At 37.7% G+C, this 72089-nt stretch overlaps 1 protein-coding gene across 1 annotated transcript; it reads left to right on the top strand.

The window, feature by feature from the left end:
- The first annotated feature begins 42687 nt into the window (after positions 1-42687).
- On the top strand, positions 42688-63564 carry LOC140237994 (DNA replication licensing factor MCM6-like). Its single transcript, XM_072317922.1, has 18 exons — positions 42688-42996; positions 44485-44628; positions 45315-45425; positions 45988-46150; positions 46855-46994; positions 47749-47861; positions 48519-48664; positions 49323-49473; positions 52774-52915; positions 53719-53860; positions 54567-54674; positions 55401-55556; positions 57584-57712; positions 58644-58805; positions 59610-59721; positions 61432-61617; positions 62144-62283; positions 63406-63564. Exons 1-18 carry the CDS (start codon positions 42905-42907, stop codon positions 63538-63540), a joined length of 2472 nt encoding a protein of 823 aa, XP_072174023.1. The 5' UTR covers positions 42688-42904; the 3' UTR covers positions 63541-63564.
- Positions 63565-72089: the final 8525 nt, after the last annotated feature.

Genomic DNA, 72089 nt, shown 5'->3' with positions numbered 1-72089 from the left:
ATGTTACTACGGGTCGTATCTATTTGTAAGGGAAAAATGGATATGATTATAAACTGTGATCCATTTCAATTGGTTTGTTCCCATGATTTTGACAATTATGTCGAACGGTAAAACTTCTCAAATTGCTTTTTTGAGAGGATAGAATTTATGAGTGGACTGTGAGCCTTCCTAATGAGCTTAATGTTATCATCAGCTACTTTTCAGAAGCTTATTTTGGCGGGTTTGAGGGTTTTTCCAAGGTTCGATGAATACACTTTCACACGCATGAATGATACATTGACGTATACCATTGATAACAATATGATACATGTACATACGTAGATACATCCTTACATATACTTACATAATCTTTGCCTGCATTCATGAAATAATGTCGAAATTATGAATAATTTGTTTATCGTCTGTGTGCATTACTTTTTATTTACCACATGCCTATCTATGCATTAGTGTTTGTAAATTTGATTCAGCTCACGTTACTTTAACTTAATTCCGTTATACGAAACAGATTGCTTGTGGGAACCATGCAAGAATGGCGTATGTGAGGAAACGGAAACTAATTTCTATTGCCACTGTGCTGAAGGGTTTAGCGGGAATTCATGTCTCTTCGGTAAGAACCAACTTATTTCATTTTCTTTCATCGATAAAATATCTTGAGACATAAATATCGCAATCGTCCTATTTGAGATATGAATATTTTAATCATCCTTTTACGTCCTTAAATTTCTTCTCTTTAGATTATTATGACAAGTCGTATGTCCACATGATGGCTCATATTAATGTCATTCTGTAATTATTCTGTAAAAATGAAGAAGACATCGACTTTCAAGACTTTCAGCGGGTCATTAAGAGGTGTTTTTTTTTCTCTTTCTCAACTGAATTCATTTCTGCGTAAGTATGTTGGATAAACAGTTCCCTCATTCTTACCACAAGTTTATTCTAAGTTTTTGCTAACAATATCATTTACCCTTATTGACTGTCCCGTTATAGACAGTTTAGAGTTTAGAAGACAGTATTTGTAAATTAGTGAAAAACAAACACACGCGCGCGCGCGCGCGATACACACACACACACACACACACACACACACATACGTGAAATTGGCAGCTACCGATAAGGCTAACTCTTACTGTATTTCCCACCGCGAGGAGCACTCACTCCGAATCGACGACGGATAGGATGTCGATGGATCAGACAATCGCTCAGAAGAAGGATACCTCTGGTATGGAAAGCGCTGACACAGATGCTTTCGATCTAACATCTCATGTCTCAACGCTTACCTGCTGCGTTGTTGCCCAACGCCCAATAAAGTTATTCTGTTTTCCTTCTGTACTTTTAGTAAGTGTATTATACAATTAATCATCAGAGTGAGTCATACCAAAAACAAGAACAAAGGACAAATAAAAAGCCTCTCATATCGTCTCCAAAAGCTTCGTTTGTACCCATAATTGAGTTGCTTCTTTAGATTAATTCTAAAGCATCGAATACGTACGAGTTTTTTTTTTTTTTGGTTTTTTTTTTTTTTTTTTGAGTGCACTGCATCATCTGGACATGGGATATTCAATGTATTTCTCATCCATGTTAGTAGACACCACATATTACGTTTGATGAGGTTATAGGATCTGAATATAACGTATGCAATTGATAAGAGAGCATGCGTGGTGTGTTTGCAGAACAAATGTGAGACATTGCGTCAGCATTGTTGTCGGGTGAAACTTTGTCTTGACAACAAAATAGAGGTCGAGGAATGTTTATATCACGCTAAGTCCATTTTTTCATATTTCAATTTCAATTTTAATATAGTTCTTCTTTCCTTTTTTTTTCTTCAAGAATACAAGGTACAAAGTAATATACTAAAATAACACAGGCAAGATAAGATAAAATTTTTTTCACCCAAAGAAATTTACAAATTATCCAAAAAAAAAAAAGCATTCAGATACAAAACACAATACAGTTTGCATATTCCACGTGGTAAAATACTGCCTGAAGAAGTCATTATTGTTGGTGACTGTGGTTCTCTTTTCATTCCTTTACACACCATTATTGAAACAGCAGTTGACGCTATCATGGTAATGGTGAATGGATGAGTACAATATTTTACTTACTATTTGAAGAGTCTGCTCACAAGCTTACATGACGGCACTTAACCTTCAAAAGACAAACCTATACTCGGTGATGGATGACTTTTTGATATACTTCCCACCTATCATAGGTAAACCAACAAACGCCTTGCAAGAGTCTACAATCGCTGGGTCACCTGGGGTCACTGATGACAGGAGCACCTCTTCTGCAACACAGACTTCTGCAAATCAGACAGACGCTCTCCACGTACCGACTGCTAGAACGGTGTCTGCAACAACTCCTGAAGGGATGAAGCCAAGTACTCCGTCGACGACGGAGAGGATGTCGACATTTCAGACAACCATTCCGGAGACCGGTACCTCTGGTAAAGGGTACACTAATACATCTACTGCCAAACCGACAATATATATGGAAGGTTGAATGATCAACACTGATTTTTGTTCTCTCTGTTCAATTCTTGTGTTCTCCTCACATTCATATTATTATTACTATTAATGGTATCTTTATTCAACAAATCATTGATCGCAGCCAGAAGCTGAATTACAAATGATTTTACAAAAATGAAAAATATACATACACAGTACATGAATATACAAATGTAAAATTACAAAATCAAAATAACACACAGGCTGATACAAAAGAAGAACAATTAAAAAAAGATCCTCAGGCACTGCATACAAAAAGAAATAATGAAGTTTGAATTGACGTGGGCCTCTGACCCTAAAGTTTCCAAATCACTGCCAATCAGTACATGAATATTTACTAAGTTCCATGAATGTACCTTAAACTATTTCCCATATATAAAAATATCAATATTTACATTTAACATTTAACCTTCGACCTTTGACCTCATACCATAAAATATTCTCTCTCTTAAGAGAAGACATGGGCGATACAATGGAATATCTAAATAGTATCCTGTCTATTCTATCTCAAAGTAGAAATAAATTCCATTATCATCTTACTATTCTTAATCAATACATTTCTAGATAGGATAAAAACAGAGGATAAAAAACGAAGACAAACTTTACCAAGAATGAATATACGAAGAGAACGTTCAAAACACACATGATCTCTGTTCAACAGACCCTGCATCACAAAACCAACAAAAAATCGTTTCTCAAAGAGCAGACCTTAAAGGCACTGTCACACCTTTGTTTACGGGCAAGCCTTGCGTCTGATTTGCGGTAGCCTTTTGCAAAGACGGCACGCAATGGGCCCGCATACAGCGGGCGGTCGACTCGCGCGCACACAGCGATCGGATGGGAGCGAGCAAAAGCCCTCTTTTCTAGCATATTTGAAAGAGCATTTGACTAACCGCTTTCAGAAAGCAGGGAGAATAATACCCTTAACATATTATGTCAGTATCAACCTGCGGAAAAGTGTAATTTTCATGAAAATTGAATTTTTGTGGAATTCCCTTTATGTGTTCTTTATATTGTTGTCCACACATGACGCCATAACCTCTATAGTTGTCTCCTCATGCAGCGGTTCCAACGCAAAGACTTTTAAAATTCATTATCATATTGTATTTATCATCATTACTATTATTGTAAAGTAGTTGGAGTGGTAAACATACACTCTGTAACTTTCCCTTTTCCCCCTACCCTTCCCTATTTTCTCTTTCTCTATTCCCTATTCTATCCATGAGAGTAGGTAAGCATATAGTCTCCATATACCGTCAAGCTTCGGCTTATTTTGGAGACCCTTCTGTTCCATAAGTTCCATAAGATGTTTGTATTTAAATGTCTTGTATAATTGTACTAAATACTATGTATCGATATACTATTTGTCATAAATGATATGTACATAATCATATCTGATGTAAAGGAATTAAGCAGAAATAAATCAAATCAAATCAAATCAATAACTTTTGGATCGATTGTCCGATTTTCCTCACACTCTCACTGAAATGTTCTACTAATGTTGCTGCTTTCATTTGATCCACATTTCTCTTTGTGTTTGGATTTCCTTTAAGAACGCCTGTATAGTCACGGGCAGTCATGTCGTTAGGTTTTCCCTCTAGTTGAATGTTGGGCATTCCTACAGCCATTATGATCGTCACTCAAGTTTTGACTGCATGCTCCCTCCATCGCCAATCGCATGTCACCTGAGAAGGCGCGTAACCGAATCGTTCGGCTAACGTTTCTCATTGTCCTTATATATATCGCTACCACATGTCCTGATTCATTCGGTTGCATAAATCTGAAAATAAAAGTAACTGTCAGCCAAATCCAATCTTTCGTACCACAGAAAAATAAACTCCATTATACCTGAACGTGGACTCGTTAAGTAATAGCTAACTTACAATTACATTTTTGAAACTCTGTTTGTTTTTTTTTTATTTATTTCAATAAAGAATTGCAATGAATACCGATTCCATGAAAATTTAAAGCTGGCATTCACGGTATTTTACCAAACCATCTAGAGTTTCGCCAAATGTTGATAATTAATGGCGTGAATAGAAGACAGTCCTAGTCCAGTCCTACTAATCAAATTGTACTGTCCTAGACTGTCCTTTATCAGTCGTTGTGTACTGATAACAAGAGATTTGAAAAAAACTGAGAGGATTTGTTCCGTAACAAATAACCAAAAAGTTCCACACGGGATTTCAACATTTCCTCTGATCTGCAGCTTGAAGTAAATTGTTAAAATCAAAAACCTCTTCGGTTTTCATATCAAAATTCTGCAGGAAAGCGGCTCGGCGCATAGAACATCAAAGCAATTAGAATACTATGTGGTAATTGTGCTATAGAACCTACGTTTATAAATTTGCAAAATTTTATATATATTCTACTCGTTCTCTATACACTCTTTGCTTACTTCAGGCGTTTTGATATCGAGCTTACTAGTACACTTTTGTATATGGTGATCTACTTTTCTCTCGGATGATGTTTACTTCAGCGAGTGTGCGAGAATATCAGTGCAAACGAGTACTCAAACGAAGTTGATTTTTTTTTTTTTTTTTTTGGTTTTGGTTTTGTAGAGAGTCTGTAGATCATTATATGCTGCCAGTATAGTGTTACGAAATTTATCCACTCTGGACTATTTAGGCTTGGTGGTTTATCAAATCATGACTGCAATTTGAAAAATGAATGATTCGTTAATTTTGCCAGTTCTTTTGTTTTCAATTACGAAACAGATAGTTTTATTGGGTCTGTATTGTATGATTAAGACTACCCATGTACACGTTCAGCAGGCACACATGACAATATTACTGTCATGATTATTATGATACATGCAAACCCTTAAATCATTGCTTATTTTCTTACATAGTACGTGTGCATTGTTTCATTATTATGTATTGTCAATCCATACAAATTTTGTTCTGTCATATACTATTTTTTCGAGCAGACTTTATGCAGTTCAGTTGTGAATTTAATCGTATTCGATGATGTCCTTTGATTAAACCTATTGCGCGATATCTATGTCTTTGTTGGAACAATATGGAATGTTATGCATTTCTATAAACATCGTTGTAATTACACAAACATGAATTGGGCGGCATTTGCTTTCGTACGATATACCTTAAGTGTGAATAAAATTAACAATGTAAAATTGGCCCATTTTCTCAGTAATGCAATAAACAGAGAAGGTAAGGCAATTTTAAAGTAGTTGGATTCGCAATGCAAATGTAAAATAATCATGTCTTTGTAAATGTTTACCACCTGGTGCGCGTAAATCAGAATTACGTACGTTTTGTGTTTGCTGCAATATCAATATCTGAGATGATTTTGTGTCGCAGGTAGTCATATTCCGTATTATGGAGTATGTATGTTTGTTATCGTAGAATCACATCAGACTTTTTAAGCCTCAATTTATCATTCGAATTAATATTTTAGATAACTATCAAAGGAGAAAAGCTGGCCAAATTGATGTATATACTTGTCTTTCGTTACGGACCGTGAAACAGAGTGATCCAAAGATTTGTATGAGTGCATGAGTGTGAGTTTAATTGTTTTATATCTCTGTTTAAAGGAAAGGGTTGCAAAGAAATATTTAGCGACCCTTGTTTGTAACTCTCCACTGTCAACATTCGAATCGCTCTTTTTGCTTCGGATGCCACCTTTAATAACTTTCACTACTGAGATCAAAATATCTTAAAGTTCGTATGCTGGAAACTCTCAGTGGTTTAAAAAAATGATATAAATATCAATGACAGATGCATCCCGGCCAAGCTCTAACAGTAAACAGTCTATGTAAAAGCAAAGATCATTGGTACGATCTTTGCTAAAAGCACCGGTGTCGACTGACAATGCTTTTCTTCGAAGAATCACTTTGACCTTACGCTCCTCCTTATAATGGTATGTCAGTCAATGTGGTTGACCTCAGGAAAGTGCTCGTAGCATGAATATGAAGGAAAAAATATAGGAAATAGAAAGCTCAAATTCCAAGGTCAATTACACTCTTCAAATGTCTTTGTTAAAGGAAAATCAATTTGTCTAACCCAAGAAGAGAGAGGAGAGGGAGAGAGAGAGAGAGAGAGAGAGAGAGATTGAATACCTGGTGAAGATTATCGATTTTTGAGAGAATTGTCACTGGTGCGAAGATAGAGGTATCTGAGGAATATCTTCGTGCCTATGACATTTGAATAGAATCATAAATCTGCAAGTCAGTGGTTTCCGTCTTCTAAAGCACTGCCTTTTATGTGGTGTTTGAAGAAAAGAAAGGAATAGCTTATCTGTCTCCTCTTGCACGTCTTTTTCTTCTTCTGCTTCTTCTTCTTTTGTGTGTCCATCAGCTCTTGTGTACTTCCGTTTTATCAGTGGGGATGCCATGGAGAGATGCAGACAGAGTTTTCAAGCAGATAACAGGTCGCGAGGTCGGAGAAAGGCAGGGGCAAACACGTTCTGTTCATTCGTTGTATTAACACGTGGAATATACTTCAAAAGAAATATTTTAATCTTGTTATTGGGTGTGTGTTTGTGTGTTCACGTCTGTTATTTGTGGTTTTTTTTTTTACTTCAGTATTTAACTTTTAGTTATTTTGTGTATTCTTGCAATGTTTAGAGATGCAATCATTTATACATACACACAACACACCTACACAAATATTAATTAGCAACATACACCCATCCATTATACACAAAGTGTACACACAATAAAGCAGATATAAACGATATTCCCCTTAAATATGTGATATAAACGTCAGTTGCTCGAGCAAGTGTATAACGGTGATTCAATATTTAGGACAATGATAAAAGAGACATCTAGACTATACAAAAAACTACAATAACTGTCACAGGGATATCAGAACACGTTGAAATCAATACTATTTATTGTCTTGGACAATGGACATTGGGCATATTCTTTAGTCCTTTGCCCCCCCCCCCCCCCTTTACATCATGCAAATCATGAACCATTTGTGAATGTGTCTTGTATGTATGCTTATACAATATAACACTGTCATCAGCCTAAGTGACCGTTGACACAATAAAAGACGACACATTGAGAGCGACACTACAAAACGATTTAGATTTGACCATCATACATCTGGCCAAATTTTTTCAAAAAATATCCGTCATGAAATTTCACCCACCAACATGTGACCGTTGACCCTGTAAGAGGTGGAATCAAAATTTCACATTTTGTTGTAGGTCCACAATGAGTTTGAAAAGAAAGTCCTCCAAGAAATGTGAATGGAGCAGCAGCAGCAGCAGCAGCGTAAGAAAATAAAGCTGGCTGCCTTTGACGCAATAAAAGGTGGAACATTTGGGGTATCATCACCAAAACTGGTATATGCCTTTACTGGTCAAGATTTGATGACAGTTCATCTCTGTAGAAGACTTTAACGAAATGTGACTAGCAGAGACCATAAGAAATAAAACATTAACGTTCATAAAGACGAAATAAGCGAGGGAGCTACCGCCAATTAGTACCACCAAAATGTACGGATGGCTACGTTTTTGTTCAATATCCCCTATCAACAAATCGAGTTTAACTAAATTACGTCAAGACGTCTACACAACTCATAGGCAACACAGTTACAGTTACCAATAATTAGGCTGCTCCTAAGGTTTGCTGTTCCGTACATTCGTAGTTCTGAAACTTCATTCTCTATAACCTATCCTCACGATGCTCATGATGAAAATGCGTATAATTTATGAAATGCCTATTCATAGAGTGCAATTATTTTCCATAATTGTTGTACTCTCATCATCAAAAATTACACAGGCATTCAGAGAAGGAGAGGTTTTTCAACAATTTATGAAGTTTGGGGGCCCCGGGAGCCGTATCAAAAAGAGCTGGGCGTGATGGTACCATAATAATCGTACACTGAACAAATTGAGATCGTTTTACCCTGTAGGGATGCTACCTGCTGCTGTAAGTTTTGTAAAAATTCATCGTAGGTTTCAAAGCTGAAGCAGAAAATGTTATTAACTCAATATTGTGTGTTTTGATATCTTTTCTGTTCTCAAGCGATATTTAACCAATTCGAAATTTAGTGGAAAATGAGCAAAGAAAATGGGATTCCATCAAGATTCGAAATTTGACACAATGACAGTCCTAAGCATTATTTTGTAATAATTATTTTGCAATATGTTTTAAATGTCACGCAGCTACAAATAGCAACAATAACTGAATGTGCAATTGTAATCAAGGATTGATAATGGAATCGAACAAGAATATTTCCGGACACCCCCCTCCCTTCCAAAAGAAAAAAAAAAGACAAACTCGCATGAAATCGGGTCTTTTAAATAATTTTCGAGATTGAGAGATGATTTTGGTTGTTTTGTCTGTTCCTATAAACTTTGAGAGGAAAACGTGTGTTCCCCGAATCATCGTGCGGAGAAACGGAAAGTAATCTCTGAACTCCTTGCTGCAATATGATTCGATTTGCCAAAGTGGTTGTGCCAAATTCTGAAATCGTTTTTTTTTTTTTTTTTCAGGGTGCGGCTTGGTCTTTAGGTGTTGCAAATTTAGATCTTGAATCCCAAACTCGTAGATTTTCAGTTAAGTCCACTAAAGGTAAAAGACTAAAAAGATAAACCTGAATGGCCATGCTATCACGAATGCCGAAGTAAGCTCGGCCTTTTGTATGAACCACTTTTAGTAACGTGAAAAATGTACATTTCTATTTATAATGAAAGAACGTATTGAGGGATGAATGAGCCTCGTTTCTCCATAATAGAGAAAAAGAAGTATTATATTTCTGTCTAGTAGAAGGTCATATCACGAACGTCATTTTCAAGACGAAATATATTCACTGAAAAGAAATGAATCAAATGTTATCTTCAGAGCAAATGGCATCATTATTTCTCTAGATGAATAAAAAAGAAGCTAGAATGGAATTATATCGCGTGAGGATTTTTCTTTTCAAAATTCACTGTGATATGAACCCTCAAATTAAGGTATCTATGTGCGTCTAGTAATTTCCCTTGCTTTGGAAGGGGACCATTTCTAAAGGCAATCGTCTGTATGGGTTTTTTGAGACATTCAGAATTCAGAAAATTTCAATGCCACAAACGGAATTGACTCGTACATCAATAGCAAGCTTTGGTGAAAAGTTGTGACGAGAGAGAGAGATTTTGACAATAGCAGTTTAAAGCAGAGCAATTTTGACCTGTCACAAACTGAATTGATGTCTAGAAAAACGGTTCTCAGTAAACGCGTTCATGAAGTCAGTCAGCAATGACGTTTGAACTATTTTTTTCCTTTCTTTACTCAAATTGTCGAATATAATCCGAAGAGAATTGATTTTAAGTGCTAAGTAAAGGCCGTGAATACAAACACTCAGAAAGTTGTGAGGATGTGATTCTGATCGTAAAGTCACTTTTTTATTCATAAGAACCGGTAATATAACAAATGCTTTGAAATAAATCGATCATTTCATATGATTGATTTGGTTTGAATTTTTTCCACTTCGTGTTCACAAAAATATGAAACAAACACAATTGAGTTACAATCATTATTATACAATAAAATTTTGTCCATTTTATGTAAAGCTGAAATAATCGAAACAACAATGCTGATAACATATCATTTAGAGGATTTGCTTTAATACTGCTAACTATTCGATATTGCATGGGGCAATATCTTTCGCGTATATGCGAATACTATAATTGCTCATAACACAAAATATTGACTGTCTGGCTTGATACGGAAAATGATGACCATGATGACGATGGTGATTGCTCGTTCGATTACCTCTCAATAAACAAATGACGTGCTGTCAATATCATCTACTAAAAGTTGTGAAGTCCAACACTGCAACAGATTGGTGTTAAATTTAACACTATGGGTGTTAAACTATAAAAACCAATCGAGTGTCAATACAGGACAACACCAACAGATGAAGAAAGTATGTTGTGATGGTGTTCACCTGGCACTTCGTGGTGTCAAATTGACACTGTAGTTGGTGATATTTTGACACTGAGTTATCACTTTACAATGGCGTTGATTTGATGCTGCTGGTAATGATATCAAGGGCATAACGTCCTTCCAGTGTCAGTAGGAGACCACTCCAACTGGTGTTTGTGTGATGTAAGAAAAGAAGTCAAGTAGACCTATACTTTAAAGGAAATTTTTTGTTTCTCTTGTTAAAGTTCAAAATCTTCAAGAACAACAGTAAGTGGTGATATGTATTATATATATATATATATGATATATATATACATATATATATAATAAGACGTTTTATTATTTGAAGTGACAACCAGAGGTGTTAATCTAACACCACAAATGAGCATCGGAAATTTAATACCAGCTCGGTGTTTCACATCAAACACCTGACTATTTTTGCAGTGAATCAGCTTTTCTTTTCGCTAGGTATTATAGGAGAGGGGTGATCTCTAACTTATTCCAACATTGTCTCTATGTTCCTGTCAGCAAGTTTAAGTTTGAGTACCCATCTACACATACTCTCTTCAGTGTACGTTACTTTCTTGTACGTTGGCATTCCCCGTCCTTCTTTATAAGCATATTCTTGATGATACGTCAAAAACATTACTATCATTTTCACGGTTTGACTCATTTTTTATGAAGCCCCGAATTATAAGTCTGCGGTATTGATACAACTGAAAAAATAAAAGCAAACAAAGTTAAAATCATGCAGTGGTAATGACTTAGCTCAGCAATGCTAACGGATTCGACTTTGAGAGGGCAGAAAAAGAAAAAAATCGAGCTACCTAATTGGAAACTTGACATACACATAAAAATGATTTAGTTTTCGGTTATTGTTTTCACTGTTTTAATTGATTCGAATTGAATGTTTTATTGTCCACAATACGAATATGGAAATGTGCCTTCCACCAGCATTATGTACAAGCGATATACACAGTTAACAATAATTGTTCAAAGAACAACATAATTATACTTGACATACTACAAGAAACAATCAACAAAAATGTTTTACAATGATTGTTGCATAAAATGAAAAATCATAATATTTATGATACATATCTTGAATAATCTAATTTGATTTTAAATTTGAATGAACTAATAAATGAATGTGTATTTACTTATTTATATCTAGGTTTATATTTATATTATATATATATATATATATATATATATATATATATATATAAGTGCGTGTATGTGTGTGTGTGTGTGTGTGTGTAATACATTCTAAGGGTAACAATATCAAGCAAACATGCCAAAAATGTAGCCACGAGCAAAAATTTGTATTGTGGTAAAAGAAATTTGAAAGGACAACAGTTCTCGCCCAAATGAAAACGAAATCCTTTTCAGCAAAGACAAAAAAGTGACGGCAACACGTATTTATAATCACAGCATATAATTTTCTTCAAGCTACCTGCACAGATCATGCCACAGCGGGTATGCATATGATAGCTGGCTCTTTTCCATTTTGTAACACAGAATATTTAGGTCATCAGTGTTCCTCGGTGTTTTTTTCTTCTGAGTGTGCGCATGCGCAGCATGAATTATATAATACTCTATACTACTTGAATGGTTTGCGAGGACTTTAAGAGCGTGAGAATGTCTGCCAATTTGTCACTTGCGATGATTTTTAAAACCTGATCTGGATAATCGGCTCAGAGCAAGGTAGGTTTGTTGATACCTTAAAAAACCTTAGGAACTACTACGCCTATATCAGGACTAAGAACATTGAAAATCTTGTTCGGAAAAGTGTCACTGACGTGACTGAGGACGTTATTTGAGTTTTAAGCGCGCTTGTTGTCACCAACTTCTGTTATGGTAATCAAATATTGTTTTTGCGTTTCAAATTGCCTATTCGATATTAAAAGATATAATACCTCGTCTTTGAGTTAGTGAAAACGAACTTTATTAAAGTAGAGAACATCAAAATGAAGAAGGACATTAAAACAAACAAACGACGAAGCTAGAAATGTGTTACCTTGGCTATCGGGCAAGAAGACGTGAACGCAACAGTCAAAACTTAAGTTTAGATTTACCATTTCAGCAAAGTCGCTCAAATCAAATAAATGCTGAAAATTAAGAAGTATTGCTTTTCACCCTGCTTTTAATCTCCCTATCTATTAAAGCACAAATTTTCACCTCTTCACAAAAAAAAAGGAATATCTCAAAATTGGATCATTTAGATTCGGATGTAACACTCTCCAAATAGGATTAAACCATCCATCAAAAATTCATTTGATGGACTGCAAACAAGGTTAGACCAAAATCTGAGAATGTAAGTACAAAAATAATAAATATTTCATAGGAATGAAGTTTTACGTGACTTTCATTTTTGCAAACATGGCGTTTTCGTTTGATGCGATGGTGCCTTAACTCTGGTATCTCATTTTCACTCTGTTCTTCTTTCAAAATTGAAATCACTGAGCAATATATGATAACGCAGCCAAAACCAACAAAAACTATGAGGTAAAGTTGGTCAACTCGTCATTTTCTTTGAATTTATCCTTTTTTCGCATATTGCTGCAATAACACTTTATAGTTCTAAAATGTGGGATCGTGAAACAACTGTGGAATAATTTCTTTTGCCGTTTTCTAGAACACTCTTTTTATCGTCTTGTGTCATCAGGCGTGTCTTGAAAGTCCCTTCTCATTATTTCCCAACCCTTTACATATTCTTAACTTTCAAATCGAAAAACGTTTGAAAAGATTATGCTTTTGCATGCTTTTGCGTAAAAAGTTGATATTTGTTATGAATGGAACGTATGTTTAATGAGCTTAATTGTGTAATTCCTCCATACGACCCTGCCATATATAGTGCTGGCAACTTTGAAAAGTTTTACAACCTGGTGTGTGTGTGTGTGTGTGTGTGTGTTTGTTTTCCTGGTCTTATTCATTGCACACAGGACCACTTGAGTGCAATCATACTTGATCAATCTTGAATAGACTATAATAAGAGCTTCAAAGCTTATTTTCACGGTAGAGACTTTTCCAAGGAGTGTCTTTCATTTATAGATGTTTCAGGAAATTAATTCGAGTTGTATGTCATTTTATAGCTTAAAGTCTATTGTCATAGAACCCGTCCTTACTACGAAAAGTTCATGTCTGACGACTGTATGATGGATTTTATATGCAGGCTCCAAATTCAATAAATTCTCTAGTGTCACTATACTGTTGTGTAAACATAGCTGAGTGTGTTTGGCAATAAAAACTCTATCTCTGAAGGAACGCTCGTGGTTTGATATACAAATTGTACTATACAGGCGTATATTCTGATGATCAAGAACCATTGCATGTTTATGTTTTTCTCAGTGTTCTTTTCTTTTAATAAGATATTCAATGAAAATCAAGTGCAATACAGAAGTGGGTGACGCAAATTATTTACCGATGTGTTATCCCCTCAGATATTTGTGCACAATGAGTGGCAGCATTGTCTTCGCAGTAACTTATTTAGCTGTAGCAGTTGGTGATTTACTGGCCACGGTGATGCCCGAAACCGAAAGAATGCCTTTCGAAGTTACGGCATTAGACAACGGCCTTCCGGTAACCAACGGCGTCGATATACACGAAACAGGTGGCAGAGATGCCACGGCGCTCTCTACCGAAGATGAACATCCGTCTGCACTTGTTACTGATTGGTCGGAGGTGATAGAGGCGTCGCAGTGGGTGTGGATCTTAAAATGGTCCTGGTCCATCATTCTTCAATTGGTCTGCGCCCTGTTTGGTATGATTGGTAATTCTCTGGTCGTCGTTGCCGTGATGAAGAGAAGAGGCGCTAAACACACGACGGACATTTTCATCACAGCCCTAGCCATCGCCGATTTCTTCACCTCCGTTTTACTGATACCTCATCCCGTTGCTGTGCGCGTACCAAATTCAGCGCTGGGAACGGTTTACTGCAAACTAGTGTACACCCGCTTACCAACTTGGCTGTGCATTCATGCGTCTGGATACACGTTGATGGGAATGTCATGTGCGCGTTTGGTGGCAGTGATAAGCCCGCTGCATTTCAAATCCATCGTTACCCCGCGGGCAGTCTTCAAGTACATCTGTGGGGCATGGGTGTTCTCAGTTGTCCCTTTTCTCTACATTATCAACATGAACGTTATTGAGAACGCATGTATAGTCACAGGCAGTCCTGTCGCCAGGGTTTCACTCTGGTGCTATTTCTTCACGCTTCGGGTGGGCATCCCTACAGCCATTATGATAATCACTCAAGCTTTGACTGCGTGCTCGCTTCATCGCCAATCGCGTCGTACCCGAGAAGCGCGCAGTTTAAAAGATGACTCAAAGGCATCGTTTCACGACAAGGCGCGTAACCGAATCGTTCGGCTTACGTTTCTCATCGTCCTGGTTTATATCATGGCCCTGTGTCCTCATCATATTGCAACGGTTATTGCTGTGGCAAGTGGATCTCTGTCATCTTACATCAACAGTCCACTTCACAATTCCCTTTCCTTGCTGACGTTTTTGAATTCATGTGCGAATCCATTCATTTATGCAGCACAGTACCCGAAATTCCGCTCCGCAATTAAGAATCTGTTCACTCCATCTGATGACGAAATGAATAACCCCATCTTTAACTGATTTATTCGGTTATGCCACTCTGAGGAAAATGTAGTAATTGTCAGACAATTCTAAATTGTCATACCACATCAATGTAGAATACATGAACGTGTTTGTCGACTATTTACACAGCAGTAGCTATAATAACGATGCTGTTTAACTTGCATTTACATTTTACGATTTTTTTTTTTTATATTTCAGACCGAGTCAATGAAGATTCCCTGCTGGTAAATGATGATAGTTAATGGCATGAAATGAAAATTAGTATTGTCCTAGAAAGCTTATTTTGGTATGAGAACGGATTCATTTTTTTTTCTGTCTAGTGCGCAAAAAGATTTGAAGAGATTACTATACATTGGACATCTACAACGTACATGTGGGTATGGACATTTACATTTTAATACTGGAATTCTATTCACACAATTGGATATATTTTCAAACTAAATGTTTCATTGTGTTTCTGGTGATCTGAACGTAAAAGGTCAACAATTTTTGAATGTTCAAACGATGGTCCAACAATGCTCTCCAACTCCATATTACACACATGCTCTTGCACTTATCCTTTTTGGCCCTATCAATACGTAGTACGATGTACTGACACGAATGTACCCAGAATTTCGATGCCTTCTATCTTCATGCATGGGTGCCACCTTTTGCCTACTCTTATGTAACGTTCTAGAAATAAATTCATCTAACTTCACGTGACGTGCTAGATGACTAGATTCTGGTTAGATGAAAACCAGAATTCCTTCTTAGTTCTATCAAAATAAATGCGAATGTTGTAGATAAGCAAATCATAATAGGCTTCGTGAGTTTCATGTGTATATCAGTCATTAGCCCGCTGGGATTTTTCTTTTCTTTTCAAATCCTCAAAAAGGTCCTTTTTTATTTTCATTATCATTCTGTAGCTTCTTGTATACCATTTTGCAAACGTAAATGAAAAATTGTTATTCAGTTTTTCCTGAATTGGTTGATTCCAGTACTTGATTTTCATTGGACTCTGATGACACCATGTACACTATGTTTGACCGATAGCTTATGTATTTGGCACAACGCCAAGGTACATTTTGATACCAAGAATTTGTTTTAGGGTAAAGTATGTGGAGAAAATGACCAAATATTGCATAACCTTTTATGCAAATGAGACGCGTGTTTTGGATGTTTGTTTGTTTGTTTGTTGTTTTTCATATATTGATTCTTGTATCTCTTTATCACACCAGGATCGTGAACCGGCCTTGATATAATGATACCAATTATGAGTTTTCTGAGTCATATTCATATAATGCGGTTGCTTTGTTGATAGAATCTAGAAACATGCCAGTTCTATATCCTACTGCACACCAATTTGCATTGATATTTGCATAAGTATTATCCAGTTCTTTTGATTGATTGATTGAATGCAGGTTTTGATTTTGATTGGATTCTGGCGACCCATGTACACTTTGTTTGCCCGATAACTAGTAAAAAGAATCAAAACAGAAGTTATAAACAAGTACTGCGTGTGTATGCTGTAATGCATTGCTGTATCAATGACACCGCGTAATATTTCTCTCTTTAATTTGCATATAAGTGAATGTTATGGATAATCAAGTACCTACCAACTGTCTAAGTGATTACTGAAATTATTAATATTTCTGCATTTCTGTTGAAATTTTATGAGAATCAAATCATCGAAACACCTTAAAAAGCAATGATTTTATGGCCATATGCCTCTAACATTCATATTTTCCCATACTGGATTTAGCCGACACCGAGTTTGTATTGGAAGAGTCTTCATCCAGTATTTTAGTGTGAAAACTCATCTTTGATGGTAAGTTTAATTTGCTTTGAATTAGTGATTATGAAGATGATGAATCATGTTCTGAAATTAAGAAGTTGTGATGGAATAATGTTCGTAATTAAATAAGAAAGTATATAATTATGTTAAATGATGGAAGGTTGATAATAAAACGCATTTTTGAACGATCATTCTAACATGTCAATCTAAAATGAAAGCAGTAATTCAGATGTGGTATGGGAATTGTAATTACAGTAAGTTATACGGACAGAATGACTGCTGTGCATGTTAGTATGTGTTGTGTGTGTAGTAGAGTTGAATTACTAAATGATTATTACATGGGACACAAATTATTCGAAAGACATTAGGTTACTGTTCTGACTTTTTTTTTTTCGGGACCGACATCATGTTTCGTGGGAAGTGTGTCCTTGCGGCAGGTTTATAGCCGTGTAACCAGTCCACGTCACCAACTTTACTGAGTCGTCAAGGTCGTCAGCGACATTGTGGACTCGTCGCACGGCCGCCGGCATCTTTACTGATTGCCAACTCTGACAGTACTTCACAGACACAGAAAACATTGTCGTGCACCTGCATTCTCTGGACAGATAGCGTTAAATGTTAGTTGTAACGGGGCCCCGACCGCGAATTGTCAGGTTTTTCATGTGTGTGTTTTTGTGTGATTCCGTATATTTGCGTGTGTGAGTTCATGTTTAGTTCGTGTAAAATCAAAGATTAATTTCCACAACTGCTGCCCTGTATAACTCAGAGACTGAGAATACAATTTATCATGAAGCTATTAGATTTTAGTTACCCTGTAATTCAGAAAAAATCAAGCTTTGATTGAAATAATTTAAAGTCATTGTCTTCCTCAGTTTGTTGTGTGCATTGTCCACATTAAGACTCTCCCCCTCATGATGTACTGTCGGTCCTCAACCGGGCCGTGACAATTATGTTACTCGACTATCAGGACAGGTAATTCATTATATATATATATATATATATATATATATATATATATATATATATATATATATACATGTATATATATATATATATATATATAGTGTGAAAAGAAGAGCCAGGTGGACGTATAGCTAGGTCAACGTGTCTGTTTATTGCCGCCGAGCTTTCGGTCCCAAACGGACCTTCATCAGGGCTGTAACGATACAAAAATGACTCACTCGTATGGCTACACTAATAAATATATATTCATATATATATACTAATATAAATCTAACTGGCGTGAGTCTATAATGACTGTGTAATCAATCATTCCGTAATTCCGTAATTATTCCGTAATATATATATATATATATATATATATATATATATATATATACATTGTGTGTATACATTAATCACATGCATTCTTTTATTCCAATGTACTATCAAACCGTACAAATCTTGTATTTTCATTTGTTCTCACGTTGAACAAGACATTATCCGGTTCAGTAACGCATTCAATTTTTTTTTAAATCTCATTTAATATCGGTATCTCTGTCATGGTTAGAAAAATATAGGAAATGCATTTCTATTGACATCATGCTTGGTAATTGCAGAAACTTGGATTTGGGTGCATTTGCTTTCTGATATCACACATTATAACAATGTAACGATATGGCCCGTTTTCATTGTAATGCCCATACACAGAGGAGCTAAAGAAAATTGAACAAAGCAATTAAACTTGCACTGCAGATGTATAATATGTCTTTGTAAAATACTAATGTTTACCACCTGGTACACCAAAAATTAAGGATAACTTGCGCGTTTTGTGTGTGATACAGGTTCCACAACAGAGATAAATTTGTGTCGCAGGTAGTCATATTCTGTCTTTGTAGGAGTACGTCTGTTTCTTAATCGCATCAGACGTTTACACCTCAGTTCGTCGTGAGAACAATGTTATAATTTACATTTTAAAGAAAAAAGTTGGCCAAATGGATGTGTATACAGTTGTCTTTTGATATACAGGCAGTGAAACAAAGTGAAAAGAGTTGTCTGAGTGTATCTGAGTTTAAAATAATGCAATAATCGTCAAGTTATTTTGTCGTTTTAATCGTGTCATTTTGTGATCTATATTGTCTAGCCATGTTTATGTTATACTATGCGTAGATGTCTATTATCATCATACTTTTATCAGCTGAAATCAAGTTCGGTCTGGAAATAAGACAATGAGGCATCGTTGATATTATTGCAACTACGAGGAATCTAAACTCCAGGCTTAAACCCGAGTAGCTTACTTCTGAGAGTCTATCTAGGCACTACAGGTCTATGAGCACTAAATGGCAGTTTGGTTAGTTTGAACCAAAGTGCCCATTTTTGAATGATGGTTCCTATTTTCATTTCAACCAAAAAGAGTATAGAATTCATCAAACGAGGTAGATAAACATGTAAATATTATGTATACATATATGTGTGTGTGTATGTCTGTGTGTGTATGCACATCTTGGCGAAAAAATGGATGATGGATTTGAACACAGATAAGTGCAAGGTTTTGACAATATCCAGGAAAAGAAGTAAGGTGCAACACGTGTATCATCTAAATAACGCCCCTCTTGAATCTGTTGAATCTGTGAAGTACTTGGGTGTAACCATCACTTCCGATTTGAAGTGGACCCAACACATCAATAATACTGTCAATAAAGCCAATAACGTGCTTGCATTTCCAAAACGCAATCTTCGCATAAAATCTTCTGATGTTAAAGCCACAGCTTACAAAACGTTGGTTCGACCAATTGTTGAGTATGCTTCCACAGTTTGGGACCCATCTACCAAGAACCTAACCCACCAAGTGGAAATGGTCCAGAGAAGAGCTGCGCGATTCACTTTAAATCGCTACCATAACACCTCGAGTGTCACCAAAATGCTACAAGAACTTGATTGGACCACTCTGGAACAGCGCAGAGAAAATAACAGGCTAATTATGATGTACAAAATACACAATAATCTTACTCCTTTTCAGCACAGGACTATATTATCAAACAGGCTACTCAGTTAACGAGAGCCTCGCAACCACACTCCTATCAGGTATCATATTCGAGAACTGAATCGCATCGCCATTCGTTCTTCCCAAGAACTGTAAGGAACTGGAATTCCCTGTCGTCAGACATTGTTTCAGCGCCATCTGTGGGATCATTTCGAAACCGTCTAACGGTTGATCACAGTGGCTAGTTGTTTTCGTCAAATTTTCTATGTGCTTGTAAATATCTGTAAATAAATTGTATTGTAATGTAAATAGCACCAGTCTGCAAGAATCTTCAGTATATTGAAGGAGGCAGACTTAATCAGAAGAAGAAGAAGAACAAGAGAAGAATTGTCCACGTGTTGGACTTATATAGAAAGAGAATACACTGGGAAAGGCCCCATTACAGGCAGGCAGAAAGTTGTGGTGATAAGAACCTTGTTGGAACTACAAATGGCGTATACTCGAGACTATAAATGTACATTGTAGCCCTACATCCCACAAGTAATGATTTAAGTAGTGTTGATGATGTCTGTTAACGCAGCCCTGATAAAGATCCACTTACGGACCGTCCATACGTCTGAAATCTATACACACATCATTATACAAAAATAATATCATATGCTAGGTTCTCCTTGTATTATATCAATTAAAGTGGTTGAACTCAGGAAAGTACTCGTCGAGTGAATATAAAGGTAAAAATACGAAGAAAGAAAACTCAAATTTCAAGGTCAATTACACTTTCTTCAAACTTAATTTTCAAAGGAAAATCAATTTGTCTTACTCAAGAAGAGAGAGGACGAGAGAAAGAGACTGGTGAAGATTATCGATTTTTGGTAGAATCATCACTGGTGAGGAGATGAATTTTGTTGGAAATATCGTAGATGCATAGGATTTAAATAGATTCATAAATCTGCCAGTTATAGATTTCTGTCTTCATAGGAACTGCTTTTTTATATTTTTTTTTAATCCATTAGCTTTTGTGAGCTTCCGTTAAATTGTGTCAGTGGTAATGTTAATGGGAGATGCGGAGAGAGTTTGCAATCAGATAATAGATCGCGAGGAGTGGAAGAAAGTCAAGGGTAAACACATTCTCTCCATTCATCGTGGTAAACACGTGAAATAATCTTTCCAATAACATATATTTAACTTGTACGTGTTTGTATGTGTGTTCATACTTCTGTTTTCTGTGTTTGTTATTTATCTGTTATTTTTATATTCTTTTAGTGCAATTTATTTTAGAGATGTGATCATTTTGATATATTTTACACACGCACACACCACACACCTACACAATCATTAGTTAACAACATACACCCATTCATTATATTATGTAGATAAGTGTACAGAGAAATATATATAAACGTAATACTTTTCTTGAACTTTATTATGCCATAACACCGTCAGTATATAGCGATGATTTAATAATCAGGACAATAATAAATGAAACATCTGCATTATGATATATATGTATGTATATATATATATATATATATATATATATATATATATATATGAAAACCGATATAACTATCAAAAGGAGATCCGAACGCCTTTGAAGTCAATAGTCTTTAATAACTGGTCTTCACAATGAGGCTCCATGCATGTGATGCCAGAGTCGATGAGTATATTATACATGGACATTTGGCATTTTCTTTGGAAAGCAGTGATCCTACTTTTCATCCATGTATTGTACTTTTATTTACGTCTTTAGTGTGAACATAACAAAAAAACACTTCGATTTAAATGCACCCTTTTATCTTTTTTTTTTTTGTTTTGCGAAACGAACGAATGAAAGTATAAACTGAGATTGCATGCTTGCTCAGTTTTACTTCTTGAAAGATACACTGTGTATACTCTGAAATCCAGACAGCCAGAAGAAGGAAAAATCAGTCGATTGCGTGCTGTATCGATTCTAAAACAGATTAAGTGACATAAAAGAAGAGTTGACGTGTGTACATTGGTGTATTACAATTTAAAGGGATGGTACAGTTTCGCCTGATATGAGGCTTCAGGTTTGCAATGTTTTTTGACAATGTTTTTTTTTTTTTTTTTTTAGATAATGAGAAACCTGATGAAATATGACAGAGCACAATAATTCTGAAAGGAATTCAAAGCTTATTTGATAAAAATTGGTTTTGAAATGACTGAGATACACCAAACAAAGCAATCCTAATAAAAATGGGGGACCCACCTTTTATTAGGATTGCTTTGATATAGCCCACCACTCATTAGAGTTGTTTTGATATACTCTGTTTTTGGATATCTCGGCCATTTCAAAACCAATTTTCATCATATAAAGTTTGAATCCCACTGAGAACAGTATGCTCTTTAACATTTCATAAAGCTGTTTCTAAGTATCTCGCAAAAAAAAAAAAAAATGAATCCTAATCGCAGCCAATACTATCCCTCCAATGTTTAATATACCACCATTGAAATTCATTTCAATTTTCTTTAATTCTTTCGTCATTTATTTCAGAATGTACAACGTATATTGAGAGTTTTTTCATCCAAAATTATACACAATTTGTGAAAATGTGACTTGTACAATTCTCAACAGCCTAAATGTGACCATTGACACTATGACACTTTGAGAGCAGGGCTACCCAAAGCAACAGCAGTCTAGATATGACCATCATACACCTGAGTAAAATTTTTCGAAAAATATCAGTCAGGAAATGACACCCACCAACATGTGACCTTTGACCCTGTAAGAGGTGGAGTCAAAATTTTATACTTTGTTGTAGGTCCATAATAAGTTTGAAAAGAATGGATGGAGCAGCACAAGCAAGAAATATCACATGGTGGCTGCCTTTGACAAAATAAAAGGCAGAACATTTGGGGCATCATCACCTAAACTGGTAGGCCTGCTGGTCAAGATTTGATGATCGTTCATCTCTGTAGAAAACTTGAGCGAAATCTGTCAAGAAATGTAACTAGTATAGAGAACAACAACGGAGTCGCTAAGAAATCAACCATTTTATGTTTATAAAGACGGATCAAGCGAGGGCGCTTCCACCATAAGATGTACATGTGGCTACATTTCATCTTCTATTAACATATCGATTTTGACTAAACTACGTCTAAAAATATAACCCATAGGCGACACGGTTACAGTTACTGATAAATGCTCCTAAGATTCGTTATTCCAAACATTCGTAGTTGTGAAAGTTAGTTGTTTATAACCTATATTCATAATGCTCATGATGAAAATGCGTATGTAATGCTTACAATGCATATAATTTCCACAATTTTGTACTCTCATCATCAAATTGTCATTATCGCCAGACATTAAGAGAAGATTTTTTTTTTTACAATTTCTGAAGTTCGGGCCTTCGGGGGCCCTGGGAGCTTTAGGAATGCCCATATTGAACAAACTGAGATCGTTTTACCATACAGGGATGCTACCTGCTAAGTTTTGTGAAAAACCATCATAGGCATGATAAGGTTTTAAAGGGAAATAGAAAACGTTAAATTTTGCCTGCCATTCGCCCTCGGCCATGTGCAGGCATCCCTCGATCCGCATAAGCATAGTTGAATTACTGTCAAGAATGTACGTTTTTCATATCACTAACTTAGCTCCATATCACTTTTGATTCTAAAGAAGAAGATGAATCGATCTACCCATTTATACATGTATTTGATACTGTAAACTGATTCCTGATGACAACAATAATCATTTGCACAATTCATGGCCAATCTGACGGCACATTGCTTTGCGGTTGATGCAATTTTACGGGGAAGACATTTTCATTCTGCGACATTTCAAATGTTACAAAACCAATTTGCACACAACCAAATGATTTGGTTGTGTGCGAATTCACGGGTTTTGCAAATTTCACGACTCCTTCATAAGAATCTTTTCCGCAAATGCATGGTGACAAGGCACAAATCTCACAGTCGCTTGTATGCATAGTCACGTGAAGGATGTGCCTGAAGCTGTGGTATTAAGAGTGTACAATTCGTGAAGTTCCCTATAAAGGGAAGTGGCGACAATTCAACAGGAGTTTTACCAGCATAGTATAGGTTTCCGGGAGTCCTCTTCGCTCTGGATGTCACTCGGAGGGATCAAGTCCTGTACTTACTTGCTATAGTAATAGGATGAACAGGTATTCAGTCAACGTGCATATTCGAAGTATTTTCCTAATTAAACTCATGCTATTATGATACGATTTAATCTAGAGCATATAAATTTCACTCAATATTCTTTTCCATAATAATCCAAAGAAATTTATTTCAAGTGCTAATAATAATAGTAATTGACAGTGCTTATATAGCGCATAACACAAAGTGATACTAAAAATGTCCCTATGCGCTCAAAAAAACCGAGCTTCATATTTGCTTACACTGTAAACAAATGCGTTTTCAAAGCAGACTTAAATCTATTTACATCAGTGATTTGTCTTTCTGAGTTAAATCATTCCATAAGGTAGGGGCATTAAAAGCAAATGTTCGTTCTCCAATAAATTTGGTTCTTCTTTTTGAAATAACAAATAAATCTTTACTTTTTGAATGAAAGTTCCTCTCTGGTGTGTATAGATTTGAAGTAGCTCCCTTAGATAATGTGGAGCAAACATATAGAAACATTCAAATTCTAATAACAGTATCTTAAACTGAATCCGATTTTTCACTGGAAGCCAGTGTAAGCTTCTTAAAACTGTTGAAATTTGTTCATGTTTCTTGATTTTGGATACTACTCGTGCAGCAGAGTTTTGTATTGATTGTAATCTCTGTATCTGTTTGACCGGCAATCCATAAAGCAGTCCATTACAAAAATCAAGGTGGCACATGACAAAAGCATGAACTAATTGTTCTGTGGTGTGTTTGTCAATGAACTCTTGAATTAAGTAAAAGTGTTAAGTAAAAGTATGGATACCCACACTTCTATAGGAAGTTGTGAGGGTGTAATTCTGACCTTGAATGCAATCTTTTTATATAAAAAATATCTACCTTGTGTTCACAAAATATAATGTTCACATAAGCATGAAACTAACGTAACTGAGTTACAATGATTAGGCCTATTAATTGTTACATACAATAACATTTTGTCCGTTTTTATGTACAAAATAATCGAAGTAATACCAATAAAATCATCATTTACATTGCTTTAATTGGTAGCGACTATAATGCGATATTCGCTATCGCCTGATTGCATAGAGCAATTAATATCTTTTGCCTCCATGCGTAATTATTGCGCATGACACAAAATTGCAGTATGCCGTGATAGTCACTGATCGTTCCATTACCGTTCAAGGGAACCGAATGGCGAGCTCTGAACACCATCTACTGAAAGTTGTATTGCCCTGTTGAGAGTTGTATTGTCCAATGAGGTTTTCTTTTCCCTAGAAATTATAGGAGAGGATTAATCTGTAACTTTTCCATCATTGTCACCAAGTTTCTGTCGTCAGGTTTAAGTTGAGTACCCGTCAACACAAACTTTCTTCCTTGTACGTAACCTTCTTGTGTGTTTGCATTCCCCATCTTTGTTTACTAGCATCTTCTGGATGCTACATCAAAAGCATTACTATCGTTATCACTGTTTGACCCAATTCTTGATAAAGAGCATTTTTAACAAGCTGCGAAGGAGTCTGCGTTATTGATAAAACTGAAATAACTTAATTATGTTGCTTTCAAAGTCGATGTGATATCAATATGATGCAGACGTAACAAATTGGCGAAAATGTTGCCTCAAGCAAAAATTTCCATGTTGAAAGAAATTGAAAAGACAATAGTTCCTACACAATTGAAATTGAAATACTTAAGGTTTCAGCAAAGAGAAAATAAAGGGACGACAATTATGTAATCATGGTATGATTTGCTTCAAGCACCCAGTCGGAGAACAAGTGATAGCTACCCCCCTTCGTATCTGGCATACGTTGCTAATATAATGTTCAGTAACCTCACTATAGACGGATTTTCTATCCGTGAAAGTTGAAAGGAATATCTTTTACATCTCTCTACTAACACGTATCTGTGAGCCGTTATGCACATGGCTGACTCTTTTCCATTTTGTGACACACGGTCATGACAGGATATTAAGGTCATAAGTGCTCGCTCGGGGTTTTTTTACCTGAGCATGCGCATGCGTAGCATATACTATGCATAATCTATACTACTTGAACAGTTTGCGAGGACTTTAAGAGCGTGAGAGAGTCTGTCGAATTGTCACTTGCTTCGATTTCTGAAACCTGATCTGATTACTTATCCGCTCAGAACAAGGTAGGTTTGTTCATACTTTGGATATATACTGCACGTTTGTCGGTTTGTATAGGACTAAAAACATTGCAAATGCTGTTCAGAAAAAAAAAAATGCCACTGTGGACGTTTCTTGAGATTTAAGCGTTGTTAAGCGCACGTTTAATGTGGTCACTGACTTCTGTTATTGTCATCAAATCATTTTTCGCGTTTCGAATTTGGTATGAAAAGATGATACCTCGTCTTTGGGTAAGTGAAAAAAAGAAACTGATTAAAGGGAAAGTTAATCAAAGAGGAGAAGGACTTTAAAACCAACAAGCGACGAAGCTAGAAGTCTGTTACATTGGCAATCGGGCAGGAAGACATGACAGCAACAGTCAAAACTTAAGTTTGGATTGACCATTTCAGCAAAGTTGCTCGAATTAAATAAATGTTAAAGATATGAAGTATATTGCTTTTCGCCACAATTTCAATCTCCCGAATTACTAGAACACAATTTTTACCACTTACAAAAAAAAAAAAAAATGAATCATTTAGGAATTAAGGGTCGTCAATCCGGAAATGAACAGATAAGTTTTCATTTTAAAGGCTATGATCTACGGGTTGATTCCCTCCTTTCCAAATGCTCTCTTTAAGCCCTTTTGCTTTGGAGGGGTCAAGAGTAGGTCTTTCCAGATTTTCTTCAAAGATTTTACACCAAGATCTTAGACCTAGTTAGGTCTAATTGAGTAAAACCAATAAGAAATAATCATGAGAGATGTAGTTTTAAGTGACTGACATTTTGAAACATGGGGTTTTCGTTTGATGCGATTGTGTCTTCACTTTTGTATCTTAATTTCACTCTATTCTTTATTCAAAATGAAAGCACAGAACAAAAACTATCAAGTGAAATACTTATTGGTCAACTCGTCACTTCTATTAAATCTATTTCTTCGCATAGGTTATTCTGAAAGAGCACTTCTTTACAATAATTCTAAAATCTGGGGTCATAAAATGAATGTGGAATTATCATTACTGCAGTTTTTCTACAACACCCTTATTTTGTGTGTTTGTCTTGTGTGATCAGATATGTCTGCAAGGCACCTTCTCTTTTTTTTCAACCCTTTACACATTCTTCAACACCAATAGATTTTGAAAAGATAATGTTAACTGCATTGAAAGTTGATATTAGTCATGAATGGAATGTGTTGAATATTGAGAATGTGATAAGTTTTCATCTTAATTGTGTAATTCCTGCATAATAGTTGCAGTTTTGAAAAGTTTAGTGGGGGGGGGGAACTTTTTCCGGTATTATTCATTGCACTTAGCACCATTGGGTTATAATGATTGCATTATAGGAGACCCTAGTCTTCAAAGCCTCTTTTCTCAGTAAAATCCTTTGCAAGAAGATGTAAAGATCATTCCATTATTTAGATGTGTCAGGAAAGTCACTTTAATTATTTTAGTGTATGTCACTGTATAGCTTAAAATTTGTTCTCTCAGAATCCAACAGTCAGAATCTGACCTTAACTTAAAGTTGATAATTGATATTTGACATTTATTCATTTCTGCAATTTCATGACAAACGTAATTTATAAATGAATTTTTCTTGTGTACAAATCAAAAGTATTTTGAAAGAAGAATTAATAAATACTTCGGGAATACAAAATATTGAAATTTTTTGTGCAAATTACACGGTACATTGATAATTAAGAAAAATAATTTAAAGGTACAATCTAATGGGAGCAAATTCAGAAATTGGTGGTTTGTAATACAAGGTCACAGATAAGGAATTTATTGCATTCTCAAACATTCAAGGGATAGTCAGTATTGGTGGAGATAAGAATTGGGCTGTTAACTTTTTGCGAGATACCGAGAAAACACTTATGAAATAGTACAGAGCATACCATTCAAAGAGGAATTCAAAGTTTATTTGATGAAAATTGGGTTTGCGATGACTGAAACATCCAAAAACAAAGTAAAACAAAGCAATCGTAAAAAAGTGTGGGTCCCACACTTTATTAAAATCGCTCTAGTTTGGATATCTCAGCCATTTCAAAACCGATGTTCATCAAATAAACGTTGAATTCCTCATGGATTTACATGCTCTTTCATATTTCATAAGGTTTCTCATTATCTCACCAAAAAATGATAGAAACCCGAAATTAGGACTCAACCAAAACTATACGGTCCCTTTAATACTGTTGTGTGACCGTAGCTGAGTATACTATCTATGTGGGAACGCTCGTGGTTTGATCTACTACAGGCGTTTATCCGGATGATCATAGCATGTTATTATTTTGTTTCAGTGTAGTTTTTCATAAGATGTTCAATCAAAAGCAAATGCAATACAGAAGTGGGCGACGCAAAATATTTGCTGATCCGTTATCCCCGCAGATATCAGGTGTGTACAATGAGCGGCAGCACTGTCCTCGCGGCGACTTATTTGGCTCTAGCAATTGGCGGCACACTGGCCACAGTGTCGCCCGAAATCAAAAGAATGCCTTTAAACATTACGGCATTAGACAACGGCCTTCCGGTAACCAACGGCGTCGGTATACACGAAACAGGTGGCCGAGATGCCACGGCGCTTTCTACCGAAGATGAACATACGTCTGCACTTGTTACTGACTGGTCGGAGGTGCCAGATGCGCCGCAGTGGGTGTGGATCTTAAAATGGTCCTGGTCCACAATCCTTCAGTTTGTCTGCGCCCTGTTTGGTATGGTTGGTAATTCTCTGGTCATCTTTGCCGTGATGAAGAGAAGAGGCGCTAAACACACAACAGACATCTTCATCACAGCCCTAGCCGTCGCCGATTTCTTCACCTCCATTTTTCTGATACCTCATCCCGTTGCTGTGCGCATACCAAATTCAGTGCTGGGAACGATTTACTGCAAACTAGTGTTCACCCGGTTTCCAACTTGGCTTTGTATTCATGCGTCTGGATACACGTTGATGGGAATGTCATGTGCACGTTTGGTGGCAGTGATAAGCCCGCTGCATTTCAAATCAGTCGTTACGCCGCGGGCAGTCTTCAAGTACATCTGCGGAGCATGGGTGTTCTCAGTTGTCCCTTTTCTTTACAGTATCAACCTTTTTGTTATCAACAACCATTGTATAGCCACGGGCGGCCCTATCGTTACGATTTCGCTGTGGTGCTATCTCTTCACACTTCGGGTGGGAATTCCGACAGTCACTATGATAATCACTCAAGTTTTGACTGCCTGCTCGCTCCATCGCCAATCGCGTCGCACCCGAGAAGCGCGCAATCTAAAAGACGACTCAAAGGCGTCGTTTCACGACAAGGCGCGTAACAGAATCGTTCGGCTTACTTTCCTCATCGTCCTGATATATATCGTGGCCATATGTCCTCACCATATTGCATCGATTATTGCTATAGCAAGCGGAACTCTGTCATCGTACATCAACAGTCCACTACACTACTCCCTGTCGTTCCTGACGTTTTTGAATTCATGTGCCAATCCATTCATCTATGCGGCACAGTACCCAAAATTCCGCTCCGCAATTAAGAATATTTGCGCTTCGTCTAATGTCGAAGTTAGTGATTCTATCTTTAACTAATTCAATTGGTTACGTCACAAAAAAATACTGATACCTGTGAACGACTTCTAAACTATCACACCACATAAAAAAAAAAATAAAAAATACGTGAAATTGTTGTCGACTGTTACGCAGCGGTCGCTAATATCACAGGATGTCAATATTTTAGGACCAAAACTAATTTATTTCAGACCGATTTAATGTTCATGCTGACATGCACCGTTTTCCTAGCCACTCATGTGCGATTTCATCAATTAATGATAATCAATGGCGTGAATAGAAAACAAGTAGGCCAACTGGAAAGCTACTTATATTACTAAAAGCTCCTAAAAAGCTTACGTTGGTAAAGGAACGGATGTCCACTTTCCAGTCCTATTATCAATTTCGAAGTTATCTGTTTGATGCGCATTATTTTAAGTAGACTACGAAAGATTACTGCGTCTAGAAAGTTTAGTGTGCAATTGGACATGGTAAATTTCAGACCCGGTCTAGCATGAAGATTCATGGATGGCCCGATTCATTGCTGCTCACCGGGGTACATCCGAACACCAGCAAATAAAAGCATCGAAGAGTATACGCTCATCGGTAACGGTCGACTTCAGTCGAGATTGCTTGGGCTGTTTATGTACAAAACATGTAGATCTGTGACTGTGTGATAAAGCTGTGTTATACACTATCATTTAATACAGGGATTCTCGAATATTTCCGAGCCGAACCAGCCTTCCCACTTCATGGTTCCCACGCCGCAGGGTTTTTAATGATCTTTTTTTTTTTTTTTTTTTTGGTTATTATTTTCATTTTACTTCGTGTGATGTGTCTTCATGACGGTCTTTTTACAATATTGTGTTCCAGTTTCTTTGGAAATTAATGCTGTCGGACACAAGAAACCTGTTATTAAATCCTCACACATCTAATGTCCCTCTTCTTTTTTTCGTAAGACACTGGCAGAATGAAACTAAAGGCCGTGTCACACCTTTCCGGGCAAGCCTTGTAGTGGGGCAGATAATTGTTATGTGAAAAAGATGCTCACATCCGGCGGAAAGTATAAAATTTTGCATATAGGGTGTTTTGAGGCGCTGATTTCAAAAATTGCCGGATCCAAGAGGTCTGGCCACGGGGTCGGCCGCCATTTTGAATTCCAATATGGCCGCCGTCAAAGATCCCTATCTTCAGTTCTGAATGACATAAGCCATTGGAATTTGATACATAAAAGCATGGTGATATGATGACTTCAATACCAGACTTATTTGATATGTCTGACAAGCTGCACGGCAGCCAATTTGAATTTTTATACATAGTTGCCATGTTGGAGTGTTGAAAATCTCTATCTCGGGTTTGTAAATTAGGCTACCTGATTGAGCTCGCATTTGTAACTGATTGAGTGCGCGCTGCTGTCTTTACATTGTGACGTCATTGAAAGGTGCATTATGCTTCCTTTTTGCTGCACTTTTTGACATGCCCGTGAATGTTAGTCGCGATGTTTGCCTCCGTAGCCACATTGGAACTCAAAATAGCAGGCATTGCGTTTGTCAGACACATCACATTAGTTAATATTTAACTCAGTATGTTAAAATACTTGTTTACACCTAATTTCGGCGTCACTCACAAATTAGAAAACGAGAACTTTGAATATTTCGTCGAGGCGGCCACATTGGAATTCAAAATGGCGGCCATTTGATTTTTTTTTTTGTCAGACACTTCAAATCAATCTGTCATCAACTCAAATTCAATATGTCAAAACGCTCATGTGTACCAAATTTTGGTGCCACAGATCATTCAGAACTGAAGATAGGGATCTTTAAATTTGTTTTGTGATGGCGGCCATATTGGAATTCAAAATGGCGGCCGACCCCGTGGTCAGATCTCTTGGATCCGGCAATATTTGAAATCAGCGCCCCAAAATACCCCTATAAGCAAAATTTCATTCTTTCCACCGGATGTGAGCATCTTGACCAATTTTTGTTACATATCTGCCCTACTAATGCGTGCTACTTGCAAAGAACAATTTTTACTACCCGGAGGTCCCCGGAATGAGCCGCACATGACAGTACCTAGCACGTATCTCACCCGTAGTCACCCGGAGGTGTGCACGCAGATCTTTTTACCCGCAACTATGTTAAGGCCCTGTCGCACCTTCCCGGGCAAGCTACGTATTCTGTTGCGTGTAGGGATTTTCCAGCATACCGGGAATTTCTGAGGGCGAAAAAAGATTTGGGCGAGTCAGTGCATGTGTCTTACTTGCTGGACGCGTTCTACTTAAATTCTACTTGCGGGTATACTGTGTGACCTATGTACCAGTCGCGTGGGGGTTGACAACTCAGTGAAGGAATTCCTCTGAAGGAATGACTGAAGTCCCAAGGAATGTCATTATCTTGGCTGCATACGGGGACTGCGAAGTACCTGCGTGGGAGTTGCCTGCGAAGTGCTGCCGCTAAGGGCCTCCTACTGGCGTTCTGCGTGGACCTCTCAGGGCATCCCCGCGACTCACCCGGAAAAAGTTTTGGTCATGCTCAAAACTTGGCTGCGGTTAAATCCGACTTGCGTGAGCACCTCCGGGCAAGTACAGGCGAGATACGCGCTAGGTACTGTCAGGTGCGGACCAACTGCGGAGAGCTCCAGGGAGCGAATTTGTTTCCCCGCAAGTCAAGCCGCAAAACTTCCCCAGATACGGTATAACTAGGCCTTGAGCATGCTCAAAACTTGTTCCGAGTGAGTCGTGGGGGTTCGCTTGCAGAGGTACACGCAGAACACCAGTAGGAGACCCTTACCGGCAGCACCTCGCAGGAATTGGCTCTCACGCAGGTCACGCGGAATGCACCCAAGTAGATGCTATTAGCACGCGTCTAGTAGGTAAGAAACAAATGCGAAAATTGCAAACATTACGGGTTTTCGCCCGCGGAAAATCTTCTACTACCTCCTCGCCACAAGCCCGCATAGCTTGCCCGGAAAGGTGTGACACGGCCTTAAAGTTGATAGGTCAAATTCGGCAAGCCTGGCGAGTGCGGGTAAAACTGCGGGTTTAATGTTCAGATGAGTTTGTGTAGCACAGGCGATCGTGTATAAAATAATAAGAGTTTGTATGTTTGTTAGTTGAGAATCACTCCAGACAGTTTATCTATGGAAATATATTGAAATGAACAAATCAAAAGTTGGTGAAAATCATACATATTGTATCCAAAGAAAGTATATAGGACTGTTTGTGTTTTGATGGGTAGTGAAACGGAGTGAAAAGATGATTATGTAATACAATTAGTATACATAGGTGTGTGTGTGTGTGAGTCTAATTTTTCCGAAGAATTTGTCGTTTTTTATCCTGCCGCTTATTCGTTATCTTAAGCCGTAAAGATAACATTTATAAAAACATGTGTGTATATATACATATATATATATATATATATATATATATATACTGATTTTGCTCTCATGAAGATAGCGCAAATTTTGAGCTAACAACCGTGCGTGTTGGTATGTATTTTGCGCGGCTGGCGGGTAAACGATCAGTTTGATTTGAAAATGTCTATGTCTAATACTTCTTATGCATTTTATGATACATTGTTACATCATATTGAGCTTAAGGATTTTGCACTCGTGAAGATAGCGCAAATTATGAGCTAACAACCGTGCGTGTTGGTATGTATTTTGCGCGGCTGGTAAACGATCAGTTTGATTTGAAAATGTCTATGTCTTACTTCTTATGCATTTTATGATACATTGTTACGTCATAATTGAGTTTAAGGATTTTGCACTCATGAAGATAGCGCAAATTTTGAGCTAACAACCGTGCGTGTTAGTTGCTAGCTCAAACTCTAAGCTAACAACCAGGCGCGTTTCTTTGTTATTATACTATTTCTGTGCTGAGCTTCAAATACAAATATCACTGTTACCCTGAGGAAGATCCGTGCAAGGGTCGAAAATTTGGTTTACAAATAAATGAAGTTGGATTCTAATGCATTATGTCAACTTGTTTGTCTTCATCGTCTATATATATATATATATATATATATATATATATATATATATATACATATATTATATGATACTTTATGATATAATATAACGTGATAATAATATACTTTAAAGGCTGAATCGTCATCGTAACGGATTCAATTGGGTTTGGAAGGAATAAAGATTGAAAGATTTATGATATCAAAAGAGGAAAGATGCAGTGGCCGTTTATGCAGGTTTCGACGTTGGCTTATCAATCTCACTAAACTTTCAGTCTGTTCTACACACCTTCAACATGATGCACAAAAATTACACTATACATGTAATTCAGAATGACTCACAGGTGAAGTGTATATAGGAGATAATGACGCTCAAACATTGTATTCTCTTCTCTTCTCTTCTCTTCTCTTCTCTCTAATATACTGTATAAGTAGGGCCAATATCATATAAATTATAATGTATATGGATACATTATGTTACATTTATGTACTTCATAATGCACTGTGCGTTATAATATGTTGTGCTATTATATTGTTCAGGCACCATCGTGTATAAAAGTGCCGTTTTATATAGTTCAATGTAAGAAAAAAAAAGGATAGCACTGATACAAAATGTGTGAACATAATCTTGTGCCTCTTTGTCACAGGATAGTAATGCAAACATAAAGTGTGTATAGAAGTTTGAGTGTACGAGTTTGATAAAGCTCACCTCTGCTACAGGTAAACCCTTTAGTCCCGGTTATAATCGCTATGCCCGTTCTATTCTGTTTTTTTATGATAAGTCTGTTGTATGATATGAGGTCATTGTCATTTCACTTGATTAACAGAACTGTAATCATGAAGTTAGAACTAGGCATTTAGTTTGTTTATGATATGAGGTCATTATCATCTTTATATTACTTGTTTAACAGAGTTGTCATCATGACGTTAAGAACTAGGCATAGCACTCCACCGTCGATTTTAAACTCATTCTTCTTACTGTGGTTACCCCTTCCAACACCTTTCACTCATGAAGAAAAATGAAAAACAAAAATCCGTAATGCCACAAACTTTCTTCATTCTGCCCTGTACTAATCAAAGATATTGACACATTCATATCTGTTCACCTTTAAAATATGTGGGGGCACTTGTAGCGATTGTCAATGTTGTTTGTTTGTTTGGGTTTTTTTTTTTTCACAAGCGCCACTCTGTCCTTGCTGCCCTCTACAGCATCTCCCATCAAGCACACACGTTATACAATAAATAGCTTCCAAGCCTCTCTCCCTCAATAGTACTTATTGTTACATCCCGGGAAGTACTCTTAGAATAGATTTTATGATGGACAAAAAGGAGGAGATTAATAGCTGAAATCTCTCGGTCAGTTTCACACTTCAAATGTGGTTTTCAAAAGAAAACCAGTTTTAGTCAATTATCGTTCGAAGACAGAGAGGATGAGGGAGAGAGAAGAACGAGGGAGAGAGAGAGAGAGAGAGAGAGACTTTCCTGAAGGTTATCAATTTTATGGTATGGACTTGTCACTTGTGATGCGAGAAGAGAGGTTCTGGCAAACATCTTTGGTGGCTGGAAATTGAATAGAATCACAAATCTGCTGCCTGTGAGAAAATTCTGTCTTTATATTTTACGTGGTGTTTGAAAAATATAAAGGAAATGCTTGCCTATATATACTCTCCTGACTCTTTTTCGCGACTCTTTCCTTTTTGTTCCACCTGCTTTTGTGCATTTCCGTTTTCTTGGTAGGAACGCCGAGGAGGGATGCGGATGGAATTTGCAAGAAGATAATTAATCTCAATGCCAGGAAAGAAAAAATAAGAAAAAAAAAACAACAACAACGAAAAGATCTCAAGGATAGCTTTTGGTTCAGATGGGCCTTCAGATTTTCATTTCCATGCCTCCGCAACGAAGTGTCGCCGGAGGCAATGCCTCAAGATATTTTCTTGAAACTTGTGTACATAATAAATTGCTTGATAAAGATTCTCGAGAGAAAGTTTTAGGCCGAGAGTCAAAGGTCAAAAGTCAAAAGAAAATGCTAAAAATTAACTTTTTTCTCCATATTTCGAAAATGGTTCAAGATATTTTCATAGAACTTAGTACATGAAAATTTTGAGGTCACGGGGTTAAGGGCTTGTTGTCTCCGTATATCACTAATTAATATACATTGATTAATTGTGCTTTATACATTCTTAAATTGATGTTATACTAACTTTATATTTCAATTTTGCTTAATTTTTCAGCGGAAGAAGTGAAAGTTCGAACTGAAATTGTGTATTGTTCAGTCTCTTCAAGTAAAAAATAAAAAAATAAAAAAAAATAAAAAATGTGAAAAATGTGTTTGTTTTCCCACAGGAATTAACAATATTTGTTGCAAAACGGACAACTGCACAATATTTATTATCTAAACCCACAGCCCAAAGCTGTCTCAAGGGGCGACCAATATCAATTGTACAGAGGCGGATTAATATTGGGTTGGTCTGTTAGCTTCTCTCTGCACTGGTCGGGGGTAAGGTAATCACATAAACACCGATCAACATAAAAAAACAAAATACAAAATTAGAAAAGGACTTGATATTGCTCCATAACAACAAATATGAAATTCAGGAGAATGATAAAATTTACATGGACAAGACCAATGCTGCTAACAGCACCAACGACCTGCCTTCCCGTAGATCTGAAACAGGGATTAGATTACAGCAACCAATTAACTTTCCCCACAACACAGCTTAACATTATTTTCACTCATCGCTTAACTTCTTAACAGCTTTGGAGACCATTAAATTTTCAAATACCAGCGCGTGTACCCTAAAAAAAAAATGAGAGGGAAGGGTTTTGTTGGGCTGGGACGTCCTTTGAGTCGTCTACTTTCACTGCCTCATTAACTTCCTTCATCACCATCACCGTCCACTTTGTGCCATCAGTCTGATAGGGCGTTCCGACGTCCTCCGAGTTGTGACGCCATGCAGTTGGAGTTTGTTTCACTCCAAATTGGTGCAAACCACAGTACGTGTTGCTCTGTCTTATAGTAAAGCCCCGTTTCTCATCCCGTGTCGCCGCTCACCAATTCAGTCATTATTTTGGACAGTTTAAAAAAAAAAGAAAAAAGGAAGAAAATCCTCATCACATTCACGGCGTATGTCGGTGGAGTTTTCAGCGTCGATAGAGATTAGTTGATTAATGTGGCGAAGGCATGATGTACATCAAGGAAGGGGAGTTCCTGACTTGTCTCGGTGGTCTCCAACTATTCTCAGACTCCCTTCGTGAACCAGCTCCAAGCTACCAGCGCTTGCCCCTTAATCTCTATCTCCTTCCTTCTGTCTTCTCTATTTTAATTATCTATCTCATTTTCTCCGCACAAATATGGGCTCTTATAACGAATTTTCTATCGGTATTTTTCCCCCAAAGTTTTTCATTAGCTAAATCTTATTTCAGGGTGTGGTGTTCACTAGAAGATAATCTATTTTATTATCGCGCAAATGCTCCATTAGCTCCTGATCCCATTTGTTTTTGTGAAAATCACTATTCCATCATTCATCATCGAACATGATTATCTGGTTAACTCGCCCACTGTATGTTCTTCTCTGTAACCACTGGACAAGACTATTTTTCCTTGGACAACAAAACGATCAACGAAATGACTGTTAGTGCTATTATAATATCCAACGTCATCGTTTAATTTGTTATAATGAGTCGTTGTCCCTGAATAATTTGTCTTTAAAATTCCTGTTTGACCCGCTCCACGATAAGCAATACTAAAATGAAATAGCAATTATTTTGACAATCATTTCAAATGAAGTCTATCATAATTATAACAGGAATCAAGATAAAGGGTTTCATAGACTCCAAAAAGGGGAAAAGACGTAGCATAATTATCATTGATGTCATTTTAGGGCAACTAGAAAAACATGACTGTAGTTTTTTGTCTTGCTATGTGTTATAGTAGCCATATGATTATGGGCACCTATACAGATAATGATAAATTCTTATGCTACACAGTACACGGCCGGGTCACAAAACGGATTTGATCCGGGTGAAAATGAGCCGGATTAGTCCCGGTATGGAGGGTAATTTATACTACAGTCACACACGGCCGGATTTCGAACCGGATCCATAAGGAATTAAAACCGTATCGACCCGGTTCGAGCAGTAGAGACCCGTATTGACCCGTATCGAACCATATAAAACTCCGCTTTAAATCCTTAAAGGACAAGTTCACCTTCATTAACGTAAGGATTGAGAGAATGTAGCAATATCAGTAGAACACATCATTGAAAGTTTGAGGAAAATCGGACAATCCGTTCAAAAATTATGAATTTTTGAAGCTTTTGTGCAGTCACCGCTGGATGAGAAGACTACTGCAGTGTATGATGTCACATGCGTACAACAATGTAAGGAAAATATAAAGAGAATTTCACAAAATTTCATCTTTTGAAAAAAGTGTACATTCCCTTGACTCGTTACTGACATATGTTATGGTATTATTCCCATTGCCTTTAGAAAGAGGCAAGTCAAGTGCTCTTTTATTATGCGAAAAAATTGAAAATATGTTGAATTTTCTTTACATTTTCTTTATACTGTTGTACTCATATGACATCACGAGCCTTAGCAGTCTCCTCATCCAGCAGTTCTAACACAAAAATTTTTAAAATTCATATCTTTTGCATCGATTGTCCAATTTTCCTCAAACTTTCACTGATGTGTTCTACTAATATTGCTGCATTCTCTCAATCCTTATGTTTATGAAGGTGAACTTGTTCTTTAACTGAATCCTTTTCGACTCCTATCGACCCGTGTCAACCCGCTTCGACCATTACCGACCCGGATGTAAACCTTGTCATCATCCGTCGCATGAAGGTAATGCGGTAGACCAGGCGTCCACTAGGGCGCGGACAAGACGCGGACAAGCCCCGGAATGCAAATTTGGTATTCCGCACTCCTTCGGGAACCTGTCCGCACGTTCCTGAACGTGTCCGCTCACTGTCCTAAACATGTCCGGGTGTTTCCGCACCGTCGGGAGAGAGAAAAATTTCCGCGTCCAAATTTTGATCGAGACCAAAATTTGGACGCGGAAATGAACTTCCTGACACCTTCGGCGACTTGTCCTGACGATGTCCTGAGGATGTCCCGCTTATCCGGAACCCTTCCGCTCCTTCCGCACACGCTCCGGAAAGAATCCCGCGGTGTGGGGAAGCTTCCCGAATGAAAGCGGAAGACACCAGGAATGTTTTAGGACAGCGCGGAGCCGATGCGGATCTATATATGCAAGTGTCCGGAACCGATGCGGAAATTTTGTGATCCAGACACGAAAATATCGACACTTTCCGCGAGCGTCATGCCAATGAAACGCAAAATGAGCAAGAAGGGAGGCGAGGCCCCCATGCAAATATCCCCATCACAGGCACACCTTTCGTCTAGCGATGAAGAACAGGTAAATCTAGGGAATTTCCGGTCCCAGAAGGCAAAGAAGAAGGTAGTAGAGACTGTGCCAAAAGCAACCAGAAAGAAGTGAAATCAGCCCCCTAACTTCCTAGTAAGTTTGTTTTGATTTGATCTTTTCAGAAATTATTTTTCATCTGAGTGACTTTCCTGGTTCCTATTACTTTACTACATTTTCCTTTATGTTGTTTTCGTATTTTATTTGCAAACAAGCTAGGTTGTTCCATATAACAGCCCAGCTGAAAAATAACAAAAGTAGGTGGAAGTACACTCAGAAAAAAAAGCATAGAATTTTTGGCTAAATGTTAATATATTATATAAACATGAACAAGTTGGTATTCATACGTAAATGCTTTCTAATGATACAACATATTAGAACAAAAGACAAATTCATCACACTAAAAAGCATGAATTCAATTGCAAAGAAATACCTGTGGTCTCATTATAATGTAATATTTTTGAAGCCCAAAATAACAATGAAAGCTAAAGATGATGGAGGAAAATGAAGAATTTTCTGACTTCAAAATTCAAGTGAAATGAGAGAAAAAGCAATAAATCAGGAACTCGAAAAAGTGATAGATTTCTGTCTTTCTTTTGCTTTTTTTTTCTGAGTGTATATATTTAAGTACACATTAAGCATCACAAATCATTTCAGAAACATTCTTTACCTGAATGATTTTCGTAGTTGTTATTACTTAACATTTCTTCTTCTCTTTTTGTTTTAGTTGCAAATAAACTCGATTGTCCAATTTGACAGCCCAGCTGAACCCCCCCCCCCAAAAAAAAAAGTGAATTAAAGTAGGCTACAAATATTTCCCCATTTTTACACTTCATTGACAATAGGCTAGTAAGCTCTAAGCATAAAAAAAAAAACCAAATTCTCGGACTTGGAAATGTTCAAAAGTGATCAAAATAAGAGAGGGTTAGAGATGCACAAGGGTAAAAATCAGAGAAAGAAAAACAAATTTAATGATTAGGATCAATTTGGCATGCTCTACAGAAGTATCAGACAAAACATGTATATACTTCACGATGGATGAAGCACTTGTCTAAAAAAAAGGGAATAAAGAATATATACACCCTGTATATATATATATATATATATATATATATATATATATATATATATTATATATATATATAGTAACATAAGTAACAGTTAGTACTATAAGTAACAAAACTGCAACAAAGATCATGCTGTATTCACTAACGGTTTATTTCTTGTAAAGAAATAAATCGTTGGTGAATACAGCATGAACTTTGTTGCAGTTTTGTTACTTATCTTTTTATCTTGCCCACACGTGGACTACCTTATCAACATGACAATATATACATATATACATTTGCATTTTTATGTATATTATATATATATATATATATATATATATATATATATATATATATATGTATGTATGGTTCAAAAAGTTTACGAATATCATCCATGTGACTGTAGGCAGAGAAAAAATTGTTCTCCCAGGTGAGACAAATTAAAAAAAAAAAAAATGAGTCGTCAGCCGACATGTAAACAATCCTATTCTTCGACTTTTGGTGGTCACATTTATCAAATAATACTGACCAATCATATTAATATAATATCAGCCGCTACTGCTGAAGCACAACAAGGAGCATCAATGAGCAGTCAAATGAGGAAAAGTCAAAGTCAGCGCCAAATTTATACCTTTCCATTTTCCTGGTATTGTCCGCAGTTTGTCCGCATGCCTAACTTTTGTTGTCCGGAAGGCATCCTGATTGTCCGCATTCATTCCTGGTGTAATCCTAAATGTTTCCGCGCTGCCCGGCTACGATTAGCATATTCCGAGGTATTTCGCGCTCTTCCGGAGTGATTCCTAGGAATGTACGCAGTCAGTCCGCGGACAGTCCGCGGACAGTCCTAGGAATGTCCCAGGACAAGCCGATTCACAAAGTTATTCCGCGTCTGTCGCGGACAGGATGCCGAAATAACAAAATTTGCTTCCGCAACCCTTCCGGGGCTTGTCCGCGCCCAAGTGGACGTCCGCCCGTATACGGCAAGGGTCCATGATACGGTTTTACGCTGCGGGTTGCAGCGGGTCGATGAGAGTCAATGCGGTTTGAACCGGGTCAATTCGGATGTCAATACACAATTGAAATCCGTGAGAAAATTTTGAACATGACCAAAAATTTTTCACCGCCGTGTCGTAGCCCCTGAAATCCATCAGGAATTGACACGGGTTACGATGCGGGTCAATGCGGGTCTTTACGGCTCAAACCGGGTCGATACGGTTTTAATTCCTTCTGGACCCGGTTCGAAATCCGGCCGTGAGTGACTGTAGCATTAGTAAGTGTAAGCAGAATCATGTTTTTTTTTTCTAGTGAATGGATCTGCACTAGTGTCTAAGCTAGTGATTTTAGTTCTTCGTCCTTTGTGTGTCTATCAAAATAGATAAATTAGGACCTACCACCTTAAATAAGCAAAACCTGGGGAACAATATTCTTGCTTGACACATGAAGAGACAGCAAACCTATCATGCTTGCAAGTATGTAGGCCTAGTACAATAATGTAAATGAAATAATATCGATGACACACTAATACATAATCTACTCATACGTAAATAATATAATACATGACATTAACATTGCTGTTTCAAGTTGGTAAACATCAGGATCACATCAATCACACACACAATCATGCCAATTTTCTGTAGTCTTTTTTTGTGTGTGGTTTTTTTTTTTCAGACGAAACTTCCAACGTGTGCTAAAAACTAAAGTTACGTCACTCGGGTTATACGCATGCGCTCGGAAGTGGGGATGGATGTTTGGATCGAGGGAACTGGGAAATTAAGAGGTTTGGAGGAATGGTAGGCGCTTGTATGTAGCATAGGTATTGTAGGATTTAGAGGTAGGTTACGGTTGACCAATTATTCATATTGTCCTTTTGTTTTAATAGAGATTCCGTATACATAGAGTTACAGTCTGTGTTCATTTTGTGTAATTTACGTCGTCATCTGATCACGATAATCTTATATTAAAATTGCATGAAATATTTTTGCTATCTTCGTAAATACAAGTAGGCCGACACGTAGTTGCTTTATACTCTCAGTCAAAGAATGTACGTGTCTTGTAAAGTTATTGTGTATTACATGGGATCACAAAATAAGATTTATCGTTAAATCAAAGAAAATGTGAGTGCATTGTATGATGTGGTTATGTGTCTGTTTATGTGTGTGTGTATGTGTGTGTTTTGTTTTTATTTGTTTGTTTGTTTGTTTGTTTTTGTTTGTTTTTAATCGTGTGTGTGTGTGTGTGTGTGTGTGTGTGTGTGTGTGTGTGTGTGTGTGTGTGTGTGTGTGTGTGTGTATCAGATACTCGGTTTTCATGTGATACTCGGTTTTCATGCGCAGCATGCAGACAATAGCTACTAAGTATTTAATTTATGCACAACTCGGCATTTAAATATGTGGCCCTCTACGTTCGAACCGGGAAAGTTGCCCGCCGCCTGCTGTTCAAGTATTCAACTTTACGCCCTTAAATGATCTTAAAAAGGATCAAATCAGATTAGTATTTGTCCCATAAACTATATATTATTTCTTATACTTCCTTTGATATATTAAATCGAATGCTAAAGTTCATTTTTGTTCACATAAAGGTGAATTCTTTCATCAATATCAATAAATTTTATTTTTAGTAAAGGAGTAATATCGATTATTGGAACAGCACAAATACAATCACATGGTGTGAGTGGCGCGAATGTGAAACGGTGTCTGTGCAGTAAGTGTGCAGTCAGTGAATCGAATGCAAGATTGGCCGGTGTTTGTTGCGATCGCCGTTGTTCGCGGTCATTTACGTGCATTGCATTGCATTGTGATCCGCCCAGATCCCAACCCTTGACGTTTGGGAACTTTCCGCCTGGCGATAATTATAACGTTGTAGATCTACACGGTTTAATTTGTTGTAAAGTGGTGCACTTGGAGCAGATAAGAGTGTTTTTGTCTTACTATAGACTGGCTTCATTTTAGCTTCATACAGCTTTCTGAAAGTTTCCAACGATCAAGAATAATTTACATCGTTGAGCCTAAACATCATCTTCACCGATAAACATGGATGTTGCAGATCAACGGACGGGTATCACTCAAGTCAAAGACGATGTGGCTGAAACGTGTCAAAAGTTATTTCAAAACTTCCTGGAAGAGTAAGTCAAACTGCGATTCACAACCCCAAATTTGACCATTGTTGACCAGAGAGCGAGAGTTTTATAGTCCCTTTCAAACAATCTTGAGATCTAGACTCTACTAAGATCAATGAAGATTGGATCGGATGATCATCATGATCATGATCTGAATTCTGGTGATGATGTCTTGATGATCATGATGATGTGTCACTGTCTAGAATCTACCTGTCAGATTGTGTGGTTGTTTTGTCGGCCAGCCATTGGCAATTGGCATTGCATTGCACGCAGTGTAATCATGAGTGTGAGTGTATTAAAAAGCAGTTAGGCCGTAGGGCCTAGACCATACATATTGCATTTCAACTTAAAACTGACTGTAAATCAACACTGAAAGTCAAAACGTAAGGACAATTGGTAGATTTAACCAACATCAGGAGGCTGTCACAGCACAGTGTCGGTGTCCAAGTACAACGCGACGAGGCCTAACCGCACCAGCTAGTTTCTACCCCAACCCGTACCGAGTTACAGCGCCCCGCTCCGGGGTTAGCCTACAAATATCGGTAGGTGGTAGGGCCTACTTTGAATAGTCATATTTAAACTAGGCTAACTTCCCTAATGTTAGACCAGTCCTGGAAAAAGAAAAGAAGAAAATTCTATCTAGAAACTGGGTCGATTTGTTTTGACAAAAATCAAGTTCTAATCAGAACAAATACTATAAAAGTGGAAATTTTCGCAGTGTTGAAATTTTCGCGCATTTTGCGCAACCAGAAACTAGCGCGGAATTAAAAACACGCGAAACTCTTCTGACCCGGCCTAGCGCGAAAAATTAGTCGCGCGAAAATATCCACTTTTACAGTACTAACGTTACCTAGGTCTAACGTATAGGCCTAGGGTTCCAATGTTAGATAAAAATTTTTCTTCTCATCAAGACATCATGGAGAGTGGACGTATGTGTAACAAAAAAGCACAGTGCGAACTTGCGACCATTTAATGATATCAGTCAGATGTGAGATGTATGAGAAGTGAAGAGGAGGCCTCATGAGCACTGCAGGGAGGGAGCCAGTAGACTAGAGTCTCGAGTATTACCCCGGAGGTGCGCATGTCATGAGGAGTGCCTCGTGAGATGGAGCCCCCCCTCATGAGTGGATTTCCCAGACTGAGACCTCTATCTTTCTGGCTTTAACGTTAGACCTAACATTACTAGAATACATTGTACTTAGAATCTTTGTAGGTTTCTATAAAATACACAGCCCTGTCGCTTACACAACGTAACTGCGACCAGCCCAAACGCGAATACTGTAACTGACACACTCACAAGCAAACTCTACATTTTGATGCAAACTGTCTGTTCAAGTTCTTAAACAAAAAATGTAAGAAACTGTGGCATGACATTAAAAAAAAAAATAATAAGCAGCAGCATATCAAAAACATGAAATCGATGTGGTCGTAGCTTCACCTGGGCATGCTGTATGTTTTACTTTGACATGAGTCTGTGCACACTTTGTTCATCAGGTTCACAGTGGAGGATGATGTGAAGTACCTGAGGGACGTTCAGGAGCTGATCCGACCCGAGAGGAACACACTCACTGTCAGCTTTGAGGACATCCAGGCACACAACCAACAACTGGCCACCACCATTCAGGAAGAATACTACAGGTACAATTAAAGTACTGCCCCTCCAGTGATAGGCAGAAAAAACAAACAAACAAACAGTAACACAAATTCTGTGTGAACCATGGAAGTCATAAATGATTTGTTTTTGGTTAGATTTTAGAGGATTGCCAACTGTTGTAATACATTCAAGACATTTCTCAAGCATAAATGCAAGAAGTGGCAAGTGTAGATATGCATACAATTTGTAGTGTAATCAATAATTGTAATGAGAATGGTGTCGTTTATAACATACAAAATGGTAGAGGTGAATTCTAAAACCTATGTGTATTGGACATTGTTTGATAGTGCATATTTACATGTAATGTCCAGAGAGAAGGCTTTCTCATGCAAAGGATTGAAAAAGGATGAAACAAGTGCAATGTGAGTACACTGTATGTCTTCATGGATAAAAGTGAAGATGACATAGAAGTCCTGACAGGCTGACAGCATTTCATTGAAATAAAAACAACAAAAATATTAGTTAAAGAGACTAACTGAATTTTTGTAGTTGCTGATGTCAATCAAGTAGGCGTAGCTTTGTACAGGATTTGGTGCAAAGGGTCCTACGTACATGTATATGTACTGGTACACATGTAGGCTTATACATGTAGGTATAACATGATTTGCTGGCTGTTTGGAACTATTGAATGCTCTTAATGTCATTATTCAATATTACATCTTTCTTGCAGAGTGTATTCCCACCTGTGCCGGGCAGTGCGGAATTTCGCCCGAGACCACACCCAGGTTCCACCCAACAAGGAATTCTACATTGCCTTCGATGATGTGCCTACCAGACATAAGTATGTAAAATCATATGAAATGGGGGGTTGTGAATGATAATTACAGGGGAAATTAGTGTGTTGTTTTTTATGGAGTGGATGGAATATACAATGTAGTACAAATCAATTACTTGGAGAAGTGTGTGCATACTTGGTAGTCTTTGTTTTTTCTATGCATCAGGCCAATCGCACACAATTATGATAATGAGTGAGATTTATTCACGGGTAGTAGAGAAGCTGAAGATTTGTAAATTCACAAGTTATTACTTACGTAGAAGCATTACTTTATACGCAAAAAGGAAAAGTTAATGTCTGGTCGAATTATCATTTAACTCCAGTCTGTTAGTTCTGTCAGTTTGGGGAATGCAAAAAATAGGTGATATAGGATCTTTTCTACCATACGGTAAGCTGTCTAGACACAGCTGGTCTGGCCTGCTAAAGACCTCACTAAAGGCTCCTGATAATCACTCACTCTATTCGAATTCATAAGAAACAGAGGGTAATGATTGAAAGTGGTCAAAAATGTGAATGTCATTCACACTGAAATTGCCTTTTAATATGCAAAGTGGTCTTTTGTCTGCAGGGTGCGTGAAATGACTACAGCCAAGATCGGCTCTCTGATCCGTATCAGCGGTCAGGTGGTTCGGACTCACCCAGTCCACCCCGAACTGGTCAGCGGGACATTCGTCTGTCTGGACTGCCAGACTCAAATCAAGGATGTTGAGCAGCAGTTTAAGTTTACTCAGGTATTCACCCAGAATCTTGGTCTGTCCTTGTGCATTTCCTCTGTAATTATGATTAGTAGTAAAATTATATCATCAGCTAATTCAGTTATACAGGGAATAATTTTCCTTTTCGAAGTGGAATACCCGGTAGCAATTTTAGTCAATGGACATACAAAATGTTATGCAAATCTGTGTAATGAAATTGCTATGCAAATGACATTTTGTATATAGAATCATGCCAAAAAGCATAGCAAATTGCTATGCAATACCAGGAAAAGTATTCCCTGGTTATATGAGGCAACTGTTAACTGACCTCTTTGATATTATTCACTGTAGGTAGGAAAGTCTGCAAGTGTTATCTGAAAATTATGACATCCAACTTTCATCTGAAAAAGATGGCATTGGGATAATGCTGCTTTCAGAGTGTACATGATTTGTAAAGAGGATGAAGATAGTGAGATATCCTAATCTTTGTTAATATGTCTAATCACGGGGAATGCTAGTTGGTTACAACATGTGGTCCCATAATGAAACTTGCAACTGAAATTTGCCCCGTAAAATGTTCTTCATGTGAACAAAGAAATTAAGTAGCCATCTTTGTCTGTCATTGTTATGCGGCTTCTTTTTTTTTTCCCCGTGTTGAGTGTCAAACAAATATCCGGAGATTACATGATTTCAGTTGTTTCATGCATCAGTGATATAATTCCACAATGCTATGCCCACAGCCCACGATCTGCAGGAATCCGGTGTGCTCGAACCGATCGCGCTTCATGCTGGACACCAACAAGTCACGCTTTGTGGACTTTCAGAAGGTTCGGATCCAGGAGACGCAGGCAGAGCTTCCCAGGGGAAGTATTCCACGCAGGTACCGACCCCCAAACTATTACAGCATAATTTCAAGTTGATCCAACAGTATCAGCTTGCAATATGCCCCCATACAAATTCTTTTGAACACATGTTGCATGGTCTGCCATCGCTTTGACAGACAAACGTATATAAGTTTGATACGTAGATGCCCCCCCCCCCCCCCAGCCAGTCATGCTGTACGAAGCTTCACTTCTTTGGTATTGATTTCATTTGATCAATTTTGTGTGAACGGAGACATACAGACACACCCACAATGATAGTAAACAGCCTTTTCTGTAACTTTCAGATGAAGTGGCTAATGAAGGGGAACTCTGTATGTGGTGTATCTGCCAAATGAATCATAAAGCACAAATAATGCTGAAATTGTCAGTTGTGGTTTAGTGGTGGATATGTCTTTGCCATAAAAAGGGGAAGGCAGTTTTATCTTCATTCCATTTTGATTTTGTTGGGAGCAACTCAATTGCATAGCTTAGGTCATCATAGGCATTCAGCAAAGCTTTCCATATCAAGTCTCTTTGCTGATACCATGAAATTTAAATGTAGCCCATGTATCATGTACAGTTGTAGCTTGTGTTCTTACATCACCTTCACAGTCCATTTTTAAGCAGTTCTCCCTCTTGTAATTTTTTGCTCGAATTTAGGCTTAGCCTTGATTTATTGTGTGATAATTTTGTAGCAGTGCTTCTGTTAGTTTTGACAATCTTTTCTTACCATGATTTCAACATGCCCTCATCTGGTGTTTCATATTCTAGTGTGGAAATCATACTGCGAGCAGAAGCTGTTGAGCTTCCTCAAGCTGGTGATAAATGTGACTTTACTGGAACACTCATTGTCGTGCCCGATGTGTCAACACTGTCCATGCCAGGTAAATGCCAGCTGTTCTTTAGTTCTAACCTACAATTGGAAATGAATGCATAGTGCAGAACTCCTTCCTGTAAGATACATCTGAAACAATGATTTATAGTTGAATTCTGTTTAAGATACTTTGGATTTCTATTCACAAAAGATTAGCAACAAATGTAAAATGTGTGGTGTATATTTATTTCCAATTGCCATAAATGTTTGTAAACCTCACTGAATATGAATATTTAGCATGTCATATCACATTGCATAGTGACTTCTCTGGTTTTTTTCTTGCTGAAGTGAATGCTCTTAACCCATTGAGGACGGACTGATTTTGCTACAACATGCATTTCCCATAGACACCTGCCCGAGTATACTCGGGACTCATCCTCAACGGGTTAACCATAACATCCAATACCCAGTGTGTGTACATGTCTGCATATGTTTTGAGACCTGCTCTGAGGGGGAAATGAATCCTATGCAATAGAATCACATATGTACCCTGGTATTACCTTAGTTTCCCTCTCTTTTCCATAGAACAGTAGAGACTCCTGTGACTCACTCATACATACATACACATGTGTCTTTCAAATGAAGAGTGATGATAGGTGTGTGTGCCATGAATAAGATATTTACAGCAGACTTCCCCCCTTCCCCTTGCCTCCATTTTCGTCTCCAGGTGCCAGGGCAGAGACTGCAGCCCGCGGCAAAGGCACGGAGGGCTACGACCAGGAAGGCGTGAGGGGGCTGAAGGCCCTCGGGGTCCGGGACCTGTCCTACAGACTGGCCTTCCTTGCCTGCAACGTCACAGCCTCCAACCCGAGGGTGAGTCCTGGCCCTCTTCTGTTACTGGAGAGGTCTGTCTGTCTGTTTGGTTGGTTGGTTGGTTGTGATCTTCATTGTCTGTGTGCTGGGGCGTATTTCTGAAATGTGCTGTTAGTGGCTGCACTTGTAAAATTTAATCAGCTGTCATGAACACATGCATCTTTAGATTTTAAGTTTATCCCCTTTAATACATGAACTTGTGATTTTTTTTTTTTTTTGGTATTTTTCTTTTATTGAGGGGGATTGGGAGAGAAAGTGGACTTGTAGAGTAAGCAAGTATGCTTGCATGAAGGAAAGTAGAGATTACAGTGTTTGTAGACTGAATATGATGATTATCACTGTGTGAGCTGGTTTATACTTAACTGACTCATCTAGAGAAATACTATAAAAGTAGAAATTTTCGCGGTGTGGAAATCTCGTGCAACCAGAAACCAGCGCGAAAACAAAATTATGTGAATATTTTTTGCATGTTGTATGTTCCACCAATAAATGTATGAAGTATCAATATGAGAAGTTACCAAAGAGTTGTGTAATTTCACTTTAAGAGACTATGGAAGCTTGGCCCAATCCTTAGGAAGTAGATGACCAAATGATCTTTAAGCAGGCGTATGCATGTTTACGACATAACCTGTTGTAATGTGCCCACTTCCCTCGATAGTTTGGAGGACGCGACATGCGAGGAGAGGAGATGACTGCTGAGGCCATCAAGAAGCAGATGACTGACCAGGAGTGGCAGAAGGTGTACGAGATGAGCCAGGATAAGAACCTGTACCACAACCTCATCACCAGTCTCTTCCCGACCATCCACGGTAAGACTTCAGTCCAACCTACCATGGGTTTCTACAGGGCGGGAAGGGGAGGATTCTGTTGTACATCTATGCACCTACTTTACCAACATTTTGGGGTTATTTTTAGTATGGTAGTTCAGGTTATGAGTGGAGTGTGTCTTTTTTTCCTGCTGTCACAAATACATGTAAAGCAAATCGTATGCTCAAAATGAGGTATCCAACCAGCTTATAATCTCTACTTGTCAACAATTAGGATACAGTGGCAATACTTGGATCAGGTGCAGGTGCAGCTATTTAGCAGGCAAAAAAAAAGATATAAATGTATGTGCCACTTGAAGTTGAGAGCAAAAACGGTACAAGAAGGTTTTGTAAATTGAGTAATCAAACATTTGGTGGGAGCTGGTCCTGTTAGCCAACAGCCATTTATCATTTTTAGCAACTTATCACACTCGGTGATCAGTCAGTGGCACATCTGCCGGGAATTCAAATGAGTTTACTAGTTGACGAGTCCCAGTTAGACTAGCTGAGCAAGAAATGTAAATAGCGGTGGGCTATAAATGGGTGATGTTTCAAAATCCTTAGGGTCCCTGCTTATTTGAAGCAGCTTATCGTACTGAGCATTTTGACACCTTTCATTAAACAATCGGTTGAAAAATGAGATGGAGTCGGCCAAAAAACTGATTTGGGGGGGGGCGCAAAATTACTGTCGAGCGTCATCAAAATATAGTGAAAAAATAATAAATTCACTATCCAAATGAGTATGAAGATGATTTAAGTGTCCAGATATATGTTTTTGAGGTCTAGAAATTGGTTGCAAATGTCAGAAACCCTTAATATACTATAGAAAGCATTCAAATTCTCAAATTATGCTTTTTTTTTGGGGGGGGGGGTGCCATAGGGCTAAGATTCGGCCCATTTTCGGTGTTCCTGTCACCCAACGTGCACTTTGTCATCTTCCAATTGTCACAGATTTATAAATTTGATGATACTGAAGATATAAACAACAGTAGAATTTAGGTCAAGAAACTGATTGTAAATGTGTTTTAAAGCCCTAATTTGCTATAGAAAGCATTCATTGTTTCTCTTTTTTTTTTTTGGGTGGGGGGGGGGTGTTAGTGGTGGGGTAGACTCTTAAGTTTCATTGTATTTTCTGTCCATAAATGACCCATCTCAAATGTGTAGACTGCAGATTATGATTACAAGTTGTAAAGAAAATAATTCAACATTACTTTCCCTCATAATATCAAAGGGAGAGTGGACATCAATTCCTTGTTGTTAACTTCAGCAGAGTTTCAGCAGTGGACTATCTTTCCATCTTCATCCTGTGATCTTCATCAGAAATGATGAGGAGCTTGAAGGTCTACAAACTAACAATTTGGATTGGGAGAGAGATCTTGCAAAGTTTGACAAGCTGGCAGCAAGATCCGACCCTGCTCATGTATTCAAATTGGAGTGTCATACAGAAGGCGCACTTCTCATTTCCAAGCACGATCTCACTTCTACAACCTTAACCAGATTTCAGTAACAGACCTGAAAATCGTCTGACTCTCATTCATACAATACTTCAGAGTCCGCCACAATCAGTGCATTGCCAGATATGCCCATGGAAAAGGATATACAGTTGTACATGTATGCAACTGATTCTGAAAATCACTAAGGTTCAACCAGCACCTTCAAAGTTGAAAGTTGCAAGTGGCGCTGTTGAACCAGATATTGCGGTCAATGAACCTTGTGCCCTTACAATTTGGGATGTTAATAATGTCAGACAGTGGTACCTCACGATATGCCAAAATGACAATGGAAAGGGCACATACACGTGTAGTAGAACATGTTATAAAGTGTTGTGATCCTGATAATGGGTTACGTTGGAGATACCCAAAGCGACATGACATACAGACTGTAAGTGTCCTGCAAATTATACCACGCAACAGCATGGGACCATGAGACCTCGAAAGTGTACCATGATATTTGGGCTTGACAATTACCACACAATAACTTTGTTGATACCCTGTTCCAATCATTCTATTGAGTAGAGAGGAGAATAATCACATCATTATGGCAAGCAAACGCAAGTTTGATAACAAATGGAACTTAAATGTAGTAATTTTTACGCCGGTATGTGGTGTCCTAGTGTAACTGTTGCAGTTGTGAAAGCAGTGTTTTTAACAGATTTTTCATTTTCAAAATTTGAATTGCTTGAAAGAGCATAACATACCCTTCCTATATCTACTGTTGTTTTTGGTATCTTAATTATCATCACATAAGCCTGTGACTACAAAATTTTGGAAGATGGCAAAGTGCATATGGGTGACTCAAATACAAGAAATGGGCCGAAACTTAGCCCTACGCCCCCCCCCCCCCCCCCACAAAAAGCTAAATTTGAGAATTTGAAAGCTTTCTATAGTATATCGAGGATTTCCGACATTTGCAACCAATTTCTTGACCTCAAAAACATATATCTGGACACTTAAATCATCTTCATACTCCTTTGGATAGTGAATTTATTATTTTTTCACTATATTTTGACCGACGCGCGACAGTAATTTTGCGCCCCCCCCCCCCCCCCCCCAATCAGTCTTTTGGCCGACTCCATCTCATTTTTCAACCGATTTTTTAATGAAAGGTGTCAAAATGCTCAGTACGATAAGCTGCTTCAAATAAGCAGGGACCCTAAGGATTTCGAAACATGACCCTTTTTTACCCCCTGTATAGCCCACCACTAATGTAAACAGAGCTGTCTCCTGCATTTCGCTGTATAATATACAATGTATTTATGTACAACAGTCTGATATGATGCTGTGTTAATGTGAATAACATGAAACTATGGGGTGTGTATGATATTGTACAGAGAGATTGGATTTTAAAGGGTGTGTACAGTTCTGGTCGAGGTGAGGATTTAGCTTTTAATGTTTTGCAAGATATTCAGAAACCACTCTATGAGATGTCAAAGAGCATGCAGTTCTAGGGGGTATCAAAAGTTTATTCGATGAAAATCGGTTTTGAAATGGCTGAGATATCCCAAAACAAGGTGAAACAAAGAGATCCTAATAAAGTTGTGGCATGTCGCCTTTTATTGTTAGCACTTTTTTTTATATCTCAGCCATTTGAAAACCAATTTTCATCAAATAAACGTTGAATCCTTCTTAAAATTACATGCTCTTTCATATTTCATAAGAGGCTTTTCATTATCTCACTTAGGAATGTTCAAAACGTGAATCCCCACTTGAACCAGTACTCTACAGTCCCTTTAACATCAACTTACAGAAAGATATGGCACAAACTTCTGATTTGATGTACCAACTTGTTCTCTCTTGCCTCCAGGAAATGATGAGGTGAAGCGAGGAATTCTGCTCATGATGTTTGGTGGAGTCCCCAAGACGACCATGGAGGGTACCAGTCTCCGTGGCGACATCAACGTCTGCGTCGTCGGAGATCCAAGCACGGCCAAGAGTCAACTTCTCAAGTAAGAAAATTGACTGCGTAATCCAATTTTGTCTCATCCAATCAATCAAAATGGAAGATTGGGGATATTTTTATCTTGTGATTGGGGTAAGTTAGATATGAGGAGCTAAATAGTGCAACATCAAAGTTGATCCATTGTTGACCTATGTATATTTTCAGGCTTTCATTTCTATCAGCAAGGATTTCATCGACCATCACATTGGTTAGCCCTATATGTTGTTCTGTAGATTGTAAGGCTTGCAAAGTGATTAACCAATGTGATAATGGCATTGTGTGAGATCCCTAGTAACAGTATGAACCAAATTATTTATGTGTGTAAACAATCAATAGGCATTTTTGAGTGGTTTTGTGAGAACTCTATACTCGTAGGAGAGTGTACAGTATAGTATGATTTATGAGGTGGGTACAATCTGTATATTTCCATTGGCACATTGCCAAAAGTTCAATAACCTTTCAGATCCCCCTCTCTATTTCTGTATTTGATTCAAATTGATTTTTATGTTATCAATGTTAGCTGCTAAGTAGGCTATGTATGACATTCAGCTGTGATCACTGGGTCAAAGACTCTAACCAGTCCACACTGTCTACTCCCTCCTGTGCCACATTAAAAATAAATGCATCTAACAAATGTTTTCATATTTTCAAAACAGACGTACCTAATGAGTTTCATAACAGACGAATTAAAGACAAATCAAGTGTATTTATGCATTTCTATGTCTTGTTTATTTGATTATCATTTCTGTTCCTGTTTAAACTTGCTACATAAAAAGAGGATACTAAATCGTTGATTTGCCATCTTGCCAGGTGTGTCGAGGAGTTCAGCCCACGTGCTGTGTACACCAGCGGCAAGGCCAGCTCGGCCGCCGGTCTGACCGCTGCAGTGGTCAAGGATGAAGAGACGTCCGAGTTTGTGATTGAAGCTGGTGCTCTGATGCTAGCAGACAATGTAAGTAGGAACAAGGAATAAGTAGACCAAGGTAATATCTTTGTTAAATATGCCAAGGGTGCTTCCCATAATTACTGTCATTGCAGAAAATAAATTTCCCAAATTTCACATGGGATAATTTTGTAGTGTATTTGAACATAAGGAGCAATTTAAATTTATCACTTCTGCAGTTTCTCACATCTATCTTCCTTAACTTAAAGGGACTGTACAGTACTGGTTGAGGTGGGGATTCATGTTTTGAACATTCCTAAGTCAGATAATGAGAAACCTCTTATGAAATATGAAAGAGCATGTAATTTTAAGAAGGATTCACGATTATTTGATGAAAATTGGTTTTCAAATGGCTGAGATATACAAAAAAGTGATAATAATGAAAGGCGACAGGCCACACTTTTTATTAGGATCTCTTTGTTTCACTTTGTTTTTGGATATCTCAGCCATTTCAAAACCGATTTTCATCAATAAACTTTTGATACCCCTTAGAATTGCATGCTCTTTGACATCTCATAGAGTGGTTTCTCTATATCTTTAATAGCAAAACGTTAAAAGCTAAATCCTCACCTCGACCAGAACTGTACACACCCTTTAATCTGTTGTGTATATAGTTGTACATGTAGCTGTGTGGCTCTCCATCACATATGCATGTTCGTACCTCTTTTATGAAGATTTCCTAAATAATGAAACATTCTTCCTTTCTTTGCTGCAGGGTGTGTGCTGCATCGATGAGTTTGATAAGATGGACATCAAAGATCAGGTAGCCATTCACGAGGCCATGGAGCAACAGACGATCTCTATCACCAAGGCTGGAGTGAAGGTCAGTGTTCGGTGCAGAAATTTCACTGTAAAGATAGATGTGTGTTAATAGGATTGGTGAAATGGCGACTACTATCTCAGTGCGAAAGATTGCCAAATCAGAATTATGTTTTTTAATTCAGGAAAATAACCTATGATGTTAGACTCACATCTCTGTAAAGCTGATCACAAGAACCATGAGAAACAAATTTAAAGCTAATTGATGAAGTGCTATCCTTGTTATGTTTTAGGATTATATTTCTAATTGTCATTTTGTTTACTACCTTTTAAGGACTGTTGCAGATTATTAATTGTAGTGTAGCATTTGGATTTTGAAGATGCCCCCCCCCCCTTTTTTTCTCTGGACACTCTCAGTCACTCTCAGCATCAATGACGTAAGTCTTTTTGTGCTGCCATGAACTTGCCTCATTTCTGGCCAAGCTGTCGTGTTTGCCTACAGTTAGTACTCGAAAATACAAAGCTGTAATGTGAGTTAGACACACCCTCTTAGGCAAAATAAAGCACTTGTTGCATACAATGTCAGTGTGGTAAAAACAAAACAAAAAGTTATAATGATTCCTATGCAGTGACAGTTTGTGTCAGGGCTCCTGCTCTTGTACGGGGAGAAATTGTGTTATCAAATGTGCTGATTAGCAAACAAAGCACATGCAAGGGTAAGGTAGAGATAAAGCATTTGTCATCAAAGAAAATGTATCATTAGAACTGTCTATCCTGGTTTATTTTGCAGGCCACCCTGAATGCTCGCACGTCCATCCTGGCCGCAGCCAACCCCATCGGTGGTCGGTATGACCGCACTAAGCCTCTCAAGCAGAACATCCAGATGACCGCTCCCATCATGTCCCGATTCGATCTCTTCTTCATTCTGGTGGATGAATGCAATGAGGTAAGGGACTTGAGTCTGTTTTTCTCAGGACCAACACTCCGTTGTCATTGTGTTAGACGTTGAAATGAAATCAAAAGAATCTATTCCAGGGCTCATTGCTCATTTCCTTGATTATCCACTGAAGGTCATGCTAAGAAACCATACTCTCTCACATGGAGGTAATGCTGCTGTTGTAGAGAGTACTTTTTTTATTATGCCTCCGCAACGAAGTGGCCGGAGGCATTATGTTTTCGGGTCGTCCGTCCGCCCGTCAGTCCATCCGTCCGTCCGTCCCATTTTGTTTTTGTCGATATCTCAAGAACCATGTGGTGGTTTTACATCAAACTTGGTATGAGGGTATATCCTTGGGGGATAATACTTTGCATGGATTTTAGGGTCACAGGGTCAAAGGTCAAAGGTCACAGGTTATTTTGTGAAAAAAAAAATTGAAATTTCATGTTTTTCTCCATATCTCGCAAATGGTTCAAGGCATCTTCATGGAACTTAGTATATATGCTTGTACCGATGGGCAGTGATTATCTAGGGAAGTTGGGGTCATGGGTCAATGGTCAGGGGTCAAAGGTCAAGGTCAACTCCTCAAAATATCACTACTTTCCTTACATTTATGCAATGCCGGAAGGTTTTTTTTTTTTTTTTTTTTTTACTTGATGTATGCATGTATTACCCAATATATATTCTGTGGGAAGTTTCTTGCCAAAAGGTTAAAGGTCAAGTGAAAGTGCTGAATTGCACTTTTTCCTCCATATCTCAAAAGTAACTCAAGGTATCATCATGAAACTTACATATTTATGCATGTTCAACCTAACAGTGATTCTCTTTGGAACTGTGAGGTCAAAGGTCAAATGCCAGGTTTAGATAATGCTATTTTCCCTTTTGATACTGAAATTATACTTTTTCTCAATACCTTGAAAATTACTCAATGCATAAACTTATAAAAGGGTCAAAAGTCAAGTAAAAATCATCAGTTCCCCAAATACCTGCACTCTGACATTTTTATCATTCATCCAATTGAACCTAGTTCTAGGAAAGTGAACATTCAGCACATTTGTGTCAAACCTGTCATTTTAATATTTTGCCAATTGTGTGAAACTGTCATCACACATTGTCAAGACATTGTACTATAGACCTATTAGGAGAACCATGCATTATGGCGGAGGCATATCAGTCGCCGTAGCGATATATCTAGTTTACCAGTCATCATGGCCTGAGTCACAGGTAAATTTCAGTTTTAGCAGTTGATCAAGATATCACATAGGCCTGATGACTAAAATTTTATTGCTTGCCCAAGTGATCCAAGTCTCATCAAATTTTAATCAAATTCTGTTTAAAGATTTTCCATCATCCTTGTAGATGATCCTAATTTCAGTTTTAGAAGAAAAATAGATAAACAAAGATAACTGGACTAACTATGCAATGCATGGCTTTTACAGTTCTAAGCCAATACTAAATGGTGTGGAATATTTGACAGCTGTTTGCATTTTCATTTTTAGTAGATTGTTAAACTTACAAAGTTTTGATGGTGAAAACCAAGCAGGAAAATGGCAAGTAAATATCTTGTCATTTGGGTAGTGTCTTTAAAGGGTGTGTACAGTTCTGGTCGAGGTGAGGATTTAGCTTTTAACGTTTGCGAGATATTCAGTAACCACTCTATGAGATGTCAAAGAGCATGCAGTTCTAAGGGGTATCAAAAGTTTATTTGATGAAAATCGGTTTTGAAATGGCTGAGATATCCAAAAACAAAGTGAAACAAAGAGATCCTAATAAAGTTGTGGCATGTCGCCTTTTATTATTAGCACTTTTTTGGATATCTCAGCCATTTGGAAACCAATTTTCATCAAATAAACGTTGAATCCTTAAAATTACATGCTCTTTCATATTTCATAAGAGGTTTCTCATTATCTCACTTAGAAATGTTCAAAACATGAATCCCTTACCTAGGAAACTAGGGCTAGGAAACTTATTTCAGAAATCAAGCATATCGTATGTTATTCATTGTTTTTCTTTTTTTCTCACCCTTCAATCCATAGGTGACAGATTACGCCATCGCAAGGCGAATCGTGGATCTCCACGCCCGGCGACAGGAGTGTGTGGAGAGGCACTACTCCGTGGAGGACATGCAGCGGTACCTCATGTTTGCCAGGCAGTTCAAGCCCACGGTAAGTCTCTAGCCACACAGGTTCGGACCAGTTTTGAGAGGAAGAAATTTGAGTGCAGGAGTACAAGTACCTCCAAACAAAAACTAATGTACATGAAATATAATAGGAAGTGATGAAATTAAGAAAACAATTTCTATCCAGAGAATTGCTTGTGCAATTTGAAATCCAATCAGTTCATGTTCATAGAGTGAGGCTTCTTTGAAATGTTGCTTGTGGAGGAATGCAAAGGAATTGAGATCAAAGGTCTGAATCTTTGCAGAGCACAAATTTACTGACTTTAAAGAGAAGTGTGACTTGTGTACTGTCTTTTCTGCTTTTCCAACAGTACTGCTGAGTAAGTAGTAAAACATGCTGACAACTGCACATATACACACACACCATCCAATGTGCAGAGAGAGTTTTTCTATTCCAATGTGCCTGTGTTGGTGTATGTATCATTTAGCAATCTGAATTACTTCTTGCTTCATGATGTAGAAACAAAATTAGTCATCAGGGTTTTTATTAGCTCTTAGCATGTTGACAGATACTACTTACATGTCTGTGATACTGTAATAGCCTCACAGAAAGTAGATTTTTGGCACCAAGAGTCTCATGCCATGTCAATGTCAAGTCGCTGAAAGATGTAACCAATTCCTGTTGTTTTTGCATGGATGTTGACAACCCAGTCATTTGTGTATTGAGCTCACATGCAAACTGGAGTGAAACAAGGATGATATGAACCAGGCAAAGAAACCCACGTTCCACACGTAGGCACCCCAGACCTGGGCACACAAATGAACTTACCCTTAAGTTGGCCACATGCAGTTTAGAGACTGGTTTTGAGAGAGAGTTGATCAAGGTCACATCAGATACATAAAGGGTCAAACATTAGATGCATAAAGGGTCAATCATTATGAATGGTTTTGTTTTATTTTTGTTTTGCTGTCGACAGATAACGAAGGAGTCTCAGGACTTCATGGTGGATGAATATCGTCGACTGAGGCAGCGAGACAGCTCGGGGGCCACAATGTCATCATGGCGAATCACGGTGCGACAGCTGGAGAGCATGATCCGACTCTCGGAGGGCATGGCCAGGCTGCACTGCCAGGACGAGGTTTGACTCCTTTTTCGACCTCCTTCATAACTAGATACAACAAAAACTTATCGTTTTGGACATTTTAGGATGTAACTTTTTCCATGCACTACAGTCCAATCCATTTCTTTTCCTTTGTGTGTGATGTGAAATAGAGAAGACTTCCATTAGGATTTCCATGTAATGACGCCATCAGGATTTCTACACTTGTGGTTTGAAGTGGCATACTTTTTTTCTAAACATTACAAGTGCAGTGCAGACATTTTCTCATGGTGTGAAGTTATGTGCACTATCATAATGAAGGAAATGTGATAATCTGTTGGGGGAAAAAAATATGGTTATTGGGGGAAATATTATCCTGTTTTGTTAATATCGACAGTTGGTAGATACAAACATGACTTTGTAATGGTATGGTGCTACAAAGACTAAAAATCACTATCAGTTCATTAAAATGAATGACACTTGACTGTTTAAGTTAAAGAGAGACATTTATAATTCCCTGAAGGGATAGATGTATGGCTGTCGGCTGTCTAGCTGATGTACGATTGACAAGGTCAATTTAGGCAACATGCTGGATATTTATCATCTGTAAGATGATGTGCTAAATCTCATAGTTATTGTAACATGTTATCAAGCCTTCCATGGTGGAGTGAGTATATTTCTGCACATATAGTTAACAAGACACAAGTCAGTGATTTAGTCTGGAAACTTTTATTGGAACCTACATACATTGCGAGTGCTTACTTCCTTGAATGTTTAAAATGGCCATTAAAGGAAGTTTTTGACAGCTGATGACATCTTAATCTCCATGGTTTCATCTCAAAGGTCCAACCCAAGCATGTGAAGGAGGCCTTCCGTCTCCTCAATAAGTCCATCATCCGGGTGGAGCAACCTGTCATCAACTTTGAGGAGGAGGAAGATGATGGTCCAGCAGTCGGTGAGTTCTACAAGTAGCCATTGCAAGCAATCAACCCATTGAGGACGAGCTATATTTTGCTGTATTACTCATTCCATAGACACCTGCCTGAAAATACTTGAGACTAGTCTTCAGTGGGTTAAACCGTGAGGACAGTTTGATTTTGTGACAACACACATTTCCCATAGACACCTGCCTAAGTATTCTCGGAACTCGCCCTCAACGGGTCAATGTAAGGATCTCAATATCAAGCAGGCATACTGTAACTTCAGTTTCCAACACCACTTCATTATGACTCCGCCAACGAAGTGGCCAGAGGCATTATGTTTTCGGGTCGTCCGTCCGTCGGTCCGTCCGTCCGTCCTTCCCGTTTTGTTTTTGTCAATATCTCAAGAACTGTGAGGTGGTTTTGCATCAAACTTGGTATGAGGGTATATCCTGGGGGGATAATACTTTGTTTGGATTTTAGGGTCATGGGGTCAAAGGTGAAAGGTCACATGTTATTTTGTGAAAAAAAGGTTGAAATTTCATGTTTTTCTCCATATCTCGCAAATGGTTCAAGGTATCTTCATGGAACTTAGTATATATGCATGTACCGATGGGCAGTGATTATCTAGGGAAGTTGGGGGTCATGGGTCAAAGGTCAGGGGTCAAAGGTCAAGGTCAACTCCTCAAAATATCACTGCTTTCCTTATATTTATGCAATGCCTGAAGGATTTTTTTTTTTAACTTGATGTATGCATGTATAACCCAATATATATTCTGTGGGAAGTTTCTTGCCAAAAGGTCAAAGGTCAAGTGAAAGTGCTAAATTGCACTTCTTCCTCCATATCTCAAAAGTAACTCACAGTATTATCATGAAACTTACATATTTATGCATGTTCTACCTAGTGATTCTCTTTGGAACTGTGAGGTCAAAGGTCAAAGTCCAGGTTTAGATAATACTATTTTACCATTTGATACTGAAATTATACTTTTTCTCAATACCTTGAAAATTACTCAATGCATAAACTTATAAAAGGGTCAAAAGTCAAGTAAAAATCATCAGTTCCCCCAAATACCTGCACTCTGACATTTTAATCATTCATCCAATTGAACCTAGTTCTAGGAAAGTGAACATTCAGCACATTTGTGGCAAACCTGTCATTTTAATATTTTGCCAATTGTGTGAAACTTTCATCACACGTTGTCAAGACATTGTACTATAGACCTATTAGGAGAAGCATGCATTATGGCGGAGGCATACACCAGTCGCCATAACGACATTTCTAGTTTTCTTAATGTGTTTTGACCACAGGGAGTATTCAAAAAAAAAGTTTTGAAAAGAGTGTAATATGAGTAACGTTTATCTTAATTTCCCATGAAAAAGAAAGGCTTGTAGCCTTATATGTGAACTCTGACAGTATCTGTCTTTGCTGAGGTATACAGGAGCAGAAAATAGTTGAGAATGTCGGAGTCAGTTCCACCATATCAATGTGAATTTCAGTTGTAACCATTTGCTATGGAAAGAATAAAATGTCAAACTAATAACTGTTTGAATAATGTAGTCATCATAATGTTCACCCCAACAAGGAAATCCACAGGAGATGTACAGTCCTTTATTTGCATGGATTCTTTTTATTTTATTTTCTGGGAGGACCGACAGTAAACGAATGAAATCACAGCTTGTTTCAATCTATTTCTTTGTGATGATAAAGTCTCTATTAATTTGTTCTTTTCCCCATTTTCAAGATGATGAGACAGAAAAGGCAGCTGAATCCATGGAGACGGACACTCCGCCCACCCAGGAACAGGAGTCGGCCGACACGGACGCCGACAGCCCAGCCAAGAAGAAGGGACTTCACATGTCATTTGAAGAGTACAAGATGACCTCTAACCTCCTTGTGTTGTACATGAGGCAGCAAGAAGAAAAAGAAGGTAGGAAAAAAAAAAACTGACAGAAATGGCCACCTAGCTGTTAGTATAAGCATGACAATTGTCTGTACCCACCTCCCCCAACCTTTCTGTACAATGTGCCTTTCTCCCTCCCATGCTATATTCACCCCACCCCCTCCCCATGTGAATACACCCTTACATAGATGTTTATCTTTCACTTCAGAAAGGTTTCATGCTTATATTTTATGAACAAATGGCTGATGATGAAGATCATATGTCATGTCATGCGTAGATGTCAACCCTAATGCCAACCAATCATAAAAAATTGACACACAAGCTGAGACTGATTTCATAAGTCCAGAAGTTTAGAATGAAAGTACAAGTTTGGGGAAAAAATAGGGAAAAACATGTTTATCCACTTTGCCTGCTTAATGTGTGCATTTTCCACATGTAAGGATGCCCCCCCCCCCCCCTTCAAAGCATAATTTTCACAGCATGTTTTCATTATGGAGTTTGACAGCCCTGCCTTAAATATGAGGGTGATGTTTTCTTCCCAATGTTTGTGCAGAGGAAGGCTTTGAGGGTGTGCGAAGGAGCGATGTTGTCAATTGGTATCTCAAAGAGATGGAAGAGGAGATTGAGTCCGAGGAAGAGTTGGTGGAGAAGAAAACCAAGGTCGAGAAAGTCATCTACCGCCTCATTCACAGGGTACGTAGCCTATCAAATTCAGTTCTTTTTGTTGCTCTGCTGTAGTTAAAGTACACACTGTTCACCACATGGCTCATTGAGCAGTATGATGAAATTCAGTTGGATAAATTCACAATCCAAAGGCATGTCGTCACTAATCTAAATATCTGTGAATGAGTATGATCGTGAAAGGAATCGCTCTATGACCACAGTCTATGGGAACAGTTTAATATGGTCAGTAATATTACTAACAGATATCTTGATTTGTTCAATCATTAAGCAAGTATTTTTGACCACAGTTACTGAATTAAAAGCTACACTTTTACAAAATATCAGTGGCACTGATAGCAGTTTGAACAGTGACACTCAGAGTATTTATTTTTGTTTGTTTGTTTGTTTGTTTGTTTGTTTTAACTGGAAATGTGGTTGAGTGGTCTTAAAGCACCTTACTTCTGTAACAACATACAAAGAAGATGCCAGTCCCAAAGACTTGTATATATCCCTTCCAGGGAATGACAAAATCAAGACAAAATGAACAAAAATTCATAGTTGCAAGGTAACCAAGAATAGCAGGACCCTAGTTGGCTTACACACTCACAATAGGTATTAGATGATATGCATGAAAAGTGTGTGGCAGATAAAACAAAAAGAAGGAATGCGATGAACATTTTGATTTGTCCCAGGCGAAGCTGAAGGTCAGTTTCACCCAGACTTCACATCACAAGTTATTTTGAGGTGTAGTGTTACCTTCATCTTTTGGTGCTTTTTGAAATCAGCAGTGTATTCTGTGACTTGTTAGCTGAATGCCTGCTCAATTACCATGAAATGAAAGATACTTTATTATTTCTTCTTTTTTCTTTTTTTTTTTTTGCTTTTTTTTTATTTCAAGACTTCAGGGCTTATTACTAAAGTTAAAGAAGGTAAAACAGAAATTAAGATAGATTGATACCTAAGTTGGACCATGATGTAATACCATGTGATTTGTAGGGTTACCCCAAGTGATTTTCTGTCAAGATTTGTACAATGTTTTGGGGTAAGATCCACAGCTCACTAGAGGTGGCACAGTGTGCACTGACAAAAGATTAAGATTGCCAGCCATGTAATCACTCCCTGTATTCTGTCCATTCTTTCTCTCTCTCATAGGATCACATCATCATTGAGCTGGCCAAGACCGGACTGAAGAGGAAGAAGGGCGTGGCAGAGGGCGAGGGGGAGGAGGAGGTGGTAGAAGAGGACCCTCTTTTGGTGGTGCATCCAAACTTCACCATAGAGGACTAGAGAGACTGATGCCATCTTGTGAGGAAGGGGGGGGGGGGGCAGTGGCTGCCACACCTCAGAGCAAGACAGGTTGCACTGAATGCAAGCTAAATTGACAATTTTTTTCTCAGTGGCCCAATGATGCATACCTGAAATCATACACTGGCAAGTTGTGCTGTTGAGTAAGTCTTCGTGAAGCTTTTTGGCAGATGTAAGCAGAGAGTAGTGGGGGAAAAAGCATGGATAGAAAGTTCAGAGGTATAGTGATATTGCCCCTGAATACTGTTCACTGAAAGAGAGTGATTTTGTCAGTCAGTCAGTTTTTGACAGAATTGGATTGTTGAGAAACAGAACATTCTGATTGGGGGCTTGTTGTATCAAAAGGATATTGCTCCTCAGTTAAAACTCACTGATGCCCTCCAGAAGTGTTATGTCAATATTGTAAGCAGAAGCAAGATGGTTTACAGTAAATAAAGATTGTATTCACGTGGTGTACACATAATTTGCAAAATGAAAATGTTTGCAAAATTTTTGTGAATATTCCTAAGAATTCCTGGCATTTTGAATTCACAAGACAGTTCCTATCAATCCTCCTGTCAATTATGTTTACCAAGTCAACTGTCTTAACGGGGCATGATACTGTGTCAGGTGGACCTGTAAAGTTTTTGCACAGGATCATTATTAAACATTCTCGACCAATGGAAAGACAAATATCAGATCATTGTCTTGTGATGATAGCAAAGTAGATTATCATCTGAACAGGAATACTGTAGCTATGTACCTTATATGAAATCACAGTGGAACCTTTGGTTGATAAGTTTTATAATGCTATATCACTGAACTCAGCTGACTGTAGATATGATCTCCATCTGAACATCAATGATCATCTGCTCTAGGTGTAAGGTGACTCTCGTCTTCCAAAGACATACTATTCTATTCTAGCAAGGTTAATTGGGTATATTTCATGTCAAGCATGCCACAGTGTAAAAGCCATGATTACACTGTGTATTTTCATCTGTATAAATAACAAGTGAAACTTCAGTGGTACTTGTTGATCAGAATACAGAATGTTAGTCATTCATCATTTTTAGCTTGTTCAGAGATGTGGCCTTCATTGTATATGTAAATACTGTAAATAACTATGGATTATTTGTGTACTCTTAGTGTAGTCTGTCATACATTTCAATGGGCCGAATGCATAAAACAAGCAATTGCTTGTAAGCAATTGCTTCAAGCAAAAGCACAAGCTCGTCTAGCAAAAGGTCTAGCTCAAGCAATTGCTGAAATCTATATGCATAAACTTTTGCTTATGCTATTACCTTTTGCTTGTCCCGCACAAGCAATTGCTTGCGTTTTCAACAAAAGGGACTTCACGCCTGTGCGAACACACAAGAACAAAGGCGAGTGTGACAGCATGTATTTGAAAGGGCATATGTGTGAGGAAACATTTCCTGACATAGCAGAAGAGCTATAAAATGCACATACAAACACATACACACACATCTATACACACACACATATTACTGGCTGATTCCCATCACTGCGGCTTATAGTAGCCCGGATCTGCCAGATCGCACGCGGAGAGAGGTCTCCTTGCTCTCCACCGAAGTCAGACATCCTGATTTTCATCACATTTTGCGTGCTAATTACCACTGGACATTCCCGGTGTTGAAATGAAAGTGTCTTACACTACTCAAGAGTAATTTCTTGTAGATTTATACCACTCCTTCACAAGTGTGGTCTTTCTATCAGCAAAAGCTCAAGGTCATTTTACAGAGCTTGGAAAATTGTAAGCAATTGCTAGCAAGAACTACCAAAAGGTACGTTTTATGCATACATTTTTAAGCAAATGCTTGGTCTCTAAACAAGTGCTTGAGGGCAGCAAGCAATTGCTTGTGCTTGCTAGCAAAAGCTTCTGCTCGCAAGCAATTGCTTGTTTTTATGCATACGGATTCGAGTAAAAGGCTAGCACAAGCAATTGCTAGCGTTTATGCATTCGGCCCATTAACTTGGCAGATGTTATGCCCTGTTGAAGAGCCTTATTGTATGTGAACATTATGTGAATGTTATTGCCTTCACCATGTATATTTGATTACATCAAACATTTCAGTTATAATGGTTGTAGTGCATTTACCCTTGTGCAAGAATGAGTGAATGCTCATTTGTAGGATGATGTGTGAAAATGTGTACAAAAGTCAGCTCTAAGCCCATTAAAATATAATTGCACTCTATGATTTGACAGTTCTAGTGTCTACTGATTTCTGTATCTCATCTGGTTGCTTGTAGGGTAAGAATTTTTGTGGATATACTTTGATTTGCAAATAGATTACAATTACCATATTTGTGTGTTTGTGTGGGTGTGTTTGTATGTGCATGCGTGCGTGTGTGTCACACCAATACTGTACTCTCACTAGCTAACTCCTTCTTTGGCAGATGCCGTCACTGTTAATTCCTCTCAGAACTTCATTCTGTGAATTAATTTGACATGAAAATGGTATGTGTCTAATCACAGCTCAGTTGGTTTCAAGAAATCATTTGATCTTTTTCCTTATCTCATCTTTGAAATATTTCTACAAGACGGAGTTTATCATGAGGAGAAATTATTTGTACATACATGTACAATGTATTACTGTCCAGGACACCATGAGATGTTTCAAATTTTGAATACACAAGACGTTGAAGCCAAGGCCCGGTTGTTGATACGGAAGGTGGCCAAGTGAATATCTGAATATGTATTTGCCATATATCTAATAATAATTTCACTATTTCTCTTCAGATTAACTGGATATGCCCACATACACACACACATACACAAACACACATTATTCTCAGGACTATTCACACAACTAAATTAGTAATTAAAGGAACACTGTGCAGTACAATTTAAATTCATACTTTCATCAGACATTTTCATATCTGTCTGACCACATTCTCCAGAGAAATTATGCAAAACTGACAAAGTAGGTAATAGGTAACCTACATGTAACTGCCGGGTGCGACTAGAGAAAGATTTTGAAATACTTGTTCATGTTTCGAAATACATTCATCTTACCAGCAGTTTAACAAATCTTCATGACAAAACTTCTTTCTCCCAACATCAAGTACATCTGATCATTAACGAATCAAATTCATCATCATCATCATCATGATTATTACTGCCATTATTGTCATCATATCTTGCCTCATTTTGGTTTTGGCCAGTACACAATACAATGTACATGTAGTTTCATATGAAGCAATGCTAAAAGAGAGTTTACCCCCAAACATGTAATGCAGATCAAGTGAATGGTAGAAATATTAGCACAGCACATCAGTACAATTTAGGGAGCATTGGACAATCCATTCAAAAGTTATGAATTCTTAGAGTTACGGTTAATTCAACGCACCATCCTTGGAGGCATACAGGCATATGGAAGCAGCAACAATTAGTTGATGTCGCAGTACATGTGTATTGGAATAATTTATAAAAAATTATAAAGGGAATTCCACACAACTTTATTATCCTAGTAAAATAAAATGGCACTAAACTTTACCCCCTCACAAGGCAGAGGATATTTCCCTTAACAATGTCCTTATCAAGTTGCAGTAGTGTGTGCTTGTTAAAACAAAATAAAATAAAACAATATATTAATGAAAGATTGTTATACAAACTTCCACTTCTGTGATATCATAAATTGTTGTAGCCTCCTATTTGGCAGTGACTGCACAAATATTTAATTGAAACTCAAAAAATCATAACTTATGAATGGATTGTTTCCTCAAGGGTCAAAGTTCATTGATATGGCCAATACTATCTCTTCATGCACTAAATTCACGTACAATGCGCATGTGATGTGTCAGGTACCGGTAAATTCCCCTCCCTGTAAGGGAGCACTGGATGTCTTTCACCATGATTGCACTGTACATGTACACATGTACTTCATACATCTGCAGTTGTCTCTGGAGATTTCCTTTCTTCACCAGCAATGCATTTTGCATGCAGTAGTAATGTAGCAACTTACTGCAAATATGTTTGAGTATGTGTAGTTGAGATTGAAAAATGAAATAAAATGAAATACACATTATACAAGTTTCAATACATGTACATACGTGTGTTTATAATACGTATTACGGTATGTAGTTGTGACTTGCAGGGCCAACACCGACTACCTTGACTACCATACACTAGGATATTAGTCTTTCAACTACAATATAAATGGTTTTACTTAAGACATTCATCAGCAGTTAAAATTGTATCTTTGAAAGGAGGCAAATACTCGTGGATTGTCACAATTTATGAGACAAACAGCCCTGTTTGTTCAACGACTGCAGAGGCCACAGAAACTTCAAGTGTACCACTTTATTTTACAATGATATGACTGTTTATTCACACATTCTGCACTCTCATAGAAGCATACATGTGATACATTGTACATTCATTGAATGCATCAGTCATATACATTTACACATCATGATAAATGTACTTCTGCTTTATAATGACAGTACATGCAAGGTCTTGACACCTATCCAGTTAAACATTACAAACCATTTTGAGTGGAATACAAATACAGTATAACTGTCATTTAAACTATACCCACAGTTCCTGGTTACAGAAAACAATTGAACAGATACAGCATGACTTTAAAAGTGTACATATTATGCAGTTTTGCAATATTGAGGCCAATATACTCTTGTGATCATAAGTGATGAACTTGTACCTTTGAAGTTAATGTTATCTTGAACAAGGAACAAAGATTTAATTTGTCTTCCTACAGTTGTTAATTCTTATACTTCTCATAATTTTCCCACCATACATGAACATTCCTGACTCACCCCAATAGTTGTATGGCTGTAGCCAAAGTATAGTGACATCTAACCTGACGTTTGACTTTTCATCTCATATCTGACAAATAATTGCATATTTCTCAGGGGTGTGAGAGTACATGTGTACTTGCAGAAAAAAAAAAAAAAAAAAACCTGAAGCTTATTAAAATAAAAACATCTCAAGTGCACTACAGTGTGAACATTTTAATGCACTTGAATTGCCAAAGTCTAAAAAATGGGCCTTGGGCAGAGTAAAAAAAAAAAATAAATAATAAACTCAACTCTCACATCCCTGATTTCTATCCTTCATACTGAATCATATACAATTTGTAACCATCGCACACTCTTAGCTGAAGATATGGCTGGAAATGGCATTTTCAAACAAAATACAGTAAACTTTTACCTTGATCTTTGATCTTTCACCGCTAAGATTTCTTGCAAATAAATGTCTCTTCCTTACTATTGTTATATTTCTCACCAAAATAAATCACTTGGCAACTCTACCGACAGTGGACTAGAGTATGATTAGCCGTAGGTCAGCTCGATGCACTGATGATTTTTTTTCCTTAACCAATTGTGCCCCATGCATCACAAAAACCTGGTTTTCATATTTCATGTTAATGAGATATTGGGAGAGGGAACAAATTTAGGAGTGCAATGGATGCGTAACATTCACATGACCATGGCAACTGCTGGAGCACTTTGAGGTGCATCTTTGAATGCAAAGTATGATGAAAGACATTTACTTCGTGGTATTTGGAGGTGAGAGTGCTTAGCGTTTGGGACATTTTGCTAGTGCGCTGTTTTCTGACTTTTTAATCAAATATTTGCCCAAGGTTTTATTGCTTACATGTACTTTCCCCAGCATTCATACAGTGCACTATTTCACATTTACATGACATAATACCACACTCTCCTTTTAAGGTACAACTTTTGTAGATTTCACAACAATGTTTCAGCATTTACTGCCCTTGTCTAGCTATGCCTTGCAGAGTTTTACTTTTGCCGAAATACATGTAGTTAAATTTGTTTGACAAAAATACACATGCTGGTTATACATGTAGGGGCGGATCCAGGAATACCATAAAGGGGAGGCGCCTATACAAAATTAAAGGGGGTGCATGAGCCCCCCCCCCCCCCCTTTTGTTTTTATTTATTTTGTTTTAACAAAAAAACAAAATAAAGAGGGGCCCCCTCTGGATCCGCCACTGTACATGTATACAAATGTAGTTTTGTATACTCATCTTTATGGCTGGCAGGGTCATTCGTATCAAAACTAAACAGAGATAATTTCAGATGTTATTTCATTTTTATAAAATAACATACATTGTCAAAAAGTAGTGTATTATTCCAGTTCACTATGTACTTGGACTCAACAGTCAAATTCATGGGAGCCTGTTACCATCTGGGGAAGGAGTAATTGACTGTAATTATTGACAGCCATCTACATTTGTAAATATGAGGCAGTTAAATGTGCCCCTTAGCACCTACATTAGTTATGACAATGTGTCCAAGTTCTGCTCTTATGCTGCATCAGCATCTTAATCTGATACAATCACATCAGAATTTTTGTCTGCAATATGGAATCGTAAAACTGCCAAAACCATCTAGAGACCAAAACACTAACCAAAATAATTCCACAGGTAGCAACTGAATATCTTTGCATGAATATCGTCATCAGAGAAAAGATCATTCTTGTTCAAGCATAAAAACATAATTTTAAAGGAATGAAACCGACACTTATTCATGCAATTCATGGAGTCAGATTACATCCTGCAGAATCAGGCTTGCAAAAGGACACATCACAAGCACTAAACAAATTTGAAAACAAGACCGAAATACAAAAATTATTTTCAGGGTTGCATAATACAGTAGGAATTATCATTTCCTATCACACTTCCTCTGATTTGTAATTTAAACACAAAACTCTATGAAATGACGCATGCGTCATAATTCTTCCACAAGCATCCAATATAATATTACACAACAATGTCCATTTCATATCTACTCAACTCTGCAAAACTATAATCCGCATTTTAAGAACACAAATACAACACATATTCTTTTCCTCCTCCGCATCACAAAGTTTGTTTAATAGAGTCTTGAAACACCGATAGCAGTCTTTCCCTTCGTGACGTCCCTCTCTCTTCATACAACATCCACTCCTGTTGGCATCCATTCCTTTGTCGACCGAACTCTGCCAAAGAGTGACACTGGATCTCAAAGACTTCCGTACATGCAGGGTAAGATGCATCCATTTGGTAGTTACATAGATTCTTCAAAAACCCGTGGTAGTGGTCGCGCTTGGTAGATTTTGGACTCCTTTTGTATTAGGACGGTTTGCCTGGCTCATCAAAATCCTCTAAGAAGGACTCCTGTGATACTGAATAAATAGAGTAGCCATCTACAGGATACACAATGTTAAGGACCATACTTAAGTTTTCATTTTGATTCACAACCAAGCATTCAGGCAAGCATAACAACACTACAAAACGCATCAAATCATTATTTGTGACAGAGAGGTGAATTGCAAGATTATATTTCTGTACAAGAAATTAATTAACCTTTAGTTTATCTGTTTGTTTGTTTGTTTACTTAAGATTCATTGAGCATTTGTTTGTTTCCTCAAGTTTAATTTTCACACTGACAAGATGGCTGGATAGTTCATAATCAGGTGCACTAACTGGTCTTCCTTGGGATCCATGAAATCTGTGAAATGCCACATCAGCTTAAACTTATTGTATATATACAAAAGAAAAAGTAATCAAACAGACTGGTAGAGGCTTCATAAACAGCAGGTACATGTAGTTTCTAGATTAACAACACATCTCAATGTAATATTTGTAGCATGGCTATGATTTCTGTGAAGAGAAAACCATGATTCAATTAATAGCATTCACAGAATTTATGGGGGATTCAAATTCCGGGTATAATGACTCTAATCTATTTTTTTTGTGTGTGTGTGTTTGAACAATACATGTTTTGTAGATATTGTACGTTCAAGGTTTGTTGCCTCTGAATTATTGGGTCCATTGAATCAAATACGGGAAAGCATTGGCCACAATCAGGCACAAAGAGTACATGTACAGTAGGTACTAGCTACAGTATCTTTACTTTCTAATAGCATTAGCAAACGTGCATGCACAGTTCTTGTGACTGGGTGCAAACAGGGGGTAGCGGTGACATTGATTGGCATTGACCAACATACAATGTACTGCCACAGAACATCAACCTGTCAAAACACTGCAGGAATGTTTCCCTTCTGAGGAGTCACTAGGATCTTTTTTTTTTTTCTTTAATAGTTGTGATATACCTGTCTTTAGGAATGGTGTATCTGTCACATTTCAAAAGCCAAGTCCTTGCCCAGTGCTATCCGTTAAAGGAATTTTGAGATTTCACATTTTCACACAACAGTGATAATGCTCAAATCATATGAAAAATAAAAAGGTGATGCCAGTGGGAATATTTAAAACTGAAAAAATTCAACAGTATCCTTTCTCATATGTTAAGTTTTCATAAACCTAACTACAGCTGTGTATTACATGTATTTGTTTGGTTTTAATCCTTTCATTATATAATTTTTATTACAATGTAGCTCCACTTGTAAGGTACAAATGTAGCTCTACTACACATCGACCACCTTTTTTGAAACGGACCGCGTTGTTTTGGCGCACAGGACGCTTAGTATGCACTGCACTGCACGCAGAGCACATTAAAATGTATTGGCTTTGACCGTTGATGAGGATGTGTGGGAAAACATGAAAATT

Source organism: Diadema setosum, chromosome 14, assembly GCF_964275005.1.
Source record: "Diadema setosum chromosome 14, eeDiaSeto1, whole genome shotgun sequence".
Classification (NCBI taxonomy): Eukaryota; Metazoa; Echinodermata; class Echinoidea; order Diadematoida; family Diadematidae; genus Diadema; species Diadema setosum.
Note: the sequence above shows the minus strand (reverse complement) of the source record. Positions and strands in the feature narration are given on the sequence as shown.

Coding starts and splice junctions, on each gene's coding strand:
- LOC140237994 (XM_072317922.1), top strand. CDS start 42,905: ATGGATGTTGCAGATCAACGGACGGGTATCACTCAAGTCAAAGACGAT. Junction 44,629..45,314: donor ATTCAGGAAGAATACTACAG/GTACAATTAAAG, acceptor TCTTTCTTGCAG/AGTGTATTCCCACCTGTGCC. Junction 59,722..61,431: donor AGATGATGGTCCAGCAGTCG/GTGAGTTCTACA, acceptor CCCATTTTCAAG/ATGATGAGACAGAAAAGGCA.